The following is a 72,089-nucleotide window of genomic DNA, read 5'->3' as shown; positions in this document are numbered from 1 at the left end:
CTTTACCCGCATACATATCAATCGTGGTCATTTTTACCCTCCTTACCCGTCTTCATCCCTCAGTCTATTTTTGTCTTTACCCACATACATATCAATCGTGATAATTTTTGCTCTCATTACCCGTCTTCATCCCTCAGTCTATTTTTGTAATTGTTCTGCAAATTTTCGTGCTTCTTCTGGATCCGAGAATAGTCTGTTTTGTTGTCCTGGAATAAATATTTTCAATACCGCAGGATGCTTCAATGTAAATTTATATCCTTTCTTCCATAAAATCGCTTTTGCTGCATTGAACTCTTTTCTCTTCTTTAGGAGTTCAAAGCTTATATCTGGATAAATGAAGATTTTTTGCCCTTTATACTCCAGTGGTTTGTTGCCCTCTCTTACTTTTTCCATTGTCTTCTCCAGTACCTTTTCTCTTGTAGTATATCTTAGGAATTTTACTACAATAGATCTTGGTTTTTGTTGTGGTTGTGGTTTAGGGGCCAATGCTCTATGTGCCCTTTCTATTTCCATTTCTTGCTGTAGTTCTGGACATCCTAGGGCCTTAGGGATCCATTCTTTTATAAACTCCCTCATATTCTTGCCTTCTACATCTTCCTTAAGGCCCACTATCTTTATGTTATTTCTTCTGTTATAATTTTCCATTATATCTATTTTTTGGGCTAGTAATTCTTGTGTCTCTTTAGTTTTTTTATTAGATTCCTCCAATTTCTTTTTTAAGTCTTCTACCTCCATTTCTGCTGCTATTGCCCGTTCTTCCATCTTGTCCATTTTTTTCCCCATTTCTGTTAAAGTCATATCCATTTTATTTATTTTCTTTTCTGTGTTGTTTATTCTTCTTCTTAAATCATTGAATTCCTGTGTTTGCCATTCTTTAAATGACTCCATGTATCCTCTAACAAGAGCAAGTACCTCCTTTACCTTGCCTATCTTTTCTTCTTCTATTTCCCCATACTCTTCCTCTTCTTCTTCCTCTGGGTTGGCCATCTGTTGTTTCTTTGGTGCCCTTTCCTCCTCTTCTTTCTTGTTTCCATTGTCTTCTGTGGTCTCTTCTTGCTGCAGGTGTTCTGCAGCTGTCGTTGCAGGCTGTGGAGATCGACTCCCCAGCTGGTCCCCCCTCCCGTCGGTGTGTTTTTTTTCATGCGCATCGCGCATGCGCGACTCCTCGCGCATCCGCGGTTGCGCACTTTTACTCGGCTCTGTGAGCCATTGTTGTAGTTCTCTTTCTACCGACCTGAGGTAGTGGGGTCTTCTCTCCACAGCGGGCCTCTTCGGACAGGTAAGGCCTTCACCTTTTTCCTCCGTTGTCTTCTCTTCCTCTCTTCTTTCCGTTGATTTTGATTTTTCTCCTTTTGTCTCCATGTTCTTTCCACCTTTATATTCACTTTTCTTTAACTTGTATTTCTGTGCCTTTGTATTTTCTCTTGTTTTTCCCGACTTTTCTGGAGAGGGCTGGAGTTCACCGTCCGGATCCAGCAGGGAGATATGTTATGATAAAATGTCAGATATATTCAGAGCTTTGGAATCTACTTAATATATATTCACCTAACGAAGAAGATCAAAAGTTTATGCAAGATATCTTTTTGAAGGTAGCTAATACGCAAGGGAACATACTAATAGGAGGGGATTTCAATCTGAATTTGGATCCAAATATGGATAAAACGGGGAAAAAAATTAACAGGAAGAACAAAGTAACCAAATTTATAATTAAATCAATGCAAGAAATGAAACTTGTGGACATATGGAGGAAACAAAACCCAAAAGAAAAGGAATACTCATACTACTCGACTAGACATAAAACATACTCAAGGATAGACCTATTCCTGTTATCAGCCCACATACAAGGGAGAGTTAGGAAAACGGAATATAAAGCTAGACTATTATCGGACCACTCACCCCTGTTATTGGCAATAGAGCTAGAAGACATCCCTCCAAGAATGTATAGATGGAGATTAAACCCCATGCTACTTAAAAGACAGGATTTTAGAGAATTTATTGAAAAACAATTAAAAATGTACTTTGAAGTAAATACGGAATCAGTGGAAGATAAGTTCATACTATGGGACGCAATGAAAGCATTCATTAGAGGGCAAATAATAAGTTATGCAACCAAGATGAAGAAGGACTATAATCAGGAAACAGAGCAGTTGGAAAGGGAAATAATAAACATAGAAAAAAAATTAGCAATAAAGGAAGATACAACCAAAAGAAGAGAATTGGCGGATAAAAAAATAAAATATGAAACATTACAAACATATAAGGTGGAGAAGAATATAATGAAGACAAAACAGAAATATTATGAACTAGGGGAAAAAACACACAAAATCCTAGCGTGGCAGCTTAAGACAGAGCAAACTAAGAAAATGGTATTGGCAACAAGGAAAAAAGACAAACAAATTACATATAATCCAAAAGAAATTAAGGAAAACTTCAGAGAATTCTATGAACAATTATACCGAACCGAAAACGAAGGGAAAGAAGGGAAAATAGATGAATTTTTGACTAAAATTGAACTACCAAAACTACAAATAGAGGAACAAAATAAATTAACAGAACCATTTGGAACAGTAGAAATACAAGAGATAATAAAAAATTTACCAAATAATAAGACACCAGGAGAGGATGGACTCCCAATAGAATTCTACAAAACATTTAAAGACCTAATAATACCGCCCCTCCTGGATGTAATCAACCAGATTGATGAGACACAAAACTTACCAGATTCATGTAAAACAGCAATAATTACAGTGATACTAAAACAAGGGAAAGATCCACTCTCACCAGCGTCATATAGACCAATATCTCTGCTAAACACAGATTATAAGATAATAGCTAAACTATTAGCGAATAGATTAGCAGAACAGGTACCGAAAATGGTAAATTTAGACCAAACTGGATTTATCAAAAAAAGACGCACAACAGACAATATTTGTAAATTTATTAACTTAATTCATGCAGTAGAAGGAAATAAAGCACCGGCAGTAGCAGTTGCTTTAGACGCAGAGAAGGCCTTCGACAGAGTAGAATGGAATTACTTGTTCAAAGTATTGCAAAAATTCAGTTTACCGGAGAAGTATATTAATTGGATTAAAGCATTATATAAGGGACCATTAGCGAAAGTGACAGTAAATGGACATGTATCAAAGCAATTTAACTTAAGCAGGTCAACACGGCAGGGATGCCCACTATCACCATTATTGTTTGCGCTAGCTATAGAACCACTAGCAGAATCGATAAGAAGAGATAATAATATAAAAGGAATAAAAATAAAAGACAGGGAATATAAAATCAGTCTGTTTGCGGATGATGTGATAGTGTACTTAACAGAACCAGAACTATCAATAAAAGAACTATATAAGAAATTGAAGGAATACGGAGAAGTGTCGGGATACAAGATAAACGTAAATAAAAGTGAAGCAATGCCTATGAATAACGCGGATTTCTCAAAATTTAAGGAGGAATCCCCATTCAGATGGCAAACGCAGGCAATAAGATACCTAGGTGTGCAAATAAACAAAAATCTAGGCCAATTATATAAACTCAATTACAATCCACTAATGAAAAAATTACAGGACGATTTAGAGCATTGGAAAGAGCTACCACTAACACTGATAGGAAGGATAAACTGTATTAAAATGAACATTTTTCCAAGGATACTATACTTATTTCAGGCATTGCCAATACAACTGACAGAAAAATTCTTCAAAGAGTTAAAGAAAATAATAAGGAGATTTTTATGGAGAGGGGGGAAACCGAGGATAGCACTAGACAAATTAACAGAATGGTATAAACAAGGAGGCTTACAATTGCCAAACTTCAAAAATTATTATAGAGCCGCACAATTAAGGTACCTATCAGATTTTTATCAAACAAGGGAAAAACCAGACTGGACGAGACTAGAATTAGATAAAATAGGGGAAAAGATACCTGAACACATATTATAAAAATGGGACGAAAAATTGGTACAACATAGAACTTCTCCAGTATTACACCATCTCCTCAATATATGGAAGAAGATTCATGTAGAAAGAAATAAAATAAATTACCAAATACCAAAACTAATATTGACGCAAAATAAGCTACTCCCTTTTACAATAGACAACCTTGCCTTTAGAAAATGGGAAAAAAAAGGGATTAAAAGAATAGAAAATTGTTTTTCAGGAAGTAGATTCTTATCCTTTGAACAAATGAGAGATAAGTACAATATAACGGGAGATACAGCGCTGGCATATTACCAACTGAGATCCTACTTGAAAGATAAATTAGGAAGCAACTTGAGTTTACCAGAGGGAAGTAACCTTGAATATGTGATTACAGATACAATGTTAATCAAAAGATTTATAAAAAATATGTATATTAAACTGCAAGAAAAGGAAAATGAGGAAACAAATGGTAAAACTAAACAAAAATGGGAACAAGATTTAAATATAAAGATAAAAAAGGAAACATGGGAGAAGTTATGCTCTGGAACGATGAGAAATACAATAAATACGAGGCTGCGTATGATACAATATAATTGGTTACACAGACTATACATTACACCGCAAAAGTTAAATAAATGGGACCCAACAGTATCTGATAGATGTTTTCGATGTAAAAAAGAAAGGGGAACAACAATTCATGTAATCTGGACATGTGAGAGAGTAGAAAAATTTTGGGATGATCTCAATCAGATATTAAATAAAATAACAGAAAACAATATACCAAAGAATCCAGAGATCTTTCTCCTAAGTAACATAAAAAATAAAGAATTTGGAATTGACTTGGAGGATGCACAAAAAAGATTTGTTAAGATAGCCCTAGCTGTAGCAAAAAAATGTATTATGTCAACCTGGAAATTGGAAGATAATTTGAAAATACAACAATGGTATATAGAAATGAATAAATGTATTCCATTAGAAAAAATAACATATAGTTTAAGAAATAATATTGAAATATTCGAACAAGTATGGGAGCCTTACATTAAATACAATAGCGAAAACCTACCGGGAACAAACATTACCTAAGTTGATGGAAGGAGAAGAAAAGAAAAGAATGGACTCAGTAGAATTTCTGGTGTATTTTTGTTGAATGACAACATTGTCTAACTGAATTAATGCAACCTAGATTGTATAACTAAAATGGATGAGAGGGGGGGGGATGGGGGGGTGGCTTGGGAGGAGGGAGGGGGGAGGGAGAAAAAGTCACTGTAAATGTGTGGAAAAGAAAAAGTGTATATCATGGCTATTGTGATTTATGGTGTGAAAAATAAAAAATTTAAAAAAAAAAAGACTGAATTTCAACACAACAGATTTCTAAGACTAAAGAAGAGGTAAAAGGACTGCCTAAAGAAATCTCTTGGTGCCTTCCACATTGACCAACGCCAGTGGGCTGATATCGCCTCAAACCGTACATCTTGGCGCCTCACAGTTCGGCGGGCAGCAACCTCCTTTGAAGAAGACCGCAGAGCCCACCTCACTGACAAAAGACAAAGGAGGAAAAACCCAACACCCAACCCCAACCAACCAATTTTCCCCTGCAACCGCTGCCTGTCCCGCATCGAACGTCAGCCACAAACGAGCCTGCAGCTGACGTGGACATTTACCCCCTCCATAAATCTTCGTCCGCGAAGCCAAGCCAAAGAAGAATCTCAATGCAAGACAAAAATTCATGAGTTTTGAGAAGTCTGATGACTTTGTTCCTTAACTACTCCATAATTACTTTTGAACAACATTTTAAAGATTGAATTTCAACACAACAGATTTCTAAGACTAAACTTTAAAATGGACTTTTCAGAATTGTGTCTGAGCTGTAATGGTTTGGGATCTCCCACACACATATGCATTTGCACATAGTGGGATTAAGTTTAGAGTTAAGTAAGATTTTATATTATTAATAGATGTTATTAATAAAAATTGTTTTGAACAAATCACTGTCTTGGTGATTTTCTATTGCTTGTCTAGGTCGTTGCACACCTGCCTGGAGAAAGATCACTTTGTAGATTTAGGAATTTTTGGTAGTTCTTGCAGGCTATTTTGTGCAGTGTTGACAATTTTGATGAAGTCTGCCAATCTATGGCTCATTTCCAGAACATTAATTCCAAGCCATCTGTAATTGAACAGCTCTTTCTGTGCTTCTGGAAAAACTACAACTTCTTTCAAAGGGTAATTAACAGGAAAGGTCTTTGTCTTGGATCACTCTTCCAAGCTCAATAACTGATTGCATTTGGGCGACTACTGTTTCAATACATTTATCAAAAACAGATTCTCTAACTTGAGGGGGCATGAGGTATGAATGCTTTGTGTATCCTTATTTTCTCCAGAGGATGGATCAACCTTACATTTTGGTACATGAGTCCAGTGATAAATGGTGTAAAGGGTGCCATCAAATAAACAGTTCTCACTACCATTTTTACCCTTTAACATTCTATGCTTCATTTGCACATACCAATTTGTGAGCATGTCCACAAATTTAACTTGTCTGGGCACCATATATGCTTCCATTTTTGCTTTGAAAAATTGGATTAGGGTTTATGTAAATGAAAGCATCCATTATGTTCTCAGTGTTCTCAACTGTACTTTCATTGAATGAGTTGTCTGTATGCATTATACCAAGATAAGACATCACTGAGAACATCTCTCATTCTTTCTTTAAACCGTAAATTTTCTGCTCTTACAATGGGTATTAATAAGGTACAGTGTCAATGCATTCTCATCATAGGTGCGCTCAATGTGAATTGCATCTGGGTGATTCTTGTGTTTGCTCATTTTCTGACTATGGTTATTATGTAGTAACAGGTAACCAACAGTTCCACTACCGTCCTCACATGCATCAACAAAATGAAAGCAGTTGATCAGATGTCACCATTCCAATGTTTGTGGGTTTGAAGCATCTGTGAACCATAGACTTTCTATTTACGCAGATCCTGAATCAAACACTTCCATTCCTTTTCTATTTTTTGTTCATCAAATCATTTGAACAACTATGTTTCAATTGAATTAATCTCCTTCAAGACTTGCTGCTTTTCTTGTTACTTTCTCTAGTTCTCCCTTGACCTCTTCATTCTTTTCGTCATTGAAAACTGATTTTAGCATATTCAACAACCCTTTGCACCTCTGCACTCTGTGCAAGGGTTCCTCGTGCTTGTTTCCATTCCAAAGTTATGCTTTCCTGGATGGCAAGCTCTTGTTTTACAGCTCGCATTGCAGCATCCATGTCTTTCTGGCTGTATTTTAAAACTCCAGCAATAGCGCCTTCAGCAGGAAGAGTCGATGCAAAACCGGCGATTGGATGATTGAGAATAGATTGCACGTCAGGGATTAAGGAGGCCACATCCACCATTTCATGAGTAGGAGGAGGAAGAACAGATCCAGCTTCAAGATCCAAAATGCTTCCAGTTGTTGGAACTTCCAGATCAGACCTTGTGTCCAAGGAATTAACCAAAACTTTTATAGGACTTTCCTTTAAAGGTAATCCAGTGAAATAATGGCCATTAACTAGCTTGGCAGATTTTGAGACTAAATTCAAGAACTGCTCGTCTTCTCTTAAGGGTTCTTGGTCGTCACTGAGACCCTCAGGAAAGCCAGTCCTGAACTGCTGTTGCCACAGCTCATCAAGTTTCACAAATGATATCCTGTTGACACCTGTCACTGACTGCTGCTGAGCATTATCATGGTCCATTAGTGATTTTGACAGCCCAGGGTCTGTCTTCCTCACTTTGTATTACTTCTAGTGGTACCAGAGCCTTTGGAACATCTGAGCCAATCAGCAACTCTATCTCAGAGCCAATTTCAGGTAGATGAAAATTCCTCAGATGAGACCACCGATCAATAAGGTTTTGATGTGGGATGTTTCCTTTGTGCACAGGCACATTCTTCTGCAGGTATATGCCTTCTAGGCCCGAAACAATGCTGGTTTCAATGACCTTCCTTTGACCCATAGTTCTCAATAGAGAACACTTGACCTTCTTCCCTGAGACCAAGATTGTTCATTCGTCGCACTGTGCACTGTTGATTTGTACAGGCACTATTGAGAGTTGCAGTTATCCTTGCCGGCTCCAGTAAGACCACTTGTCTGAACAGAAGCTACAGCACTGTTTTCAGTTGCTTCCTTTCTTTCTGTTTGCTCCTTTTCCATTTCCTTCTTTGCAGCATTCCGGGATGTTTTAAACTGCATGTGTTGCAGCTGAGTTGCTTCCTGCAGTTTTTGCTGATGTGTCCTTTACACAGAACATACTCCATTTTCTTTTAGGAAAGCGATTTTCTCCCTATGTGCCCTCTTTTCCAACTATTGACATATCTTCAAAGCATATTCACTTCCACGGAAAAAAACAGCTCTTCACAGCAAGAAAACTCCTTTTTCTTAGTTCTTTTATTATTTTCCTTATCTGCAACTGTCACAGTGGTGACAAAGGTACTTCCTTTTATTCTTGGCAGAGGCTTTGACTTGGACCTCCTTACATCTTTGCTCACTGTTGAGAGCATCTTTGATATCTCCAAATACTGGATCTGTTGCAATCCGCACTTGCCATTTAAGGAAATCCACCATAGTGAGACGTGGTTGAAGGAAGGTTGTGACTGGCAGTTGAATGTTCCAGGATTTCGCTACTTTAGATGTGACAGAGTTGGTGGATTAAGAGGAGGAGGTGTGGCATTACTTGTCAGGGAGGATATTACAGAAGTGTTGAGGCAAGATAGACTGGAGGGCTCATCGAGGGAGGCAGTGTGGGTAGAGCTGAAAAATAAGAAGGGTGGGGTTACTATTATGGGGGAATATTATAGGCTTCCAAATGGGGAAAGGGAACTAGAGGAGCAAATGTGCAAGGAAATAGGTGAGATGTGTTGGAATCTAGGGGTTAAAACATTATGAAATAAATGATTAATCAATAAGTTTATTTGTACTGCATGAGTCAGGGAAAGAGGAATGTGGCTAAGTGGCTGTCACAGCATGGAGCAAAGTTGGCTGAACAAAATTGGCTGCTCCCAAGATACAGGGAGAGGATATGCATAAAACGATTTAGGAGGAATGCTCAACTGAAGGAGGTGGGAAGTAGCACAGGAGACACAGGCCAGATCAGAACAAAGAATGGCCCGCAAGAATCAAAGGGAATGGAAAACCAGTCTAGGAGGAAGATTAAGGCACGAGGAGGTGTTAAAGAGAACAGCAGAAATTGGCCAGACAGGGACCGTATGGTGATTAGAAATATCTGGGGATGAATTAATTTCAGATCTAAACAACAGGATAGTCTGGCCTGGAGGATTAACATGGGAAGGCTACACCCCAGAAATCTGCAAAACAGGAGATGACTTGTGATAACCCTTATGCAAAAAGATCTAGCAGGGAAAACAACTTTTGTTCTGTGTGATAAGATTGACCTATATAAACTGTGCCAACTGGACAATAGGGGTCAGTCTCGGGGAGTAGCTCACTGGCAGGTGACCTATGAACTAACAGACTGACCCAGAGCTCTGTTAAGTTTTATTCTTGTGCTGTGTAATAAATTGACTGTTGAACCGAATACCTTCTCCTATCACTTCATTCAAAGAATGCGCTGGACTCAGACTACACATAGACTAAATTAAGAGTAAGTTAAAGCCAGAGTCCAACAGATGTGGAGTAGAAATAGGGTGGTGTTGGTTGGGGATTTCAATTTTCCAAACATTGATTGGGAAAACGCAGTCAGTAAAAGGGCAGGATGCCCTTTGTATTGTGTTCAGGATTGCTTTTTGCAGCAGTATGTTGAGACGCCAACTAGAGGGGGAGCGGTGTTAGATCTGTTGTTTGGGAAAACAATGGGGCAGGTGACAAAGGTAAGCATTGGAGAGAACTTCAGATCCAGTAATCATGCGTCCATTCGCTTTAGCTTAATGATGGAAAGGGATAGGTCAGGTCCAATGTTGAAGGTCTGCGAGTGGGGGGAAGGCCAGATTTGGAGAAATGAGAAGGGATTTGCAGAGTTGTGTGGGCTGATCCTTTTGCCAAAAAGGATGTAGAGGAAATTTGGGAGGCATTTAGTGGTGAGATTTTGAAAGTACAGAATCTTTATGTTCCAGTCAGGCCGAAAGGGAAGACTAAAGGTTCAAGGGAGCCGTGGTTTTCTGGTGAAATTAAGAAGTTGGTTTGGGACAAGAGGGAGGCTTATACCAAATATTTAAAAAAAAACAAGGGATTGAGAAGATGTATGGTCATTACTTAGATTGCAGGAAGAATCTTAAGAGGGAAATTAGAAAGGCAAAAAGAAGGTATGAGGTATCCATAGCTAATAAGGCGAAGGTGAATCCTAAGGGTTTTTACAGATACGTGAACAGTAAAAGGAGGGTTAAGGATAGAATAGGTCCACTGGATGATGGGACTGGTGAGCCATGTCAGGAACCATATGAGATGGGAGAAATATTGAACAATTTTTTCTTTTCCTTATTCACGAAGGAAAGGGACATTGGGCTATGCGAGATAAGAGAGACAAAGGGCTTAGTTATGGAGAGGATAGGGATTAGTAAAGCGAGAGTTTTGGAGCTTCTAGCGTCAATTAAGGTGGATAAGTCTCCTGGTTCTGATGGGATTTTTCCCAGGACTTTAAGGGAGGTCAGGGAACAAATAGCGGGGGTACTGACAGTGATTTTTCAAAGATCACTGGAGGAGGGGGTGGTACCACAGGATTGGAGGATTGCAAATGTAGTTCCATTGTTCAAAAAAGGCAGTAGGTGTAGGCCAAGTAACTATTGGCCAGTAAGTTTGACTTTGGTGATGGGGAAGGTTATGGAGGGTATTCTTCAAGATAGTATATATGCATATCTGGATAGACAAGGATTGATTAGGGCACCCAGCATGGATTTTTAAAAGGAAAGTCATGTTTGACAAACCTTGTTGAGTTTTTTGAGGAAGTGACAAAAAAGGTGGATGAATGTAGAGCGGTTGTTGTGACCTATTTGGATTTTAGTAAGGCTTTTGATAAGGTTCCGCATGGAAGGTTAATAAAGAATGTTCAGTCTCCAGGAATTAGTAGAGAGATTGTGACATAGGTTCAAAGGTAGCTGGGAGATAGACAGCAGAGAGTCATGGTGGACAACTGTATGTCAGGTTGGAAGCCTGTGACAAGTGGGGTGCCTCAGGGATTGGTGCTGGGTCCCTTGTTGTTTATCATTTATATTAATGATTTAGAAGAGGGTGTGGTTAACTGGGTAAGCAAATATGCGGATGATACGAAAATAGAGGGAGTGGTGGATAGTGAGGTAGATTTTCTTGGATTACAGAAGGATTTGGTTTGTTTGGAAGAGTGGGCTGAAAGATGGCAGATGGAATTCAATGTAGACAGATGTGAGGTGTTGCATTTCAGTAGAAATAACCAGAATAGGACATATACAGTTAAGGGGAGTGCATTGAGGCACGCAGAGGAGCAGAGGGATCTGGGAGTTATGGTACAGAGTTCACTGAAGGTGGATTCCCATGTAGATAGGGTGGTTAAGAAGGTATATGGTATGCTGGCCTTCATAAATCATAGTATAGAGTATAGGAGCTGGGAGGTGATGCTGCAGCTGTTTAAGGCATTGGTGAAGCCAGGTTTGGAGTACTGTGCTCAGTTCCGGTCTCCAAATTATAGAAAGGATATAGATAAGATGGAGAGGGTGCAGAGAAGGTTAACAAGGATGTTGCCTGGCTTACAGCATCTGGATTACAGGGAGAGATTAAGGAGTCTGGGACTTTATTAATTGGAACCTAGACGACTGAGAGGGGACTTGATAGAGGTATTTAAAATTATGAAAGGAATAGATAGACTAGACATAAACAGACTTTTTCCCCTGAGGGCAGGGGAGGTTGGAACAAGAGGCCATGAGTTAAGGGTAAGGGGGCAAAACTTTAGGAGAAATAATTGAGGTGGCTTTTTCACTCAGCGAATGGTGGCAGAATGGAATGATCTTCCGAATGAGATAGTTGTGGCAGGGTCCCTTCTGATATTTAAGAGAAGGTTGGATGTGTACATGGAGGTGAGGGGGTTGGATGGTTATTGGTGGAGAGCGGGAGGTTTGAGCTAGTGGAGTTGTTCTAGTGAACCGGTGCGGACTCGAAAGGCCAACATGGCCTGTTTCCATTCCGTAAATGGTTATATGGTTATATCCTTAAAGATAGCTCTTTGATTGCATTTTGCCTGGAACTTATAGGCCAGAGTTCTCCATATATCCCTCAGCCAGTAGGCACCTTCCTTATGATAATGAGCATATTAGCAGACATGTCAAGCACTAAGGAGGGGACTGTGGAACAATAATCTTTATACAGGAACTTCCATGGTGTTACAACATCCTCTTAGAAAGAATGCATATGCCTGTGGAAATGGTGTCATCTGGTTTTATTGATGACCATGAAAGCGTCTTCTCCATACAAGCTGTCGCAATTTTATGCTCATTGCCAAAATGCTCCTGTATTAAAGACTTAGCCTTCCTGAATCCTCTGCCTGAGGTCATATATAGGCAACTCCTTACAAGTTCCCTTGGGTACCCTCTTGTGTATTGTTCCAGATAATAGAGACAGCCTCTCGAGTTTTTGTCCTTGCTTTCAATAATGTGTTCAAAGGATTTAATGAATGCTTGGTACTGAAGTGGTTCTCCATCGAAAACTTGAATCTCCTTTTTGGGCAGGGAAGAGAGACACGGCACCTGGAATAATGATTCAGTGGTTTCATTTTGCCTTTCCATGGCTGAGAATATGTTGTTCTGCTCACTCTTGCTTGTAGCAGGTAACATAGCTGGAGATGCCACATGCACATGTTCACTGGAATTCCTGATGCTTGTGTCAAGGGAGCTGTGGTGAGAGACTGGCTTTGAGCTACAGCTCTGTCTACAGTTATCATTGGTGTTTGTAGATTGGTAACACCGTGCTTTGGGAGGATTTGTCTATGCATGTCTTGTAACTGCTACAAAAGGATCTGCCTTAGCATTAATTTTTTTTCCTTTCTCGAAACAGGACCATCAGACATTTCAGACAAGTTACTTTAAACCAGATCCCTTGGAGAATCCTAGTACTTTCGCTTGGGCCATTGTAGAAGCAAAGTTTGCATCCAGCTCCTACTGCTCTTTTTCTCTACTTAGCTGCCTCCTTAGCTGCCCCTCCTCTTGTTCTTCTCAAGCATATTTATCCTTAAGCAATTTTTTGCTGTGTAACAAGCGCCGCCCCTTCAGCCTGAGCCATTAAACATGTCAAGATTTTATTGGAAACTCTGTTTGCTTCTCTTGCTTACAGAATTTGACACACTGATACCTGGTTGTACTTCATCCTACATATCAGATGTTGCCTATGGTAAACCAGTATTGTATGTATTTGTCTGGTTGGGCTGGCTGTACCTGTGGCCCCTCCCACTGGTTCCTGTATAAAGATTATTGTTCCACAGTCCCCTCCTTAGTGCAGGACAGTCGAGCAGTAGGGATGTGCCTTTTGTTTTTTAGTGAATAAAAGCCTATTGGTGTCCCAACCTTAGTCCAAGTAATTGATGGTGCACCATTGCCTTCATACTTGATTCTTTCTCCAGTTAAAATTGCACAACCTTTGTATCCTCTTCACCACCATTTTGTGACACAGAAGGAATCCAAAAATTAATCCTACCACTTCTGATGGCTGTGATGCACTGTTTCGATGAGTAAGTTTCCACATGGCAAAGTCAATGATATCACTGTGACTCTCAACAAATGACTCTTCCAGCTTTACATAGGACGTTCTGCTCTAGGATTAGAAACCCTAGACCCCTCTGTGGCTGATGTTCAGACTGATGGAGGTATATTGCTGTCAGTGGCCTGCTGTCATCATTTCCAACATGGCCACCATATTGTTTGCTGTATGCTCCAAACAGAAGAGGGGAAAACAGTCCAAATGTTACAACAATGTCCATTCAATCCAAACATCTATTTTTTGTTGACTAAATGGAGTAACTACTAACCATAAAAATCCGCTCAAAGCCTAAGTGGGGTCTTTACATTTGAGGAATTCACAACGAAGTCCAGATTAATTTTAAAATTGTTTATTAATTAACACAAGAGGACTTGTAATGTTTGTGGCAAGGTTCTTAAATGTGGTAATGGTAAATGTCGAATGACCAGTCTCTTCAATAGTGTAATGTTCAATTTCCTCAATAACGGTCAAAAGAAAATACCGGAGCCTCACTCACCCACCATCTATTCTGCCATTACCGTCAACGCAGGCCAACTACCTGAAACTCCCACACATGTGCCAACCCTGCAGTGAATAGCACATGAGCACAGGAACAAACCGATCTTGTGCAGCTTCCAAACACCGGGACCTGCAGCCAAACAGACAGCCTTTGGCTTTTCACCTCCATCACCCTGGACACAAACTCTTCTAAATGGGTGTAATTAGGTTGCATAGCTTTCATGGGCCAAAAGGGCCAAATTATTGCTCTGTATCATTAAAATTACAAGTTTCTCGCTGCTGCTCTTTGGCAGAGGATACAGAAGTCTCAGGACCATCACCTCCAGGTACAAGAACATTTTCTTTCAAACAGCTATCAGACACATGAATCTCCCCTTGGTGCACTGATGGACTGTCTGCACTGTTTTTGAACCGGATTTTATTTATTCAATATTTTTTTTTAACAAATACCTTTTAAAAAGCTGCAGCAAGCAAGAATTTTGGTGCCTTTGTACATTTACAGTGTATATGACAACAAACTATCATATTTTATATCACATCATTCTCAACCATAGAAACTCAGAGCCCCCAAATATCAAGTTAGGTAAGCAATAGAAACAAATCTACAGAGATGCCTATTGCTTACTTATCAAACCATCCTTTCATGTAAAAGGCCTCATCAATTGCATTAAGACTGATTGGCTCACTACAATAATCTTAAAAAAAAATATTCTGATAAACACAACCTTCAAGTTTTTCCTAACTTTTATTTGTTTTTTGTGACCGACTTTGCAGACATGAACAATCACATTTGGAATTCATCTGGGCACATAGATTTTCAATATGTCAGTGCAAATATTATGTCAGTGGCAAAGAACCAATGACTTGCATAAGGATTTAAATTACTCTCAGAAGTACCTACAACAAACACCAGCAGATTCCTGTGAAATTTATCTGCAGCCACTTTAACTCAAAATAAATTAAAATGATTACTTAGGGAATTTTATATGATGCCTATGCTCACTTGAAAAATTGAAGACCAACTGGAGCAACCTTGAGCTTACCACATAACTCACTGAATACAATTATGATAAATATTAGAAGAGGCTTAACACAGACCACAATGGCATTTCTGCATCACTACAAAAATAGAAAAAAAACATCTGTATCACCAGTCAGATTCAGCAGATGATTCAATTTATTTAAAATTAAATGTAAATTTAGACATGCAGTGTGTAATAGGCCCTTTCAGCCCACGAGTCCATGGCGCCCAATTACTAGAATACTCCCATACATTTGAAGGGGGGGAGGAAAACAGAGTGCCCAGAAAAATCCCGCACAGACATGGGGAAAACGTACAAACTCCTTCCAGACAGCGCAGAATTAGAACCGGGTTGCTGGTGTTGTAACAGTATTACACTTACTGCTGCACTACCCATGCTGTTTCATCTTGTATTCGTACGTGTGAGTTCATAGACAATACATAAATGAAGGAAAAGGTCCTTTACTTTAAAGTTGATATTAACAATACCATGAGGGATGCCATGAGGCTGCAAGCCTCCATTACAGGTCTAACATACTGCAATGCCCTGCTCTGTGTGTCAGACTCCTGCTGGCAGCCAAGTATAATCAAACAGGAGCTATAATCCTTAAGTCATTGCTAGTTGCATTGAAACCATGATCACTATCATTACATCTCCTTTTCTTAAGGCAAAAGTAGCTTACTTTTCACTAACATGTTTTCTTTGTATAACTCTACAATTTTAACTAACATCAGGAAGTTTCTTTGGCTTGGCTTCGCGGACGAAGATTTATGGAGGGGGTAAAAGTCCACGTCAGCTGCAGGCTCGTTTGTGGCTGACAAGTCCGATGTGGGACAGGCAGACACGGTTGCAGCGGCTGCAGGGGAAAAATGGTTGGTTGGGGTTGGGTGTACATTTTCATTATTAACAACATTGTTACTTTTTTAAAACTTGTTTTGTGTGTTTACATTTATATACACTAAAACCTGAAGAGCAAATAAGATAGCACTACTTAATTCTATAACAGGAGTCTTTAAATTTGCTCAATGACTCTCTTAGGAGGATTCACATGTCTTGACGATCTCCTGATTGATTGTTCTCAAATCTGAGTTGTTGGCTCAGATGATGTCTTCTCAGATGTGCATTCAGGTTGTTGAACAATATTTGACCTTCCATCTACAGTGGCTGGTCTCATTTGAAGATCTCAATGATTTCTTCGCAGAACAGCACCTTCATCTGTCTGATTGGTGTATGATCTTGGTTGGACTTCACTGAGGATAGTTCCCTTCTGAGTCCATAAGTTTGTTTTGTCTTTTAGCCTTATTTGGTCACCAGTATAGAGTATTTTGTTTCTCTGTCAAAGTAATACTTCTGCTTTCCTTTCTCTTGTTCTTTTAACTTCCTCACTTTCTCCTCCTCTTTTGTTTTTAGGAGGTTCTTCTGAATGCGTAGGTTTGATCTTAGCCTATGTCCCATAAGGAGTTGTGTGGTGACATACCACACTTGAGTGGCGTTATGTGGTATACTAGCATGCTCTGGTAGAAGTCTGTCCACTTTCTTTTGCCTTGTTCATCAGTCTTTTCCCTGTCTGTACTGATTTTTCCACTGGACCATTGGACCATAGAAAATGAAGACTTGATGTGGTATGTACGAAGTCCACTCTTTGGCAAACTGTCATAACTTTAAATTGCAAAACCTCGCTTGCCACACTGTGTCTGGAGAACATGGCTTTCATACCTGTTATTACAGTGTCTGCAGTGGTGGTGGTATTCAGTTTACACACCTCTTGATACAGGGAGTAGTCTGTGACTAGAAGATAGTCCTTCCCTTGACATTCGAATAGGTCAGAGCCTACCTGCTGGTAAGGTCTGCATGGTGCTGGGTGTGGCTCTAGTGGTTCTGCAGGATTGCTTGCTTGATATTTCCTGAATATTATACAGTTTGACACTTCACTTGTTATATTATTGTTGATTCTTTGCCAGAACATCTCCTCTCATGCTCTTTTCTTACACTTTGATTCCGAGATGTCCTCCTGGATCCTTTTTAGCATCTCTTTTCTCAGACTCTGGATTGTACTTTGTAAATGAGGTCTTCAACCACTGATAGTTCTGGCCTGCAACATCAGGTGAGTAGTCCTGCTTCATGTTGGGCCATCCATCCAAGATGTTTTTTTCTCAGTTGTCTCAGTATTTCATTTTGGCTTGTCTCTGACTTTATCAGCTCCATTTTTGCTTCTAATATGGGCAGTGCACTTGTGATCATGTCCACGAAGGCATTTAAGTCTTCATCCATTTCAGTGTTTGCGGGCTCTCTCGTGTCAACAGCTCTAGACAATGTGTCTGCTGTGTACATTAGCTTACGGCAAATTCAGTGTATAGCATTACAGCCTAATCATTATTCTTTGTATTCTAAGTGGACATTCATTTAATGGCTTTTAGAACAATGCAATCAAGGGCTTATGGTCAGTCTCTATACTGATTGCTTGTCCTGATACAAACTGATGAAATCTTTCACAAGCATATGTGATGCTGAATAGCTCCTTTTCAATTTGAGCGTATCGCATCCCCATGTCTGTCTTTGAGTGTGATGCATATGCAATGGGTTGCTAGTCATCGTACTTTTGCAGAAGAACTGCACTGAGCCTACTATGTGTTAAGTCTGATGATATCTTGATGGGTCTCGCTGGGTCGTTAAACCTCAGAACTGGTTCCTCTGTGAGCAGTTTCTTTAGTTCCCTCCATGACTTTTCATGGTCATGATCCCACTCCCATTCAATCTTCTTTTCTCAATGGAGCCATCTTTTCTGAGAGGTTGGATATGAATTTACCCATATAGTTGACCATTTCATTAAACTGTACATCCTTTTTGCATTGTGGCCTTGGCATGTTGCCAATGGCGGACACCTTTCTGGGATCTGGTCTGATGCACTCACTACCAATAATATCTCCTATAAATGTTAGTTCTGTCATCTCGAGCTGGCATTTCTGTCCATTCAACTTCAGGTTTGCTTTCCTTGTTGCTTCCAGCACTTTCTTTAGTCTCTCAAGCTCCATTCTCGTGGTTCCCCACACTATGATGTCATCCATTGGGGTATCAACTCCATCCAGGTGCTCTTAGACTATCTGGATAGTTTTGTGATACACTTCAGGAGCTGAAGCAATTCCCAATGGTCACCTTAGGAATTTGTATCTGCCAAATGGACTATTGAACGTGCACAGTCTTGAACTTGCTTCATCCAAATTTAACTGCCAAAATCCTGATGATGCATCTAACTTTCTAAAAAACTTTGAATTTGCAAACTGTGACATGATTTCTTCATGCGATGGAAGCTTTAAGTGTTCTCTTTTTAATCTTCTGTTTAGATCTCTTGGATCTAGGCAAATTCTAAGCGTTCCATTCTTTTATCTACAATGATGAGTGAACTGTTGGCTCATCTATCTTCTGAATCATGTTCAGGGTTTTCATCCTGTCCAACCCTGCTTTCAGTTGCTTTTGAAGCACAAATGGAACTTCTCTGCATGGATGTATTATCTGTAGCACATGTTTATCCACTCTGATTGTGTGTTCTCCTGAAAGGCAGCCTGCACCCTGAAATAGGTCATTGTATTCTTTGATGAGTTCATCGTAGACTGTCTCTCCTTTGCTTTACAAAATGAGAATTCTTTACCAGGTTCAGTTTCTCACAGCCTGTTAAAACTAGAATGGCCCGTACATCCTTTGGTACCACAATGAATCTAGCATATGCTCTCTGTCCTTGTTTTTCACTTTGACCATGCATTCTCCTTGCACTGGTATGTCAGTACGTGAATATCCTGTCACCTTAAATTTGTTCCATACATCTTTGGTTTGTGTCTAATCGTTTTAAAATCAGTCTCTGATATTATGTTAATTTGTGCTCCAGTATCCAATTTAATTGAAATTTATATGTCATTCATTTTTAATCTTATTCTCCAGTCTCTGTTTTCTTTCTTGTTTTCAGTCACAACATCCACATAGAATTCCTCTATCTCCCTTTCATCTACTGCATGAACCTTGCTTTGTTGCACTTGGTTCCTACAGCAACAAGCATAATGGTTGCTTTTGTTGCACATATAGCATGCTTTACCATATGCTGGACAATCCTTTGGTAGGTGTTGTGCATTGCATCGATGACTTGGCTTTTGATTGTTCTTTCATTTTTGTTTGCTGGCCACGTCTCTCTTTCCACTTTCGCGATTTTTTGTTAAATGGTTTATGTCTGTTCTTGCTCACTGCATCTACATTGCAGCTAGTTTCACTGAACAGCTCTTTTGCCTGCGTTTTTACAGTTTCCGTAGCCATACAAAGTGTTATGGCCTCTTCCGGGTCCGGATTTTGCTCTCTTAGCAGTCTTTCCCTTAGACTATTATCTGGAAACCACACACAAGTCTATTTTTCATCAGTTCAAATTCATAAGTTTTATTTCTGTTTCTCAATTCAGTCACATACTGATCAATACTTTCTTCTGTTTTCTGTAAACATGAAAAATCTGTGCCTCTCAAACATCACATAGGTATGCAGTATGCCTCAAACTGGTCCATTATTTTTTTCCAATTTCATTTTGTCTCCTTCAGCAGCAAATGTGAAGTTTTTATACACCTCCAGGGCTTCATCACCCACGACATGAAGGACAACTGATGCTTTCATTTCATCACTTTTCGACAGCTCCGGCTACCACTAAATACAATCCAAAACGCTGTTTAAATTTGTTCCAATTTTCAGCCATATCACCTGACAGCTGAAGTTTCACTGCTGGATGTAATCCTTCAATTTTTCACTTTGTTAGCTTCTCTTCACTGATCAGTTGCTGATTTTAGATTTTCCTTTTAAAGTATTTCCTTCTAATTTCTTTTATCCCACTTCTGACACATTTCATCTTGTATTCATATGTGCGAGTGCTTAGACAACATATAGATGAAAGAAAAGGTTCTTTAAAATTGATACAAACAGCACCCTGAGGCAAGCCATGAGGCTGCAAGACTCCATTACAGGTCTAACATACTGCAGTTCCCTGCTCTGTGTGGCAGCCCCTGCTGGTAGCCAAGTATAATCAAACAGGAGCTATAATCTTTAAGGCATTGCTAGTTGCATTGCAACCATGATCACTATCATTACACATGCCACCCTCATTATCCTCATGAACTGGTGTCCCCTTTATGATCAGATTAAAATATTCAGATATCATACAGTTAAGAGGCCTACAGTTATACAATACAATTTATACTAAAATGTTTGCTACTTCACATTTTTCATAATCCCCATTTTCTTTAGTGTTGTGTGTAGCATCTTCTGAGTGCTGAAGATCATTTACTATTCTCTCAAAGTGAATAGTCTATGATTTCATCTATATTTCTGCAAAGCAAAACAGTTGTTTCCAGGATACTTCATTAGGATTTCTGTAAGTGTCTGAGAAGAGTAGCATTGGGTTTGCTTTTTTCCATCATTTCCAAGCATCAATAAAACTTTCTAAAAGAACCCTGAAATGGTCTGAAATGACACGTCAGGCCTCATTGAAATAAATAATCTAGATAAGCTGCTGGAGTTTTTGCATTTGTTCAGGCAGCTTATTTTATTTACTGGATTTAAGGTCTTGGCAACAGTGAAAATGGATTCAATGAGTGAAGTACAAATGTAAAAGTTGCTGGCTGTGGCTGATTGTTTCCTCAGTCATTCAACATTGGTCTGTGATTCATTGACAGATTCAGGTGATTGAATCATGTGTGTCAAAGTGCATTTCTTTTTCTTACAGTTAAAGTAACAATTACCCTTTTACAAGAAATGGTATGTACCAACTTGCATAGCATCTGTGAGTTGGCACAGAATCCACAACCTCATTGACCTATAGATTATAAAAGGTAAATAAATAGATCTAACTTCTAGTATTTTAAAAATATTTCTATGATTTTATATTTCTTTTTTAATTTTATATTTTGGAGAAGATTTAGTTTTCTTAATTTTCAAAGTTTTCAAACGTCTGTTGAACAAAATCCATTACACCTTCGTCAAAAGGGAAAGTTCTATGTTGAGTTCATAAAGGCCTCCTGGGGGCATTCCAGGGGCTAGACTGCCTGAAGCACACAGCTTCAGAATGCAGAAGCTCCATGAGATCAACCTCTGTATTTGGTGTGCAGAGGCAGTACGAGTGATTCCTGATACAATGATGCAATATAGAGTAATACAAACAACAAACATTTTTAACCTCTCATTGCTGCAGTCAGAAGTTCCCATCTGCTTTAAAAGGCCATCAATCATTCCTGTGCACAAGTAGAGTAGTATGGGCTGCCTCAATGACATTGCCCAGTAGCACTAACTTCTACTGTGATTAAATGCTTTGAGAGGCTGGTCATGGTCAGAATTAACATGTACCTAAGCAAAAATTTGGACCCACTGCAATTCACCTATCTTCACAATCGCAACTAAGCAAATGCAATATCGCTGGCTCTCCGCTAAGCTCTAGAGCACCTTGAAAACAGAAATTCATACATAGGGCTGCTCTTCATAGACTACAGCTCAACCTTCAATACCAGTCAAGAAGCTACAAACTCGGCCTCTGTAACCTCTTCCCACACTCCAGCAACTGGGTCCTTGACTTGACTTTCTCATTGCAAGAACACAATCCGTACAAATTGGAAACATCTCCTCCTCACTGAAAATCAACACAGGTGCAGCCCAAGGATGTGTGCCTAGCCCAATGCTCTACTCATTAAACACCCATGACTGTGTGGTCAGACACAATTCCAATGCCATTTACAAATTTGCTAATAACACCATAGTTGTCAACAGAATCACAAATGGCAATGAGGAGGTGTACAGGAGGGAGAAAGATCAGCTCTGAGTGGTGTCAAATAAACAACCTTGCGCTCAATGTCAGCAAAACCAAGGAGATAATTGTGGACTTCAGGGAAACATGGCCCAGTCCTCATCAAGGGCTCAGTGGTGGAAAGGGTCAAGAACTTTAATTTCTTGGATGTCACATTTCCAAGGATCTGTCCTGGAATCTCCAAGTTGACGCAATCATAAAGAAGGCTCACCAGCAGCTATACTTTGAGGTGTTTGAAGAGATTCGGTATGTCACTGAAGACTCTCAAACTTCTACAGATGTACCGTGAAGAGCATTCTGGCTAATTGCATCACTGTCTGGTATGGAAATGCCAACATTCAGGACAAGAAAAAAAACTCCAGAGGGTTGTTAAATTGGCCTATGACACCACAGGCACCAGACTTCACTCCATGTACAAGGCAGTGATTTAAAAAAAGTAGCTTCTATCCCTACCATCCAGGCAATGCCCTCTTCACTCTGCTACCTTCAGGAAAAAGGTACAGGAGCATAAAGATGAGCACTCAATGGCACGAGGACAGCTTCTTCCCTGCTGCCATTGGATTCCTGAATAATCAATGAACCAAAGATACTGCCTTACTTTTTATGCACTACTATTTTAATTTTTTTGTTGCAAGATTGTTATAGTATGAATGTTTGCTCTAAAATGCTGTTGGAAAACATCAAATTTCATGATGACAAATTCTGATTCTGAAATAAATAGAGTACCATCACTTAGATTTGTTGTTACCTATTTAATTGCGTGGATGATTTGTGACAATGGTTGCTGCGAGTTTGAGATGAAAATGACAGGCCCTCTCCAGGTGGGGTGAGTCTTCATTGAAGGTCGAATGGTTCAGTTGGTGAAGACAGGGCCACCAGTTCATTCAGAAGGATAAAAGGAAGCGATTCAGGTTTCTGTGTCTCAAAATAATATTAACCAGGGTTTAGTTAAAATATAAAAGACCTTTGTTTTTTAATAAAATGACAATATTCAAGATCAATTACTGATGTTCAGTTATTTATTGGTGGCCAAGATTTTTCTTTTCCCCCAAGATTAATAATCAAGGGTCATAGAGTTGTACAGCACAGAAACAGGAATTTCAGCCAAATATGTTCATGCTGACCATTTCTGTCCATCAACCCACGTTAGGACCACATCTTTCTATGCCTGGCTTACTTAAGTGTCTGTCTAATTGTCTCTTAAGCAAAGTGGTTGCATCAAACTCCACTGCCTCTACTGGCTGTGAGTTCAAGATATCATTCATTCTATGTGTCAAAAAAAATCCATTCCCCTCAAATCTCTTTAAAACTCCTTTCCTCTCACTTTAAATCTATGGCTGCTTGTTTTTTTATATTCCTCCATGGAAAAAGGATTCTGATCATCTAGGTCTCAAATTAGGTTAACAAGTGTTTGTGAGTACTCAGCCATGTTTAATTGTTTTCATTGGTGCAGGTATAAGAGAGTTAGGTTTGCTTCTAAGCTTTTGGGCATCTTTGAAGTCTGTAGTTGCAATTTTTCAACATGACTAGAGTTGTGCCTATGAAAGTCAAAGAAACCATTATGAGGATGAAAAACAAAAATAAAACAGTAAGAAGCACTTCCCAAGCCTTAGGATACTAAAGTCAACAGTTCAGAACATCGTAAGGAAGAAAGAGCAGACTGGGGAGCTCAGTAATCGCAAAGGGACTGGTATTCCAAAGAAGATCTCCACTGCTGATAACAGAAGAAAGCTCACCATAATGAAGAAACATCCCCAAACCTAACGTCTGACAGCACCTTAGTGACTCCTGTTGACTGCCTTTTACTTCCCAGGGATGCTGATTGATCAGCTGAGTTTCTCCAACACTTTTGTGTTTGACACAAATCAGTGCAGTTGAATGATGGATCATATTTAGCTGCATATTGTAATGTAATCACAATAAAAATAAATGCATGTTCTCTTTAAGTGCAGCATTTACAATTCAGAACATGTGAAATTCTCCCAATATCTTCAAGCTTTATCAGCAGAAAATTCACAAATGGCTAATTTAAGAAAAAGGAGGGAAAAACAAATCTAAATTAAAAAACTTAAAAAAAACTTAAAAAAAAACCCTACAGATATAGCTAAACCACGCCGATCACTCCGATCTCATCTTACAGCCCAATTATCATACATAATCATAGAAAGAAAACAGAGCCAGATCAACTCACCACAAATGAAAATATTGAATAAATGGTCGCCAGGTTAACTCAAACTTAGAAGGGGATTCATAGACAGAGTTTCTAATTTTCTCTAAATTTAAACATAGTATGGTTTGGGTAAACCATTGGAAAACAATGGGAGGATTTACCTCTTTCCAATTTAATAGTATAGATCTTCTAGCCATTAGTGTAAGAAAAGCAATCATACGATCCGCAGGAAGAGATAAATAAGTCAAATCTATCATAGGTAATCCAAAAATTGCAGTAATGGGATGTGGTTGTAAATCAATATTCAAAACAGTAGATATAATGGAAAAAATTTCCTTCCAATAATTCTGTAAAGAGGGACAGGACCAAAACATATGTGTAAGGGAAGCTATTTCCAATTGACATTTATCACATATAGGATCGATATGAGAATAAAAGCGATGGAGTTTATCTTTAGACATATGAGCTCTATGAACAACTTTAAACTGTATTAGTGAATGTTTTGCACATAGAGAAGAAGAATTTACCAGTCGCAGAATTTTATTCCAATTTTCATTAGAAATATGAAGGTTGAGTTCTCTTTCCCAATCATTTTTAAACATTTTTAAATCATTTTTTTTCTCTTTTTTCATATATTGTTATTAATTATATCTTTTTTTTTAGAGATAGTTCACACCCTAAACTGATCAAAATTTTTTTTTTTATGATATAAAAGAAATACATACTAAGTAATGAATTAATACAGAGATATTAAACAATAATATTACAGAATAAAAATATATCTCTTTGAACTGTATGTGTTTATAAATTATAATAATAATAAAAAGATTGAAAAAGAAAAGAAAAAGAAAAGAAAAGAAAAAGGAGGGGAGTGGTGGATGATAAAGCACAGGATATCTTTATTTTAAACCACTTGTAGTTGAATTGAAAGTGAGATTTGTAACAAGATCATCCCTTCTCAGAGATTACTATTGTTGATGATGAATATGGTTCAAATTGTCTGCAACAGGACTATTCATTATTTTGCTTTCTTGGTCTAGAATGGGAAATCTGGCCATAGAATACAACTAATACACAAGTCGGAGATCATTCTGCAGCTGTGCTTTGGGACCAACTGTGGCAAGTAGAAATTATTTCAGTGCCAGAAGGAGGCACCAGAGGAGAAGGAGGAACGATCAGTAAAAGAGGAGCAGAGTGGTGTGTAGTCGAGTTGTTCACACCTGCTCCATTAAGAATTTCAGAAAGCTTTACTTCAAGGAAAAGTAAACAGCTGTCAGGAGTTGGTACCCATAGTAGCATCTGAGGAATCCAGAGCAGCACATTCCTGACATCTTTCAGTGGACAAGAGACCTCCTCATATGCACACAAAAGGAGTACTTTGATACAGGGTAATTAAAAACTAGTCTCCACAAGATTGTTGGTGGGACCAATTCTTCACAGATTTGACCCTTGTTTTGCCATTAATTAGAGACACAAGTGACTTCAAATGCTGAAATTGGAGCAAAAAACTAATTGCTGGAGGAACATGATGGGTCAGGCAGCATTTGTGGAGACAAAGAGATGGTTGAAGTTTTAACCACCAGTCCGGATGAGGGTGAACCATTGATCCTCCCTTTGCCTCCACAGATGTTCCAGACCCACTGGGTTCCTTCAGCATTTGGCTTTGGAATTAAATTGGGATGATTTGTATCCAAAAGAGCACAACAGTGACCAACTTTTCTAAAATGTTCTTGCAGTCCTCAGTTGTTTTATCTGAGATTGTCTCTTCACTGCAATATCAATATTCCTTTAATTGCATTCTTATGCCGTGCTGTTTTTGTCACAGTTTAAAAAAAACCTGCCTTTTACTCCCCAGAAGATACAAATTCCTGACTCACTACATATAGGATGATTCTGGGTCAGTTCGGTCACTTGCCACTACATTGTTTCTCATTCTCATTTAATGGATGTAGGAAAAGAGTTATCCCACCTCTGTGGCCGAACATTACCTCTGTTTCCAACAACTCCTGTCCCCACTGTGTTGTATAGGTAGGTCATCAGAATACAATTTAATTCCCTGTACTGTTTTTATTCCACTATTGTTGTGCCATGATAAAATAATGAGGATTAGACACAACACTGTCAAGTTGGAAAATATACTGGACGTCTTTATAACAGTTCGCAATGACCATGAATTAGAGTTCAAAACAACTGTCAGTTTTATGGACATTAATTGTACAAGCCTTTCTATTAAACTTTCCTGTGACACTGAATGTTTCTCCTTCAGGCACTATTTAATCTTTAACAATTGATTGCTCAACAGGAGGTTCAAGGCCATAAGACGAAGGAGCAGAAATAGGCTATTCAGCCTATCGAGCCGATCCATTTCCCCACTCAGTTCCACTGCCCAGCCTTCTCCCATAATCTTTGATGCCTTAGCTAATCAAGAAACAATCAATCTCTGCCTTAAAAACACCCAATCACCTGGCCTCTAGAATCACCTGTGACAATAATTTCCACAAATTTACCACTCTCTTGACTGAAGTTATTCTGACACATCTCTATTCTGAGCAGACACCCTTCAATCCTGAAGTTGTGCCTTTTTGTCTGAGACTCTCCCACCATGGGAAACAACCTTACTATGTCTACTCTGTCCATGGATTTCAACATTCAAAATGTTTCCATGACATTTATTTATCTATTTTTAGACATACAGCACAGTAACAGGCCACTTTGGCCCACGAGTCTGTGCCACCCAATTTACACCCGACTAACCTACACCCCCTAGTATGGGAGGAAACTAGAGCCCCCAGAGAAAATCCATGTAGACACTGGGAGAACGTACAAGCTCCTTACAGACAGTGTGGGATTTGAACCTTGATCCAGTCCCAAACACTGGCGCTGTAAAGGCGTTGCACTAACCACTACACCAATTGTGCTGCCCTTTCTCCACTTTCTCCTAAATTCTAAAGAGTACAGGCCAAGAGCTGTCAAATGCTCCTCATATTACAACCCTTTCATTCCTGGAATTATCCTTGTGAACCTCCTCTGAGCCGTCTCCAATATCAGGACATCCTTGCTTAAATGATGAGCCCAAAACAGCTCACAATACTCCAAGCAAGATCTCATCAGTGCCTTACATAATGTTAGCATCACATCCTTGCTTTTGTATTCTATTCCTCTTGAAATGAATGCCAGCATTGTATTTGCCTTCTTTACCACCCAACTCAGTATTCAAGAGTACTTTCAGATTACCCTGCACAAGGACTCACAGATCCCTTTGTATCTAGGTATTTTCAATTTTCTTCCATTTAGAAAATAGTCTGCCTGTTTATTTTTTTCTACCAAAGTGCACAAGCATACACTTTCTGACATTGTATTTCATTTGCCACTTGTCTGCCCATTCTCCTAATCTGTCCAAGTCCTTCTGCCACCTCCCTGTTTCCTCTACATACCTGCTCTTCCACCTATCTTTGTATCACCTGCAAATGTGGCCACAAAGCCATTCATTCCATAATTTAAATAATTAATATACAATATTTTTTAAAAAGTAGCCCTGCACCAATCCCTGAGGTAACTAGCAGCCAACCAGATTTTGATCCCCGTATTCTGACTTTCTGCTTCCTGCCAATCAGCCATTGCTCTACTCACACTAGTCTCTCTTTCTCTTTGACTTGGCTTCGCGGATGAAGGTTTATGGAGGGGTATGTCCACGTCTGGTGCAGGCTCATTGGTGACTGGCAAGTCTGATGCGGGACAGGCAGGCACGGTTGCAGCGGTTGCAAGGGAAAATTGGTTGGTTGGGGTTGGGTGTTTGGTTTTTCCTCCTTTGTCTTTTGTCATTGAGGTGGGCTCTGCGGTCTTCTTCAAAGGAGGTTGCTGCCCGCCGAACTGTGAGGCGCCAAGATGCACGGTTGGAGGTGATATCAGCCCACTGGCGGTGGTCAATGTGGCAGGCACCAAGAGATTTCTTTAAGCAGTCCTTGTACCTCTTCTTTGGTGCACCTGTCTCGGTGGACAGTGGAGAGGTCGCCATAGAACACGATCTTGGGAAGGCGATGGTCCTCCATTCTGGAGACTTGACCTACCCAGCGCAGTTGGGTCTTCAGCAGGATGGATTCGATGCTTGCGGACTCTGCCAGCTTAAGTACTTCGATGTTGGTGATGAAGTCACTCCAATGAATGTTGAGGATGGAGCAGAGACAGCGCTGATGGAAGCGTTCTAGGAGCCATAGGTGATGCCGGTAGAGGACCCATGATTCAGAGCCCAACAGGAGCGTGGGTATGACAATGGCTCTGTACACGCTGATCTTTGTGTGTTTCTTCAGGTGGTTGTTTTTCCAGACTCTTTTGTGTTGTCTTCCAAAGGCGCTATTTGCCTTGGCAAGTCTGTTGTCTATCTCGTTGTTGATCCTTGCATCAGATGAAATGGTGCAGCCGAGATAGGTAAACTGGTTGACCGTTTTTTGTTCTGTGTGCCCGATGGAGATGTGGGGGTGCTGGCAGTCAAGGTAGGGAGCTGATGGAGGACCTCAGTTTTCTTCAGGCTGACTTCCAGGCCAAACATTTTGGCAGTTTCCGCAAAACAGGACGTCATGCGCTGAAGAGCTGGCTCTGAATGGGCAACTAAAGCGTTATCGTCTGCAAAGAATAGTTCACGGACAAGTTGCTCTTGTGTCTTGGTGCGAGCTTGTAGGCGCCTCAGATTGAAGAGACTGCCATCTGTGCGGTACCGAATAAATGTACACTAGTACATTTCCTGTTATACCCTGGGGTCTTATCCCAAGTAACCTTGTGCAACACCTTGTTGAATGCCCTCTGAAAATCCAAATCATACCATCCACTGCATCTCCTTCATCTTGCCTGCTTATCATTTCTTCAAATAATTCCAATATGTTTGGCAAGCAAGATTATCTCAGAATGAAACCATGCAAGCTTTGGCCAATCTTATCATGTGCTTCAAGGTACTTAGCAACTTCATCCTTGACAGTCGACACCAACATCTTCCCAACCATTGATGTCTAGCTATCCAGTCTACAAATACCTTTCAACTGCCTCCCTCCCTTCTTGAATTGTGGGGTGACATTTGTGATTTTCCAGTCCTACAGGACAATACTATAATCTGTTGATTCCTGAAAGATCACTCCAATGCCGCCACAATCTCTACTCTTTCAGAATCCAACGGTACCATCCATCTGGTGCTTTTTGAGTACCTTCTCCCTTGAAATAGTAACTGCACTTACTTCTCTTCCCTGTTACCCTTCAGCATCTGGTACATTGCTAATGTTAGTAAAAACTTATGCGAAAAAAACTCATTCAGTTTTCTGACATTTCCTCGTCTCCCATTATTATTTGTCCAGCATCATTTTATAGTAGTCCTATATCTACTTTAACCTCTCTTTCACTCTTTATATATTTAGAGAAGCTTTGATATTACTAGTATTTGCCAGCCTACTTTCATGGTTCATTATTTCCTCTCTATGAGAGATTTAGTTTCCTTCTGCAAGTTTTTAAAAACTTCCCAATCCTCTACCTTCCCACTGAATTTTCCTTCCTTGCATGCTCTCCCTTTTTGCTTTTACGTTGTCAGCCACAGTTGTGGCACTTTACCGCTATTTTTCAGTATGCTTTTATCCTGCACCTTCCTCATTTCTTCCAGAAATTCCATCCATCTTTCCCACTGGTGTCCCCTTCCAATCTTCTTCGGCCAGTTCCTCTCTTATCCACTGTAATTCCTTTACTCCACTTAAATACTGACACATCTAACTTTAATTTCTCCTTATTTTTTTAAATGTCAAATTCAACTCAGTCATATGGTCATCACTGCCCCCAAACAGTTGCTTTACACTAAGCTCTCTAATCATCACTTGCGCATTACACAACACCCAATCCAGTGCAGCCGATCCCCTAGTGGGTTAATCAACAAGCTGTTCAAAGAAGTCAGCTCATAGGCATTCTACAAATTCTGCCTTGACATCTAGTTTCAACCTCGATTTCCCAAACTACTTGCATGTTAAAATGCCTCATAACATTACCCTTCCAGAACCATGGAAAACTACAGCACAGAAAACAGGCCATTCTGCTCTTCGAGTCTGTACCAAACATCATTCCTCTAGCCCCACTAACCCTAACCCTAGCCCCACTGACCGGCACCCATTCCATAACCTTCCTCCAGACCACACCCATCCATGTATCTATCCAATTTATTCTTAAAACTTAAGAGTGAACTAGCATTTGCCACATCAGATAGCAGTTCATTCCACACTCCTATCACTCTCTGAGTGAAGAAGTTCCCCCTAAACTTTTCCCCTTTCAGGCTCAAACCATGTCCTCTCATATTTATTTATCCTAATCTGTGGAAAGAGCCTACTCACATTTTCTGTCTATTCCCCTCATAATTTTGTAAACCTCTCTCAAATTTCCCCTCATTCTTCTACGCTCCAATGAATAAAGTCAAAACCTATTTAATCTTTCCCTGCAACTCAACTACTGAAGACACGGTAACAGTAAACCTTCTCTGCACTCGTTCGATCTTACTGATATCCTTCCTGTAGTTTGGCGACCAGAACTGCACACGATACTCCAAATTTGGCCTCACCAATGCTTTGTACAACCTCATCGTAACATTCCAACTCCTGACCTGAATACTTTGATTTATGAAGGCCAAGATGCCAAAAGCTTTCTTTACAACCCTGTCTACATGTGATGCCACTTTCAGGGAATTATATATCTGTACTCCCAGATCTCTTTGTTCCTCCACACTTCTCAATGCCCTACCATTTACTATGCAGGTCCTACCTTGGTTAGTTCTTCGAAAATGCAACACCTCATACTTGTCTGCATTAAATTCCATCTGCCATTTTCTGTCCCATTTTTTCAGTTGATCCAGATCCCTCTGCAAGATTTGAAAACCTTCCTTACTGTCCACAACACCTCCAATCTTAGTGTCATCAGCAAACTTGCTGATCCAATTTCCCACATTATCATCAGATCATTGATATAGACAACAAGCAACAATGCTCCCAAAACCAATCCCTGAAGCACACCACTAAACATGGGCTTCTTGTCTGAGAAGCAATCATCCACTACCACTCTCTGTCTTCTCCCACTCAGCTAATTTCAAATTCATTTTACAACCACTCTATAGATATCTAGTGTCTGAACCTTCTGAACTAACCTCCCATATGGAACTAACATCCACTACCTTTCCTTCATCTACTTTCTTGGTTCCCTCCTCAAAAAACTCTGTAAGATTCGTTAAACACGACCTACCATGCACAAAGCCATGCTGACTAACCTTAATCAGCCCTTGGCTGTCCAAATACCTATCTATCAGAACACCCTCTAATAATTTACCAACTATTGACATCAGGCTCACTGATCTATAATTTCCTGCTTTACATTTGGAGCCTTTTTTAACAATGGAACGATATGAGCTACTGTTCAATCCTCTGGCACCTCACCCATGTCTAAGGACATTTTACATATTTCTGTCAGGACCCCTGTAATTTCTAGCCTCCCTCAAGGTCCGAGGGAATATCATGTCAGTCTCAAGCGATTTATTCACTGTTAATTCGCTGTAAGGCAGCAAGTACCTCCTTGCAGCAAATACCTCCTCTTCTTTAATCTCTACATGTCCATGCCACTGCTTGTTTTCCTTCCTTCCTTCCTTATACACCATGCCTGTTTCCTAAGTAAATACTGATGCAAAAAAACTGTTTAAGATCTACCCCATTATGTGAGGCTCCAAATATAGACGACCACTCTGATCTTCTAGGGGACCACTTTTGTCCCTTACTATTTTGACACACCTTTTCTATTTGCTGTTGTAATTGGTTGTCCACATCTGGCTACTGCTTGGAGGTCTGTAGATAAGGGCTAACAGTGACCTTTTACTCTTGCCATTTCTTAACTCAGCCCAAAATGATTCTATATAATCTGATCCTATGTCACCTCTTTCTAATGATTTTGTCGTTCTTACTAACTCAGCCACATGACTCCCTCTGCTTATCTCCCTATCCTTTTGATACATTGTGTATCCTTGGATATTCAGCTCCCAATGACATCCACCCTTTAAACACAATTCTGTGATGGGTACAACATCATGCCTGCCAATCTGTAGCTGTACTTCAAGGTCATCCACATTATTTCATATGCAATGTGCATTTAAATACAAAACCTTTAGCCCTGTATTTGTTTCTATTTTTGACTGGTCTCTGTGGCATTGTAACTCATCCCAATGGTTACAATTTTGCCCTGTCTGCCTGTCCTTCCACATAAACTCCTTACCAGCTGTCCCTGTTCATGAACTAATTGCCTCTTCACTTCGATTCCCACCACCCTTGTGAATCTACATCCCCCCCCCACCCCCGCCCCCACCCCAACAGCATTAGCACTTGAATCTCAGGGGGACCAATATCCTGGTGGGGAGGTTTGCTAAGGCTACTGGGGTATATTTAAACTAGAATTGTTGAGGGGTGGGAACTGAACTGAAGAGACTGGGGAAGAGGTGGTTGCCTCACAAATAGAGGAAGCTTGAAGACAGTGTGTGAAGGAGGATCGGCAGGTGATAGAAAAGGGAAGTGCTCAAATGGATGGTTTGAGATGTGTCATCTTAATGCAAGGAATATTGTGAACAAAGTGGATGAGCTTAGAGCTTGGATCAGTACTTGGAACGATGAAGTGGTGGCCATTACAGAGACTTGGATGACTCAGGGACAGGAATGATTACTTTGAGTGCCGGGTTTTAGATGTTTCAGAAAGGACCGGGAGGGAGGTAAAAGAGGTGTTGATCAGAGATAGTATCACGGCTGCAGAAAAGGAGGTCTTTATGGAGAGATTATCTATAGAGTCTCGGTGGGTGGAAGTTAGGATAGGAACAGAAAAGGGCTAATAACTTTACTGGGTGTTTTTAAAAAATATATAGGCAACCCAATCAGGACATGGATATCAAAGAGCAGATAGGGAAACAGATCCTGGAAAGGTGTAAAAATAAGAGTGGCTGTGATGGGAAATTTTTAATTTCCCAAATATCGATTGACATCTCCCTAGAGCAAGTGGTTTAGATGGGGTGGAGTTTGTTGGATGTTCAGGAAGGTTTCTTGGCACAATATGTAGATAAGCTTACAAGAGGAGAGACTATACTTGATTTGGTATTGGGAAATGAACCTGGTCAGGTGTCAGATCTCTCAGTGGGAGTGCATTTTGGAGATAATGAGCATAATTTTATCTCCTTTAGCATTGGAGAGAGATTGGAACAGACAAGTTAGAAAAGCATCTAATTGGAGCAAGGGAAATTATGCGTTATCATGCAGGAAATTGGAAGCTTAAATTGGGAACCGATGTTCTTAGGCAAAAGTACAGAAGAAATGTGTCAAATATTCAGGGGCTATTTGTGTGGAATTCTGCATAGTTATGTTCTAATGAGACAGGGAAGTTATGGTAGGGTACAGGAACCATAGTATATAAAGGCTGAAATAAATCTAGTCAAGAAGAAAAGTAAAGCTTACTGCGGTAAACTACTGTTGTGCTATAATTGGCTGCTGCCAGCTGGACATGCTCCCTGAGACGGATCCTATCCATAGCCCTTTGCATGCTCCCCATTTCACTCTGCCTTGATCAGTCAATGAGGTTGATGGCTGTTTCGGTCTATAGTTAACAACTTCAGTCTTTTGTGATTATTGATGGTACATCACTTTTAAAAGGTTTAGAGAGCTAGGTAATGTTAGTGGATCTAGAAGATTATAAAGCTAACAGGAAGGAGCTTTAAAATAAAATTAGGAAATCCAGAAGAGGTTTGGCCTTGGCGGGCAGGATTAAGGAAAACCCCAAGGCATTCTAACAATATGTGAAAAGGAAGAGGATAAGATGTGAAAGAATAGGACCTATCAAACGTGGCAGTGGGAAAATGTGAATGAAACCGGAGGAAATAGCAGAGTTACTTAATGAATACTTTACTTCACTATTCACTATGGAAAAAGATCTCGGTGATTGTAGTGATGACTTGCAGCAGACTGAAAAGCTTGAGCATGTAGATATTGAGACAGGATGTATTGGAGCTTTTGGAAAACATCAAATTGGATAAGTTGCTGTATGAAATGTACTTTAGGATACTGTGGGAGGTGAGGGAGAAGATAGCTGAGCCCCTGGCAATGATCTTTGAATCATGAATGGGGATGGGAGAGGTTCCCGAGGATTGGAGGGTTGTAAATGTTGTTCCTTTATTCAAGGAAGGGAGTAGAAATAGCCCAGGATATTATAAACTAGTGAGCCTTACTTCAGTGGTTGGTAAGTTGGAGACGATCCTGATAGGCAGGATTTATGAACATTTGGAGAGGTATAATACGATTAGGAATAGTCAGTATGGCTTTGTCAAGGGCAGGTTATACCTTATGAATCCAATTGAATTTTTTGAGGATGTGATGGAAGCACAGTAGTTGTAGTGTATATAGATTTCAGCAAGTCATTTGTTAAGGTACCCCATGCAAGGGAGAAAGTAAGGAGGCAGGGGAACCAAAGGGGCATTGCTTTGTAGATTCAGAATTGGCTTGCTCACAGAAGGCAAAAAGTGGTTGTAGATGGGTCAAATTCTGCAAGGAGGTCAGTAACCAGTGGTATGCCACAGGGATCGGTTCTGGGACCCTTATTCATGATTTTTATAAACTATAATAAGAGGCATTGATCATTTGATAGTCAGAGGCATTTTCCCCAGGGTGCTGGTGAGTAGTACAGTGGAGGTGTCAGGGGTATGGTTTTTTTTTGTCCTTCTCACACACAACCCCCCCACCCCCACCAGGAGAGAGTGATGGGTGCATGGAATGGGCTTCCAGCAACAGTGGTGGAGATAGATATGACATGGCCTTTTAAGAGACATTTGGTTTGGTACATGGAGCTTAAAAGGGGTACAGTTAAGCCTAGTAATTCTAAAATAGGGACAAATTTTGGAACAACTTGTGGGCTGAAGGGCCTGTATTGTGCTGTAGGTTTCCTAGGTTCAAACCTCCCTGCCAGTATATTGATTTCCCTTCAGTTCAGGGGAATCCATGCCATCTGTACAGGTCACTGCCCCAGAAGGATCCAATGGTTCAAGAATTTGAAACCCTGCCCCCTGCACCATTTCTTCAACCACTTAATTGCCTGCACTATCCTATTCTGTCCTTTCATAGCTCATAGCACCAGGAACAATCTAGAGGTGACCACCTTGGAGGAACTGCTTCTTAGCCTCTTTCCCAACTCCTTAAACTTACCTTTCAGGAACTCTACCCTTCGCCAGTCATTGATACCAATATTTTCCAAGACCTCTAGCTGTTCACCCTCTCAATTAAGAATATTCTGCAACCATTCAGACATTTTGGACCCAAGGATCCTGGAGGCAGTGCCCTATCCTGGAGTCTCTTTTGCATTCACAGAATCCCTGGCTATCAAGTACCCATGGCTAGCGCTCTATCTTCCCCTCTGAGGTTCAGAGTCAACCATCATACTATCAGTCTAAAACTAACTTGTCCAGATAGCTCATCCTCCTCAGCAATATCCAAAGGGGTATACTTATTGCCAACAAAAGTGGTCACAGGAATACCCTACACTGCCTACCTGATTCTTTAATCTCTCCTGACTATCACTCAGTTACCTTCCTCTTGCCTTCATGGTATGCTTGTGTCCCTGTAATTCCTATCACCCCCTCAGCCTGCCAAGTTCACTCAACTCCAATTCCTTAACACAGTTTGTCAGGAGCTTCAGTTGGATGCACTTATCAGGGATACATTTGGCTTCTCTGGCTATCTACATTATGGAGATATTCCTGCCCTGGCTGCCATTCCCACTCTTTAGGAAAATTTTTAAAAATGTTGAAAAAACCTAACCTTATCTATGTCTTTTGCTGAATCCCTTTGTTAGTCAATAGTGTTGTCCTTACCTCAACTCCTATACCACTGCCTCTGCTTGACAAAGGCCAAGCCCTATACTGGGCCACTCACTGTAACTGCTTGACTTGAGCTTCCCTGCCTTTTATTGGCTATAGCTAATTAGCCAATGAAAAGATTTAAACAAGAACCTACTTGTACTTTTTAAATCAGTGGTTCTCAGCTTTATTCTTTCCACTCATAGACCACATCAAGTAATTCCAATGCCATCAGTGCTCTGTGATTAGTAAGGGATTGCTTAAGGTGGTACATGAGTGGGAAGGGAAGGTTGAAAATCACTGCTCTAAACCCAACTGCTACTGAAATATTTTGCTTGAGAAAAATGGTAATTGGCCCATTTTCTTTGGAGTTATGAAACCATGCACATAATGAGTCAATTAGGTGTGTTTTTTTTTTAAAAGTGATTTTTCAACCTTTTTCTTTCCACCCACATCCCATCTTAAGCAATCCCTTACTAATCACAGAGCGGCTATGGCATAAGGATTACTTAAAGTGGGATGTGGGGGGGGGGGTGCGTGGCAAGATGGCGTAGAGTCTAGACGTGTAATCTCGACCTCTCTGGCCAGACTTTTAAGAAGCCGTTTTTAACTCTTTGTTTTCAGGTTTAAATTTTTTAAAACTTAGTTTAAAGTATCAAGGAATTGTTATGGCTATTAATGGTATAAAGAATAAACCTCAAGTACAGAAGAAACTACATTTTCGGAATGTTGAAGATTTAGAGCCTAAACAGTCTGCTACAACTTCAGGTTTGCTTTCTTTCAAGCCTAAACCACAGAGATTGCCTGTGGGAGCTGAAAAAATGACTACTACTCACCAGGAGAAGGACATGGTTGGAATTACCCCTTCTCAGGAGGAAGGTGCGTGTGCCCCCAATGGGGATCCTGATTCTGGCAGCCTGCCGACTTTAACGGAGGGAGCACGCAAGAAGACGACTCCATTGTTTGAAATACCCCAGGATATACTCCAATCTGAATATTTTGGTCTTTTTTGTGAGTTTTTGAAGCAACAACGGGTTGCGGGGGGAGAACAGCGTCGGTCCCCTGAAGAAGTCGGGGTGCCGTCGCTGGGAGTCCAGACCCGCAGTAAATCTGTTAAACTGCCTGTTGTTGAGATGCAGCAGGAGCTGCAGTTACCTGGTTCTGCCACTATGCAAGAGAAAGCAGGGCTGAGCTTTTCTGAATTACAATGTAAACAGCTAAGTCTTATCATTCAGCCTATGCTGAATGAAATGTCTCAGAGGCTCAGTTTGGAACTGGATACAGTTAAAATACGTGTGAAATCATCTTGTGAGGATTTTAAACAATTTCAGGCTGCTTTTTTGAAATGTCAACAACAAGTGTCTTCTAATACAGAAAAGGTGTTGGAGGTGGAAAAATCCATTAAAGAATTGCGAGAACGTGAGAGGGAGTTAGAGAGGAAAGTAGATTATTTGGAGAATCAAAGTAGAAGGAATAATGTGAAGATTGTTGGTTTGCCAGAAGGTATGGAAGAACAAGATCCTCTTCGTTTTTTTTACCGAATGGATTCCACAAATACTGGGGCAGGAATTTTTCTCTGGAGGTCTGGTATTGGAAAGAGCTCATAGAGCCTTAAGAAGAAGACCTCTGCCTGGTCAACCACCGAGACCCATGATAATTCGATGTTTGAATTATTTAGACAGAGAAATGATACTTCGTTTAGCAGTCCAAAATGCAAGACAACGACAAGCCCCGTTAATGATTCAGAATAGTAGAGTTTTTTTCTATCCTGATTTGAGTCAAGAGGTTATTCAGCGTCGGCGTCAATTTAATCCAGTTAAAGAAGTTTTGTGGCGTAAAGGTTATAAGTCTACTTTTCGCTATCCGGTAGTGTTGAAGGTGTTTTGTGGAGACTTTCAATCTCGTTTTTTTGAGAATGAGCATGAAGCAATGAGTTTTGCTGACTCGTTGCCAGATGTAAGAGGACAAAGACGTAGCCCACCATTGTCTCCTAAAGAAAAATCTGGTTGTTCTGGAAATGGAAGAAATGGCAGAAATGGGAGAAATGGGAATGGAAAGAGTCCGTTTCCTTGAAATGGAGTCGCCGAGTCTGGAATCTCTTGGATGAATAGAAGAACTTTTTTATTTTTATTTTCTTTTTATGTCATTATGATATCTTGTTATTATTCTTTGTTTGGCTGGGGAGGGATAAATTTGCTCTATGTTCTACTAGTCATCAGCCACTGGTGGGTGATCCACACCCAACTTTTGTTTAGGGATTACTACCTTTTGGTAGTTTTTTTTGGGGGGGGAGGGTTTCTTTTTATCTTCTTTTTTATTTTCATTTTATTTAGACTTTAATTTGTGGTTTCTTTTTCTCCTATTGGAGGGCCAATTTACGTTGATCTGAGTCTTTATATATTGATATTATTAGTTTTTAGTAATATTAGTGGATATGTCAAAGTTGAAGTTTGCTACTTTTAATGTTCGGGGTTTAAACTGTCTGATTAAGCGTAAGCGTATTGTTATTAAGTTCGATCTTTGGTAAAACACGTGTTCAGTAGAGATATGATTTTACCTGAAATGATTAAATTTGTGACTTTTGGCATAATGAGATGAAATATTGTGTAATAATGGAAAAAAATACATATGTTTTGCTGATAATTATAGTTTTTTTTTATTAATAGGTGGTTGTTATATTCAGAATATTTACATTTTGATTTATATTGACTAGATTTTAATATGTATGCTTTACTTTTCTTTATTTTTTTCTCTTTTCTTTATGGCTCTCCTTAGGAGGTTTGGCTGAAAGGGGGGTGGTTTCTTTCCTTTTTTCTTTCTTTTTTTATATATATAAAATATAATGTTCATGCTTTTTTTATTGTTATATATGTTACTTATTATCTGTATTTTGAACAAATAAATAAAGTTTTTAAAAAAAGTGGTATGTGGGTGGAAAGAAAAAGGTTGAGAACCATTGATTTAAACAATTTTCCTCTCATTCACAGTCCTTTATAAACAATTGCATTGTTTTCTCATCCTTGGAATGGCATCATTCAAATTAGCTGAGAGTAACTCTTAAGAAATAATGACAACGAAGTGAAATTTATTTAGTTGGTCTAGTCTCCAGGTTGCAATTAAGAAAATCAAATTATTTTGACCTATGAATTATTTTGTGATAAAGTAGACCAGTAGGAAATGTTCACAGTCATTTTACTATCTTTCCAGAAAGCATGAGAACATGAAGTCAAATGTTTAGAACATAGCTCCTGACATTTACGTGGGAGGCTAAAAGAAAGCAAAACCGAGGAGTAGTGAGGACCGATGGATTTGAATGTGGAGATGTGTCTCTGGTAGGTTGCACTTTATTTTATATTTTATAAGTTTCTTACAGGTCATATCTAAATCTAAGATCATGGAGGTGGACATGATATTGGAACATTACGACATGGTATGGGACCTTTGGCTCAAAATGTACTGACCTTTAAAAACCTAGTTCACAACAACCTCCAATGATAAATGCATGTCTCTGTGTTACTTGGGAGGCTTCTTAAATAACTGAGAGATGCAAGGTTCAAACAACAAAAGAGAATTTACTTATTGATGCCTTTCACCATCTTAGGAAACAGTTCACACACACTAATATACATAAACATACCATCCACAGTGGTGCTCTACAGTGAGAAGGGTGTATTCTATGCGATTATAGAATAGTTCACATTATCCTGACTATATAACATCCCTCCTTCTCAAGATAAAGAAAAAAATAGTGTTCTTTATCACTTTCTTCCCAGTGCAACTTAAGTAACTGAACTTGTACACTAGTTTATTTACACAACTATTTTTAAATAGTTCTTATTGATATCGCACTGGTGGCACTATGTTGCTTCACCATCTTGTGGATTTGGCTCTGACCGTTGGGCTCTGTGTTGCTGGTCCACATGTAGGTGATGTCGCTTGTGGTGCTTTACCTGACAACTGCTGTGTTGATGTTTTGGTATTAGTGGTTGTGGTCTCTTCACTTGATATTGGTGTTGCGAGTTTTGCTGGTATTAAAGCTTTCTGTTTCATCTTGTGTTGGCTGGATGTGAATTATGCTCCTCCTCAGCTGATTGCCAGAGTCTGTCTTGACAATGTATGATCTTGGTGTCTCAACTTCTCTGATGACCTTTGCTGGGGTCCATGTTTTCAACATCGACTCTTGAATATGCACATGCTGCCCTCTGAAGAGTTCTGGCAATGTTTGTGCATGTTTGTTGTAATGGTGGCGTCCTTCTTCTTGCGTGTCAGCCAGTCTTCTATTGGTTTCCTCCTGATCTTCTGGAGGGTGTATTTTACTTGGCAGAGTTGTTTTACATCTCCTGCCATTAAGAAATTCTGCCAGGAGCTTCATGTCAGCCCTTAAAGGTGTTGCTCGTAATGATAGAAGAGCTAGGGATGGGTCTTCTTTTGTTTCATGACACTTAACTAGTGTGCGTTTCACAGTTTGCACTTGTCTTTCAATGAACCCATGACCTTTGGGGTAGAATGGGGATGATGAAGTGATAACAAACCCATACTCTGCTGCCAGCTTATTGAATTCTTGTGATGTGAACTGTGTTCCATGGTCACATATTATTTGCTCTGGTATTCCTTGTTCAGCCAAGAGCACTCTCATTTCTGAGGTGATAGTTGATGCTCTCAGGTCTTTAATCATTTTGACAAATGGAAACTTAGCATAGTAACAGGCTACTATTAAATACCTCTCTTGATTCTTGGTGAACAATTTTGCTCCCACTGTGTGCCATGGCCTGTGGAAATAATTTCCTCCTTTAGTTGTGTGTTTCCTTAGATTGTTTTGGATATCTTCTTCATCTGGATCTCATAGTTGACACAGATTAACTGCAACTCCTGGCACTTATCCAGACCTAGAATTGCTGGTCCATCTGCACCTATCACACAGAATGTACAGAGGATATTCTTTCCCTTATGGAAGTCATTAATCTTAGCTCTCCCTAACTTCTTGATCATGGGTCCACCATAGGCCGTTAATGTGACATTTGTTATTTTCAACTTTTGGATACCCTTTTGTTATGTCCTCTGGGAACATCTGATGGTAGATTCTGAGTGGAAGGACGTTGCTCTGTGATCCAGTATCCAGCTTCACCTTGAGGTTAAATATCTTTGGCTTGTTCTGGTTTGTCCTCTGTATTTGGATCCTTGTGTGTAACTTGCTTCCTTCGTTTCATCTCACCCGACATCTTGTGAAGGTGTATGGATTCTATGTCCAGTATCTGGGTGACAGAGTCCTCATTGTTGTTTCCTTTTATGTAGTGGATCTTCTTCTTGTCTTTTTTTATTCACTTGAATAACTGTTTTCTTCATACCAGATTTGCACATCTTCGCCAGTGGTTTACTTGACCACAAGCTCTACACTCAGAACTGTACGTGGAACATTTGTTTCAGTTATCGAAGGGGTGTTGTCTGCTGCACTTCCTGCAGGTCTTGGGGATTTGCACTTTACTGATTGTGTTCTTTATAGCATCAACTCTTCCTTCTCTTTGCTGTGTGAAGGTCTGCATAGATAGGGATTTCATTTGCATCCTTGGGGCTTTGAAGGCTCTGGCTATGTCTATAGCTTTGGCCAGCTTCAAGCCATCCTTCCCTTAAGTGACTTTTGCATTTCAGGATGTCCACTCCCCTATATTAGCTGATCAACTAATCTTTCCTCTATATCCTTAAATCTGCATTTGGCAGCAATAAATTTTAGTCTACTGAGGAAGTTATCTATAGTTTTATCAGTCTCTTGCATTAAGCTTTGAAATTCATAGCATTTAATTCTATGATTAGACCTGGGTTCAAGGTGAAAAGCAAATTTTGCAAATATCTTCTCTGTTTCATTTTTCTCCACCTCTGTAAGTTCCCAGCTATGAAATGTCAAGGCCTTGTTCCCCTGTCCAGAGGAGTCTATAACTGTCCTTCTCCTCTGCTGTTGCATTTTTAAAATACCTTTTCAATGCTAAATTGCACTTCTGCTGTAACTTTTTAAATGATTCAACAATGTCTTCCGCCTCCAGACATTTTTTCAGTAATGCTTTTTTCTCTTTTTTCCTTTCCTATTTCAGTGACTTACAATAAATTGTCTGGCTTTATTCTTGTTTTCTTATACCACTGCCATCATATTATGTCTTTGTGTTACTTGGGAGGCATCTTAAATAACTTAGAAATGCAAGATTCAATTAACAAAAGAAATTTTACTTACTGATGCCTTCCACCATCTCAGGAAACTGTTCATTCACTCAAATATATACATATACATATGCCCCATTGTGGTGCACTACAGTTACTACATTGAGAGGGATATATTCTTATGTTTTGACAAAATAGTTCACATTATCCTGACTATATAACATTATCCCTTCTTAATGGAGACTAGAATTTAAAATAGTACTTCAGGTGTGTTCAGTACAATTATAGCAAGACATTCCTTTTTATTCCATATGCCCTTCATAAAGTCAGCATTCTATTAACTTTATTTTTACTTGTCCTGTAGGCTAACTTTCTGTGCTTCATGTATGAAAATACCCAGATTTCTTTGTACCACAGTGTTTTATGCTCTCTGTCCATTTAAACAAAATTGATATTTTACTTTTCTAACCTTCCCAAAGGAGTTGATAACTTCATATTTGCCTACTTCCCGAATACATCATCTGCCAAATTTTACTCCACACATTCAATCTATCCACTTCCTTTTGTATATATACTATATGCTCCTCATAAACTTATTTTCTTTCCTATGTTTGGATCTTTGGCACTTTTGACTACAATACACTCTTCTTCTACTGAATTCTCTATCATATTCTAGGTTTAGCTTTCAACTTTAAAATGATTGGTTTTCTATTAACCAAACCTCTATCCATGTTTGTCAATTAACCTCAATGCCACAAGATCATGTGCAGAACTTGTTGGTCACTCCATTCTGTAATAAGTTTGTAAAATGTAATATCCCTTCCATAAAACAAATGTTAACTCAACCTGATTGTATTATGGTCCTCTAAAATTTCTGCCCTTGCATCCTGCAAAAGAATTTCAGCATTTTTCTAGGTTGACTGGTCTTTATCTTGCTACCTTCTGTCTTACTTCTTTCATGAGTAGGGGGAGTGTCTGCTGGCCTTTTGCCAGATCTAGGGAAGTTTAAAAGTTCACAACTGGTTCATCCATTATATTTACAGTCACTTCTCTGCAATGACTTCTTTAAGGCTCTGGGACTCAGATCATCAGGTTTATTTTTTTTAAGTTTATACAATGCCATTTGAGCTAATTTACCTTTCCATAAAAACTCCTGCACTACCTTATATAAATCCTGAAAAAACCTTTTGAAAGTAAACAAGATATTGACTGAAATAAATATTGAATTCAGGGAAAAATATTCATTTTAATACAATTAACCCTACCAATCAAAGTTAATGGAAGATCTTTCCACGTAATCAAATCTGCTTTAATTAGTTTTAATATAGGAACATAATTTAACTGATACAATGACTGATAATTAATGTCTACAAATACACCTAAATATTTAATTTTATTTGTCCACCTTAATTTTGTAAATAATTTTAAATTCTGAATAATCTACTATTCCAAATGGTAAAATTTCAATTTTATCCCAATTAACTTTATATCCTGAAAATTCTCCAAATTTCAACAAGCAGTCTTGTAACTGCTTCAATAACCGTTCCGGTTCCATCAAATATATCAATGCATAAATAAATTTATCCTATATTCTTCATTCATAGCCTTCATCCCTCTAATTTCATCATTTTGCCTAATAGTCTGAACAAATGGTTCTATAGCCAACACAAATAAGGCTGGTGACAATGGTCAGCCCTGCCGAGTTGAACGAGTCAACCTAAATGGTAAAGAAATCTGACCATTTGTTACCAGCCTAGCAATTGGGTTCGTATGTAAAGCTTTAACCCAACCAATAACAAAGGGCTGAATTTAAACTTTTCTAACACTTTAAATAAAAAAATCCCACTCAACCCTATCAAAAGTCTTTATTGCATCTAGTGCAACCACCATAGGATGGTTAGGCGGTTTTCAGTATGCATTGACCAAAGTAATTAATCAAAGAATATTATCTGATGCATTTCTATTCTTAATAAAACATGTTTGATCAGTATGTATCAACTTAGGTAAGTACGTAGCAAGTCTATTAGCTAGTTCCTTGGCTATAATTTTATAATCTACATTTAATAAAGAAATAGGTCTATATGAAGTCACTTTAATGGAACTCTATCTTTTTTTGGAATAACAGTTATTAAAGTACTTGAACAAGATTCTGGCAGCTTCTGTTCTTCAGTAACTTGTTTTAATATGTCTCCAAATACACTAGATAAATCATCATAAAAATTATAAAATTCCACAGGAAATCTATCATCTCCTGGGGACTTTCCATTTGGCATTTCCTGTATAGCTTCCTTGATTTCAAAATCTGTAAATGGAGATTCCAATTCCTGAATACCTTTCTCATCTAATACCAGTAACTTCAATTTAGATAAATAAGATCCAATAGAACCATTATCCTGCTTCCCCTCAGAAGTATATAATTTTTGATAGAATGAATAAAACTGATCATTAATTTCCTGAGGCTTATAGGCAATTATTGAATTCTTTTTAACAACATTAGTAGTACGCGGTGCCTGTTCAGCTTTCAATTGCCAAGCAAGTACCTTATGAGCTCTTTCTCCCAACTCATAATAATCTTGTTTAGTTTGATTAATTAAACACTCAAAGTGATAAGTTTGTAAAGCATTATTGCGTAATTTCAATTCCACTAAATGCAGCAGCTTTTTTTTAATCTTCAGTCACATCCTTCTGAAAATCTTTCTCTAACTCAGAAATCTGATTTTCCAACATTAAACTTTCTGCCATAAATTGTTTCTTAACTTTTGTAGAATAACGAATAACCTGTCCCCTCAAATAAACTTTTAACATGTCCCATACTATAAAATGACTTTCCACAGAATTAATATTCTCAGTCAAAAATAAAGAGATATACTTTTTAACAAAAGTAACAAACTGTTTTTTTTCAATAACATTGCATTAAACCTCCATCTATACGACAAACGTACCACTTCTGAACTTTCACAGGAAAAAAATAATAATGAATGATCTGATAGAACTCTACTTTTATATTCATCTTGCAGTACTCTACCCTGTAGGTGTGCTGATACAAAAAAAATCAATCCTAGAAAACAAATCATGTTGTGATGAATAAAAAAAATATTTTTCTGTAGGATTAACCTTTCTCTAAATATCTACCAGATTTAAATCTTTCATCAATGCTTTGATCTGTATTGCTGTCTTTGATTTCCTTATACTCTTCAGGTTTCTGTCCAATAAAGGTTCCAAAACACAATTGAAATCTCTCCCAACTAAACTATTTTCATTAGCTTGAGTTAACAATAAAAAAGCTTCTGAAATAAACCGCTCATCATCTACATTAGGTGCATAAAGATTAAGCAAAGTCCAAGATTCAGCAAAGATTTTACAATTCACCCATAAAGCTCTACTGACATTTCTCTCTGAAGATTCCAATTCAAATGATAAATTTTTATGAATCAATATCACCACCCCTCTTGCCTTAGAATTAAAAGAAGAAAAAAAACACATGTCCAACCCAATCTCTCTTCAATTTCAAATGTTCCTTTTCAGTCAAATGTGTTTCTTGTAAAAAGGCAATATCAATTTTCATTTTTTTAATATAAGCCAATACTCTCTTTCGCTTAATTGGATTATTTAATCCCTGAACATTAAAAGTTGCAAAATTCAAAGTAGATATTTTACTAACTACTACTATATTTACACTCTATAAAATAATGCTCCCGTTTATAATTCTTCAAAAATACAAAAAAAACTCACCCCTCAATAAACAAAAAAAAATATTATTTAAAAAAACACCAAAAACTATAAAAACCACCCAAATGTAGTAACACCCTAAAAATGTGGGTGTGGTAAGCCCATTAGTGGTAGATGACAGTTAAAGCTTTCAGAGTTATTGACCCCCCCCCCCCCCAGCTTGATACATATTCATTATGTAATTCTTTTCTTCTTTGGCTTGGCTTCGCGGACGAAGATTTATGGAGGGGGTAAAAAATCCACGTCAGCTGCAGGCTCGTTTGTGGCTGACAAGTCCGATGCGGGACAGGCAGACACGATTGCAGCGGTTGCAAGGGAAAATTGGTTGGTTGGGGTTGGGTGTTGGGTTTTTCCTCCTTTGCCTTTTGTCAGTGAGGTGGGCTCTGCGGTCTTCTTCAAAGGAGGCTGCTGCCCGCCAAACTGTGAGGCGCCAAGATGCACGGTTTGAGGCGTTATCAGCCCACTGGCGGTGGTCAATGTGGCAGGCACCAAGAGATTTCTTTAGGCAGTCCTTGTACCTTTTCTTTGGTGCACCACTGTCACGGTGGACAGTGGAGAGCTCGCCATATAATACGATCTTGGGAAGGCGATGGTCCTCCATTCTGGAGACGTGACCCATCCAGCGCAGCTGGATCTTCAGCAGCGTGGACTCGATGCTGTCGACCTCTGCCATCTCGAGTACCTCGACGTTAGGGGTGTAAGCGCTCCAATGGATGTTGAGGATGGAGCGGAGACAACGCTGGTGGAAGCGTTCTAGGAGCCGTAGGTGGTGCCGGTAGAGGACCCATGATTCGGAGCCGAACAGGAGTGTGGGTATGACAACGGCTCTGTATACGCTTATCTTTGTGAGGTTTTTCAGTTGGTTGTTTTTCCAGACTCTTTTGTGTAGTCTTCCAAAGGCGCTATTTGCCTTGGCGAGTCTGTTGTCTATCTCATTGTCGATCCTTGCATCTGATGAAATGGTGCAGCCGAGATAGGTAAACTGGTTGACCGTTTTGAGTTTTGTGTGCCCGATGGAGATGTGGGGGGGCTGGTAGTCATGGTGGGGAGCTGGCTGATGGAGGACCTCAGTTTTCTTCAGGCTGACTTCCAGGCCAAACATTTTGGCAGTTTCCGCAAAGCAGGACGTCAAGCGCTGAAGAGCTGGCTCTGAATGGGCAACTAAAGCGGCATCATCTGCAAAGAGTAGTTCACGGACAAGTTTCTCTTGTGTCTTGGTGTGAGCTTGCAGGTGCCTCAGATTGAAGAGACTGCCATCCGTGTGGTACCGGATGTAAACAGCGTCTTCATTGTTGGGGTCTTTCATGGCTTGGTTCAGCATCATGCTGAAGAAGATTGAAAAGAGGGTTGGTGCGAGAACACAGCCTTGCTTCACGCCATTGTTAATGGAGAAGGGTTCAGAGAGCTCATTGCTGTATCTGACCCGACCTTGTTGGTTTTCGTGCAGTTGGATAATCATGTTGAGGAACCTTGGGGGACATCCGATGTGCTCTAGTATTTGCCAAAGCCCTTTCCTGCTCACGGTGTCGAAGGCTTTGGTGAGGTCAACAAAGGTGATGTAGAGTCCTTTGTTTTGTTCTCTGCACTTTTCTTGGAGCTGTCTGAGGGCAAAGACCATGTCAGTGGTTCCTCTGTTTGCGCGAAAACCGCACTGTGATTCTGGGAGAATATTCTCGGCGACACTAGGTATTATTCTATTTAGTAGAATCCTAGCGAAGATTTTGCATGCAATGGAGAGCAACGTGATTCCCCTGTAGTTTGAGCAGTCTGATTTCTCGCCTTTGTTTTTGTACAGGGTGATGATGGTGGCATCACGAAGATCCTGAGGCAGTTTACCTTGGTCCCAACATAGCTTGAAAAACTCATGCAGTTTGGCATGCAGAGTTTTGCCGCCAGCCTTCCAGACTTCTGGGGGGATTCCATCCATACCTGCTGCTTTGCCACTTTTCAGTTGTTCGATTGCCTTATATGTCTCATCCAGGGTGGGAACCTCATCCAGCTCTAGCCTTAGGGGCTGTTGAGGGAGCTGGAGCAGGGCGGAATCTTGGACTGAGCGGTTGGTACTGAAAAGAGATTGGAAGTGTTCTGACCATCGGTTGAGGATGGAGTTCACAGGGTGAACTGCGGCGGCCTCGGCTCCGGTCCGGGCAGTATGGACCGACCTAGGAGGGGAGGCAGACCCTCCAGCCCGGGTAAGAAACCTGCATAGGAGAAGGCCACTCCGATATAAAACCTACGACCCAAGGACCTCGCTGCCACGTCCCAGCTTGCTTGGCCACGGCACACGAACCATTATGTAATTAAGAACAATCAAATATAGTAAATATATTTAACCCAATGATTCCAAGCCCAATGATTGTTCTGGATCTTCAATGTCAAGAAGACTTCATGTCAGCTCTTCTTCCATTCTTTTCATTCTTACCATTATTTCCAAACCCATTCCCGTTCCCATTTCCATTTCCGTTTACTCTCCTTTTAGGAGACGATACTGAAGACTGCCCATTTCTTCACAATTCTGGCAATGAATTAGCAAAAACCAAGGAATCGCGATCGTTCTCAAAAAATTGAGATTGAAAGTTTCCGTAAAAAGCCTTCAAAATTACAGGATAACGAAAAGCAAACTTATAGCCCTTTCGCCATAAGACATCTTTAGCCGAATTAAATTCCCGGCATTTTCTAATAACCTCTTGACTCAAATCGGCATAAAAAAACACTTTATTGTTTTGAATCATCAATGGGGATTTACTCTGCCACGCTTTCTGTACTGCCATTTGTAAAATCATTTCTCTATCTTAATACTTTAAACAACGAATCAAGACCACACTTGGTGTTTGTCCATGAAGTGGTTTTTTCCTCAATGCTCTATGGGCCCGATCCAGTTCCAAACCTTCAGGAAAAATCTCTTTTCCCAATACCTCTGGGATCCAATGTTTAAAAATTTTTATTGGATCAGAACCTTCAAAATCCTCTGGAAGACCAACTATTTTCACATTATTTCTCCAGCTTTGATTTTCCAATGAATCAATCTTCTTCAATAAATCCCTTCTTTGAATCCCCCAATCTACAAAAGAACCTTCCACTTTTTCCATTTTTTCTTTATTGCATTCCACCTGATTTTGACATTCAGAAAAAGCTGTTTCAATTAAAAAAATATCTTATACAATATCAACAGATTTTATACATCTGTTAATATCACTCTTAACTACAGTCATTTCTTGTTTCATATTTGACATTTCTTCATCAAAATATTCATTTTTGTTTTTACGCCCATAAATCCTTGGGTTATTTGAGTAGACATTTGTTTTGACATATTATCCATTTGGAAAGCAATCCCTTCTAAAACAGTGAACACTGAGTCCATTCCAGATTCCATATCCACTTTTTGAGGTCCACTTTCTTTAACTGCAGGCTTCTCCTCCTGGGTAAATTCCAATGAGGTAAGTTCCTCTTCACCTTCAGTCACCATAGGTCTTTTGACTGTACGGCTGCGGGTTTGGACACCCGACACTCACACCCCGGCCTTGCTGGCTTGCTGGCACTTGGGCTCCCCCACAGCCCACACTTTCTCCAAAAGGTCATGGACCCGGGATGCTCCGCGCATGCCCGGCAGAACCGCCGAATGCGTAGGGGCATCCTCCGACGCTACACTGTGCATTCCCGGGCCACCCAGCAGCGTCACGGGCGCATGGGCTCCTTCGTCAGTCAGGCCGCCCGCGCGCACAGATTCACATGCATGCAGGTCGGCTATGACCGAACTCACCATAGTGCCGGCGCCATCTTGTGACTGCAGGATCGGCGCCGAGATCAAGCTTGAACAGGCAGGAGTCCTCTGAGGTTTGGAGTCTCCCAACAATGACTCTGTGGATTCAGCTGTGCAGGTAGGCCTCAGATCTTCTATACTTTTCTATGGTAATTTCTTCTGAAATTGAGTTTTAGATTTCTTTCCATTGGTAGCCATGATGAATCACTGTTATTCAAAAATCTGTAAATATTATTTTTAACCACTTTTATACTTTTTAAAATCGGGTATTTAATAATCCAGCTGGGGAAAGGTGGAACACGCGTCTTTCTTCTACACCATCTTGTCACGACCCCCCCCCCCCACCAGACCATCAGGTTTCAAGCAAAGCTCAGTTTGCCTTGATGGTGATTATAATTGTTTTGAGCTTTTTTTTCCTTTTAGCAATGGACTTTCATCTTTAATGGGATCCTCATAGGGTGCTTTGTTGTAAAGCGAAGACATAAAATGTGAGAAACAGGGGTAGCATTAAGTCAATTGGTTCCTTGAGCTTGCTCTAACATTCTTGGATCAATACCACTTTACCCCCTTTGCTTCTGAATGGTTCAAATGTCCACCCTGAACACATGCAATGATCCCTACCTCCACAACTCACTGGGGTAGAGAATTTCAAAGTGCTATAATCTTCATCTGTCTTGGGCAACCATTCTGAAATAGTGATCTCCAATTCTTTAGAACACCATCTCCTAATCCACTCTGTAAGGTTCCCTCATAATCTGACATTTTCAATAAGATCCCTTTTCATTATCCTTTACTCTAATGAGTAAAATCTCTCTTCCTACATTAATCCTTCATCTCAGGAATCAAGCTCATTGGTCCTTTCTGCATTGCCTCCAATACAAGTATGTACTTTTAATTTGAAAATCATATCTGTACATAGCTTTCCAAGTACTGTCTCATTAGCACCCGAAAAGTTGCATGATGACTTCCCAATTTGATAACTCTATTCTGCTTACAATAAAAACCAGTCTTCCTAATTATTGGCATACAAATTAGATCTACATGCCAATTCGTTGTAGGTCCCTGGATCCATGTGGATCATTTTGTAATCTTACTTGATTTAAATCATTTTCATTCTTCTTACAAAATACTTGCCCCATATTACTCAAACAAAGCAATATCTGAATTAACCATCAAGCTGCAAGCAATTAACACACTCTTTAATTGTGCTGCTTGGGTCCTTTCTGAAACAGAGCATTGATTCATTTGGCAAGGCTGACATGCATGGCTGAAATCTAATGTACCAGCAGGATTGAACAAGGAATGAAGTCATGATCTATCTTCTTTCCTTACTCTGTGGGCATTAGTATTGCAATTCACATGACTCACAATAAAATTCTGCTTATGGACACCAGCTGAGTTATTAGAACCAACATTTATTATCTGGAACATCCATTAAAATGTACTAAACAGTCAAATTATACAGCCCGTATCTTTTAACGTAGTACTCTTATCTCTGACCTGGAAGAGACTTCAAAATACATGAATGAAAGAAATTGACTTGAAGCTACATTCTAAAAATTTAGACAGAAAACCTGAGGTTGATCCTTTATGAAATATATTAAGCTAATGGTGGGAAGTTGGTTATATTCATAAAATGGAGAGGATTCAAATTAATATGTGTTGATATTAATGGTTAATATATATTTTGTATCAATTGAGGTGAACAAACATGCCAAAAATATGCTAATAAGGCTTTATTGAGTAAATTTATCTCAAATATATTTCAGGTAAATAGGCCAGAAAGAATTTCAAATCTCAGATAATTAATACTGAGCAGGAAAGGGAAAGCATAGTTTATTGTTTCTCCTGTTCCTCTGTGTTTTCCTTTATTTCACCCTTTGAATTATTCTTCAACTTTCTTTTTGAATCAATGTCCAAGGTAGTTTCCCCATTCTATTCCTATCTGTTCTCAGTGTTCAGTACAGAATGGTTTATCCATTTCATGCCCTCATAATCAATGCAGTTTTGACTGTAAGTTTCAGTATTGGCCTGCTTATCATTCTTTACAGAGAAAAAAATAATTTTTATGTTAATGACATCCAATATTTCCTGAATATCATTATATCAATTGCAGATATTTTGATATACTTCATACTTTGACATTTGAGATAATCAAATATGAATGAACATTTTATTTATCTGTACACTGACATATCTGAATTTCAACTTTGTAGATCCAATCAGCAATACTAACCTCCTCGTTTCAGCTTTCTTTGGCTTTCAGCAATACACCTTACTGAACCAGTGATTAGCACAAGAGACATAGTACCAAGCCTTTCTCAAATTCCATTGACAGGATAAATAAACCAAATGACCGAGGTTCCATTGCTTCAGACATGTTAGAGGAGGAAGAGGAGGAGTGGCATTGCTAGTCCTCAGTCCTCAAAATAATACAGCTGTGCAAAGTCACAACAGCCAGGAGGGTTTGTTTTTAGAAGCCGTATGGTTGGAGTTGAAGAATGGTAAAGGTGTGACCACACTGATAGGGTTGTATTATAGTCCACCCAATAGTCAGAGAGAATGGGAGGAGAAAATCTGTAGAGAGATAGCAGACCAATGTAAGAAACAGAAAGTTGTGATAGTAGGAGATTTTTAACTTTCCAAATATTAACTGGGACTCCATACTGTGAAAGGGTTAGATGGCTTGGAGCTTGTGAAGTGTTAAGTTTACTAGGTACCAACGAGAGAGGATGCAGTACTTGATCTTTTATTAAGGAAAAAGACAGGTCAGGTACGCAAACATTTTGGATCCAGTGACCATAATGTCATTAGCTTCAAGTTAATTATGGATAAGGTTAAGTCATCCTCATGTTGGGATTCTAAATTGGAAAAAGGCAACTTTTTGGAAATGAGAAAGGATATAGGAAGAATGGATTGGGATATGTTTCTGGCAAGGATGTGCTAAGTAAGTGGATGGCTTTCAAAGGCAAAATTTTGAGAGTGCAGTTTGCAATTTCCTGTTAGGATTAAAGACAAAGTTAACAGGCAGAGGGAGCCATGTTTTTCAAGGGATATTGGCAATTTGGTTAAGAAGAAGAGGGAAGTGTACAAGTTTAGACAACAAGGAGCTAATGAGGTACAGAAAATGCATGAAAATATTCAAGAATGAAATCAGACTGTCCCAACATAGATCAGACTAGCAAAAATGGATCAATTTCTATACACAAATCTGATTCCCCAAATCTGATTCCCATCTCTTTCTTGACCTATGCTGTCCTATGTCGGGACAGCATGAGCAATACAATTAATGTAAGATATAGGCTGGTACAATATAATTATTTTGCATCAGCTGTACCTTTCTCCTGAAAAGTTAAATAAATTGAAATCTGAATTATCCAATTTGTGTTTTTGATGCAGTCAAGATATAAGGACCTTTTTGGATTTGACTTGGTCATGCCCTAAGGTGGGAAGATTTGGGGAATCTCCTAGAGCAAATTACTGGAATGTGATGCCCTCAGGTGCCAGAATTGTTTTTATTGGAGAAATTAGCAGATATAAGCCCTAAAATGAGGCTTCCAAAATACCAATTGAAATTTTTAAATCTTTGTTTAGCGGTGGTCAGGAAATGGATAGCCATTACTTGGAAATCTGATTCCCAATTGGAAGTCCACTGGAAGTCAAAAATGCATAGTTGTGTTTCCCTGGAGATGACTTACAACCTCAGAAATTGTTGAAACATTTTTTATTAAGAATATGGAACACATATTTAAGATATACTGAGGTTAACCTCCAGTCTCGAATAGCACTGTCTCCAATATCCCTACTGCTGTCTATCCTTTGAGGGAGGAAGTAACCTCTGGATGTAATTGAATGTAATGTATGTAATCTGTATGTAATTGATACTTTTGGAAAACAGATGACTTTGTAACATTATATGAGAGAATTACCTACTTTTCTTATTTCCTTTTACTTTTTCTCTTTACTTTTCTTTTTTTTCTTTTAAGGTTTGGCACTACCCCCGGATACAATATCTTTTTCAATCTATACTGAGTATAATATCAAAGACTTTTTTTAAAGGAAATAAATAAGGTAATTAGGTTATTTTTTTGGAAAGGTAAATTGTCAAGGGTTGCAAAAATTAACCTGGCGTTATGAATTAGGTCATTTACAATGATCAAATTTTCAAAATTATTATAAAGCTGCACAATTGAAATTCATTAATAGGCTATTTGATAATAAGCAACCCCCAAGATGGGCAAAAATTGAGATGGATCAAATTTCTGAAAATAATATTAGTCATTTTATCTATAAATGGAATCCTTCATTGTTACAAATGTTTAGATTAACTGTGTAACAACATATAATGAATATTGAAGAGATATGGATTTAGCTTGTCACACTTGTGTTTTAGATGTGGGGAACAAAGAGGTACTTTCGTACATTTAGTTTGGTTATGTGGAAAAGTTAAATCCTTTTGGGAGAAAGTTGTAAAGTTTTTGAGAGATTTGTTCAAACTAGGTCTACAATTGGAGCCAATGATGTGTTTATTGGGTTTTATGAGTGCATTAAATGTAAGGTTACAGATGAATAAACCAGACTTAGCTTTTACACAATTAGGGTTAGCAGTAGCGAGAAAATATATAGCTGTTACGTGGAAAAATGATGTAGAATTAAGTGTACAAAGATGGCATAATGAATTACAATCATGTTTATATTTGGAAAAAATAACTTATGATATATGTAATAATTATTCTTTTTTTGTTGAAACGTGGAGTCCATAATTAAAATATATGGCTATAGATCAGGGGTGGCCAAACCGCGGCTCATGAGCCACATGCAGCTCTTTGACCTTTAATATGCAGCTTGCTGCCAGTCTCTCCCCCTTGCCCGCCTGACTCGCGCTGCCAATCTCTCCCCCTCACCTGCCCGACTTGCGCTGCCAGTCTCTCCCCCTTGCCCGCCTGACTCGCGCTGCCAATCTCTCCCCCTCGTCTGCCTGACTTGCGCTGCCAGTCTCTCCCCCTCGTCCATCTGACTCGCACTGTCGGTCTCTCACCCGCCCGACTCGACTGTCGGTCTCTCGCCCGCCCAACTCGTGCTGCCGGTCTTTCCCCCCACCTGCCTGACTCGCGCTTCCGGTCTTTCGCCCTCATCCGTCCGACTCGCATATTTAATAGCCTGATATTTGTAGCATTGTATTTTAGTCCTTAAAAAATATGATTACAAAAAGACTAATTTTTTAAGGTGGAAATCTGATTAAAGTATCTGTTTTTGGTTTACTTTTTTTACATATTTGTGTCTTTGTGATTACTGAAATGATGCAAATTAACAGTTTAAAAACCATGAATAAATATTATTGCATTTAATATGCATTTCTTAAAATTTATATAAAAGTTTTGTTACAAAATGTGTATGTAACAATAAAAATGTATGTGTGAATTTTGTTCTTGACCTGTGGCTCTCAAGCATCTGAGCTTTATCGTTTGTGACTCTTAGATTAAGTAAGTTTAGCCATCCCTGCTATAGATCTTAAGTAAATGATTTGTGTGGAGTTGGTACACCAAACAGATACTATTTAATACCCATCTATTTTATGTTTAAGGCTCTGTGGGGGGGGGGTGGTGGGGTGGTGGGAAGAGGGGTAGTTTAGTTTAGTCTAGCTTAATTTAGTTAAGGGGAAGGGGAAAGGGGTATTTTGTATTTTTAAAAATTTTATGTTTAATTTTATGAAATTATTAAATAATTTAAAAAAAAGGATTAGCACGGTGTGTAATTTTGCATTTATAAACAATGGTACAAAATTTGATAATTGTGATAATCTGTCTTTCTTTGTATCTCAACATGTAGCTCAGTTTTGGTATTTTATTGTTTATATCTGTGATGTTTCTTTGATTTTATTTCTTTTGTAACTACATGTTGATTTAAAACCCTTAATTTAAAAAAAAGGAAATCAGGAAGGCAAAAAAAAAAAGACATAAGCTTGCTTTGGCAGATAATGTGAAGGTAAATCTGAAGGATTTCTACAAGTATATTAAAAGTAAAAGGATAGTAGGGGAAAAAATTGGCATGGTGTATAAAGAAGGAAGGGAAACAAACAGAAGTGTCATGAAACATATGGAGATTAAGGAGAAGGAGATGCTTGCTGCCTTACAGCAAATAAAGATAGATAAATTCCCCTGGGCTGGACATGATATTCCCTCAGACTTTGAGGGACTAGAGTAGAAATTGCAGGCGCCCTGGCAGAAATATTTGAAATGTCATTAACCACAGGTAAGGAGCCAGAGGATTGGAGGGTAGCTCATGTTATCCCGTTGTTTAAAAAAGCTACAAAAATAAACCAGGAAATTATAGGCCAGTGAGCCTGATGTCAGTAGTAGGTAAATTATTGGAAGAAGTTCTGAGAGATAGCATATGTAGTTATTTGGACAGCCATGGGCTGATTAAGGATAGTCAGTATGGCTTTGTGCTTGGTAAGTCATGTTTAATGAATGTTGTAAAGTTGTTTGAGGAGGTAACCAAGAAAGTAGGTGAAGGAAAGGGTATGGATGTTGACTACATGGACTTTAGTAAAGCCTTTCACAAGGTCTTATATGGGAGGTTAGTTCAGAAGGTTAAGACACTAGATATCCATGGAGAGATTGTTAGCTGGATTCATAATTTGCTGTGGAGGAGAAAACAGAGTGGTAGTGGATGGTTGCTTCTCAGACTGGAGGCCTATGACTAGTGGTGTGCCTCAGAGATCTCTCACAGGACTGGCTTGTAAAGAAAGTTTTTAGCATCTTAGCCTTTATAAATCAAAGTATTGAGCATAGGAGTTGGGATGTTATGTTGAAGTTGTGAAAGACATCGGTGAGGCTAAAGTTGGAATATTGTGTGCATTTCTGGTTGCCTAACTACAGGAAGGATCTCAATAAGATTGAAAGAGTGCTGAGAAGATTTACTAGGATGTTGCCAAGTCTTCAGGAGTTGAGTTGCAGGTAAAGATTATGCAGGTTAGGACTTGATTCCTTTAAGTAAAGAAGAATGAGGGGAGATTTGATAGAGGTTTACAAGATTATGATAAGTATAGACAGAGTGGTTGTGAGTAAGCTTTTTCACTTAGATTTAGGGATATAAATATGAGAGGTCATAGTTTTAAGCTGAAAGGGGAAAGATTTAAAGGGTACATTAGGGGAAAGTTTTTCACTCAGAGTGGCTGGAGTGTGGAATGGGCTGCCATCTGATGTAGTGAATGCGGGTTCATTCATGTTTTAAGAATAAATTGGATAAATACATGGATGGGAGAGGTCTGGAGGGTTATGGAATGGGAGCAGGTCAATGGGACTAGTTGGCACAGACTAGAAGGGCCAAATAGCCTGTTTATTGTGCTGTAGCATTCTATCTCTTACCAATGTCTCCACCAAATAAACTGCCTGTGATAATCATTGCTCAACCCTAAAAGATCTGTTTTCTCTTGTTCACTGCCCTGGCTCTCCCTCACACAGCAGCGTTCCAAATTCATCACCAATATCAGACAAATGACAATTATTTTTATTGAGGATAATTACTATTCAATCGACAACAAGAAAGTGCCAAAGGTCATGCCACATAGTACACACATTTCTTCAATGTAAACACAAGTACACACAATCATATGCATTAATAAACTGTGAATGGATGAAGCATCAATTATAAGTTAGAAAAGCATTTCCATCAGGAGAGTTGAGGGAAGCGTTACCTTAAGGATTCATCAGTTAAATATCTGAAGCATGAACGTGCAAGGTTGCGGGGATAGAGAAAAGCAATGTAACTTTTTAAATACTACAGCAAAGATTCAGCATAAATGTAGTCAATTAAATGACCTTATTTACTATATACCTTTGTAATTTTGTGGGAGGTAGTAGGTTCTGAATCATTAATTGTTGCTTTGAGACATTAACTCAATGCTCATTTGATTTATACGTTCAAGCATTAGGATTTATTATTATCCTTTTCAGCATTCTGTACCATTGTATATATATAAACATTTATTTTGATCAATCTGCTTTGAAGTACAAGTTAAGCTTCAATTATAATTATTCTGTCAACCAACCATCACACAAAATTGATACAATGCAATTTACTAATGCTTATATCATACTTCAGAATAGCTACTTCAATTATCAATTAAGCATGAACCAGAAAGCAATAGAGAACAGAACAACACTGAAAAAATGTTAATTGCAACATTTGGCTGCACTGTGTGAAAACTGGAATGGAAAGATTACCATGTGTCATTCACGAACCATATGAACATGGGTGATCACAGACAGTCCTGATTTATAGTACATTAGGTAAAAAGGAGATGGAGGGCTAAAAATTAAAGTAGCGTTTACTTCTCTTTGAAAGTCTGTCCACTAACTTTGTATTTCCTTCCTGAGATTAAAGTGTTTCAGTCCTTCTAAGTTGGAAAGAGCTTGCATCAGAAACATAGAACCATAGAACATTACAGCACAGAAAACAGGGCCTTTGGCCTTTCTAATCTGTGCCAAACTATTATTCTGTTGAGACCCATTTACCTGCATCCAGTCCACATCCCTCCATCCACGTACCTGCCTACATTTTTCTTAAATGTTAAAATTGAACCTACATTCAACAAGTCAGATGGCAGCTCGTTCCACACCCCCACTATTGTCTGTGTTAAAAAAAGTTTCCCCTAACTTCCCCTTTCACCCTTAAACTCATGTCCTCTAGTTTGTAGCTCATCTAACCTCAGTGGAAAAAACCTACTTGCATTTACACACTCTATACCCATCATAATTTTGTGTACATCCATGAAATCTCCCCTCATTCTTCTACACTCCAGGGAACAAAGCCCCAACCTGTTTAACCTTTCCCTGTAGCTCAGTTTCTGATTTCCTGGCAACGTCCTAGTCATTCTTATTGATACATTTCCAGTAGTTAGGTGACCAAAATTGCACACTATACTCCAAATATGTCATGTAACTTTACCATAACATCTCAACTCCTAGACACAATACATTGATTTATGAAGGCCAATTTGCGAAAAAACGCTCTTTACCTGTCATACCACTTTAAGGAAATTATTTGTTTTCTGCTGCACTCCTCAGTCCCCTACCATTTATCATGAATGTCCTACATTGCTTTGTCCTTCCAAAATGCATCACCTCACACTTGTCTGCATTAAATTATTTTGCCATTTTGCAATTCAGTTTTCCAGCTGGTCCAGATCCCTCTGCAACCTTTGAACCCATTCCTTGCTGTCAGTAAACCTCTCACATTTGTCTTAAATAGGATTAGGGAATTGTTAGTTTAATCTTGAGATTTTCTCAAATATTCATTTTCAAATTATTTTTAACAAACTCATAGATTCTTCTTTCGTTATGTATTTAAAATTTCTATTCATTTAATTTTCAGACCACCTGTCAGCAGAGCTGCCCCTCAACCAGAGAAACTACAAAAGAATAATATTACTAAGAAGAAGAAAGTAGTGGAGGTAACATAATTCCCTGCACTGTTCTTTAAAAGTTTGGTGACATTTAATATATCAACAGCTAATAAGATATGAAGCATCATTGCATGAGCTTTGAATAGTAATGAGGATGTTTATGGTGGAGCATTTTTCATCAAACTGTTGACCTGAGAGGGATAATTGGATCACTCTGATTGCTTGAAATATTTCACTTGATTTTAACTCAGTTTTGGGCTTTTACTTGGGCTCAGATCGATAATTTTTAGAAGTGATGAACTAATTAATTAAAAAACAATCTTCAACATCTCCCTGTAGTTTTTATATTTATTGGCGGGGGTAGTGCGGAGTGGGTGGGGGGGGGGTGGGTGCTTGTGTGATGAGGGAACAAGTTTGAATGCTTCAAAGAGTGACAATCCTAGACACATGTTAGTACTCAACTGTAAGCTTTATTTACATGCAGGTGGGAGGTTTGCAACCGGAGACACACATCCATATGCAAACTACAAATCGTGCACATCAGATACAAGTTAGCAACGAATGATTGCAATTCCTGACAGTCTGAGTTAAAATGAAAAGTACCAGCCACCCCTCCCCCAACAATTAGGCACGACATACTGATTAGCAAAGTCTAGTATTAATTTATGACGGGTACCAGGTGTATGCCACAAATATCCCCGACCCTTTACTGGCACACACTTTACAACTGGTTCTCCAGCATCATCCATGGCTCACAACCTGGAGTGGACACCTTACAATTGGTCTTCCAGTATCATCCACAGCAGGCAACCTGGAGTGGAGGTCAGGGATGGTCAGCATCATCCATGGCTCACAACCTGGAGTGGACACCTTACAATTGGTCTTCCAGTATCATCCTCAGCAGGCAACCTGGAGTGGAGGTCAGGGATGGTCAGCATCATCCATGGCTCACAACCTGGAGTGGACACCTTACAATTGGTCTTCCAGTATCATCCACAGCAGGCAACCTGGAGTGGATGTCAGGGATGGTCTCAAGGTGAAAAGATGGTGAATTCAACCATGTGCTGGTGTTTATCCTGTAGCTGGTTTGGGGGTAGGCTGATGTAACCATGGGTGAGGTTGAGGATCAATTGGAAGGTGTCTTTACCTGTAGATGGGTTTGACCTTGATTGACATAGGGAAATGACTTTTGACTTTGCACCTGTCAGATCTAGGAGAAAGCAAAAGAAATTCCTTTGTTCTGACCAGTTTCCTGTCCGACCTGTTGGATTATCCTCTGGCTACTGGTTACCAGTGTTGTACTGCAGGATTAAGTGTTGGGGCCACTTTTTTTTACGTTGTATGTTAATGATTTGGATTGTGGAATAAATGGCTTTGTGGCGACGTTTGCAGATGATACAAAGATAAGTGGAGGGGCAGGTAGTGAGACAAAGAGAGATTAGGAGAATGGGATAAGATGTGGCAAATGAAATACAATGTTGGAATGTGTGTGTTCCTGCACTTTGATGAAAGGGAAGATTATTATTTAGATCTGGAGAAAATTCAAAATTCAGAGGTGCAAAGAATCTTGGGAGTTCTCATGCAAGATACTCTAGAAACCCATCAACTCCCATAGCCAGCTCTTCACATCCTTTCCCCTGCAAGGTTTCCATTCCATTCTCTCAAATCCTTTATCCCCATCGCATCTACACCCAGGATGAAGACTTGCATGCCAGAGCATCAGAGAAGTCCTCCAAACAATGTTTCTTTCCCTCTACCACCATCAACTTGGCCCTCACCTGCATAAACTCCATTACCTGCATTCTGCCCTGGCCCCTGCTGCCCCCATGCACAATGACAGGATTCCTCATCCTCACCTACCACCCCACCAGCCTCCACATCAAACACATCCTCCTTCCACCATTTCCAGCACCCCCTACGTGATTCCCTGAAAGCGGCGTCACAGGTAAATAGGGATTGTAAAGAAAGCTTTTGGTATCTTGGTCTTAATACATCAAATTATTGAGTATAGGAGTTGGATTGTTATGGTAAAGTTGTATAAGATATTGGTGAGGCCAAATTTGCTGTTTTAGTCATGTAACTACAGAAAATATATCAATAAGATTGAAAGAATGCAGAGACAATTAATGAGGGTGTCGGCTAGTTTAGTATGTGGAACATCATAATCCTCACAGATAATCCCAAAAGCATAAGGTCTCTGTTTTGGGATTGGAGCACCTCATCGGAGTTAGTACTTCACCATTTAGCTGAAGGTATGGCACACTCTCAGAGGTGCAGCATTTTAACCAAACCTATCACTGCTGTCACAGGGAGATGCAAAACATTCTGTGCTTTTACTTAAACACTTTCCTGATGCCTGGGCCAAGACTTTCCCCTCAGCTATCGTCACTAAAGTAGATTATGTGTTCGTGCTTGTCAGACCATTCAACAGAGACAAAGAACAAATGGGTTTTGGATACGTTGGAATATGCAGCTGGTAAATTGTGCTTCTGATAGAAGGAGGAGAAAGGAAAAAATCACTGAGAAAATTGATTAAAGAATATATTGTAGGAGAGGGATTCATGAATACAGTTACATAGCTCAATAAATATACAGCACTTTCTTCCTATTTCAGAACAGTGATTATACTGCAAAAATGCTTGATTGTGAAACACTTTGGAACATTTAAGTTTTTGCAAAGTGCTTCTTTGCTGTAAGGCATTCTGGGTCAAGGAAAAAGCAGCAGATATTGCAATACTTGGATTATAGCAAATCCAAGAGGGGGGTTTAAATTTGAATTTGGCTGTCTTGACATACACAGTATGAAATGAAAAGGAAAATTAATAATTTTGTTTTAATGGCAAGTTATTATGATCTGGAATAGATTCCATGGAAGATTGGTGAAAGTAAAAATGAAGGATTTGAATTACCCTGGTCATAGAATGCTGGCCTTGTCAAACTATTTATTAGAATATAGATTTTATTTTCTTCAATGTGAATATGGCCATTTAATCCGTATCCTGTCATTGAATATTGACCATCATATTAGTTCAGTGCCTCTTTCCCTACACATTATAAAACCATAACAATACAGTGACTTCAATTCCACATGGTCCTCCCAACAGGACCAGACTAACGCTGTGCACCTTCTCACTATCAATGCGAAGGAATTACGTTTTGTCCCTTAAACCAAATGCAACTTGTTTGTCTTTACGGCTATTTCATGATGTGCTATATTTTTATTGACCTGTATTAACCAACCCCACTCCTGTACTTCATCCTTTAACCTATCATTTATCCCTCTACTTATTTCATTCTCCTCTTTGCATTTGCAACAAAATTCTATCGATTGTATTTGTCACAAAGTTTGCTCTATTAGTTCACATCTTCCATTTTGCATCATCAGATAATGTGAGCATCTTAGATTCTGTATTTATTTCCAAATTAGTACTGTGAAATGTCAACAACTGTCAGAATTAGAATTTATTGTCATGAACATGTGTCACAAAATTTGTGGTTTTGCAGCAGCGTCATCACAGGTGAAAATTTGCTATAAACTACATTTTTAAATTAATTAAATAAATAGATTGGTGGAAAAAGAGAGGAATGAGGAAGTGTCCATGATCCATTGTCCAACCAGTAATCTCATGGCAGAGGGGAAGAAGCTGTTTTTGTATTTTTGGGTGATTGTCTTCAGGCTCCTGTACCTCCTTCCTGATGATACTAGTGTGAAGAGGACTACTATCTTTAAGGATAGGGGTTGCTTTCTTGAGACACCACCCCTTGCAGATGTCATTAAGGGAGTGCAGATTGATGCACATGATGGCTTTGGCCAAGTTCACAACTCTTTGTTTTCTTTTTCTGTCACTGTACTAGACAGAGATACAACCAGTCAGAATGCTCTCTACTGTATAGCAGAAGAAATTTTCATGTGTCTTTGGGGACATACCAAATCTCCTCAAACTCCTCACAAAGCATAGCTTTTATATAGCCCAAAGTTGATCTACTTTCGGTACTGAGTCACACATAATGCATCCTCCATACGTACCTATTATCTATAGCTCTAATATGCTCTAACCAACAAGGTCGGGTCAGATACAGCAATGAGCTCTCTGAACCCTTCTCCATTAACAATGGCGTGAAGCAAGGCTGTGTTCTCGCACCAACCCTCTTTTCAATCTTCTTCAGCATGATGCTGAACCAAGCCATGAAAGACCCCAACAATGAAGACGCTGTTTACATCCGGTACCGCACGGATGGCAGTCTCTTCAATCTGAGGCGCCTGCAAGCTCACACCAAGACACAAGAGAAACTTGTCCGTGAACTACTCTTTGCAGACGATGCCGCTTTAGTTGCCCATTCAGAGCCAACTCTTCAGCGCTTGACGTCCTGCTTTGCGGAAACTGCCAAAATGTTTGGCCTGGAAGTCAGCCTGAAGAAAACTGAGGTCCTCCATCAGCCAGCTCCCCACCATGACTACCAGCCCCCCCACATCTCCATCGGGCACACAAAACTCAAAACGGTCAACCAGTTTACCTATCTCGGCTGCACCATTTCATCAGATGCAAGGATCGACAATGAGATAGACAACAGACTCGCCAAGGCAAATAGCGCCTTTGGAAGACTACACAAAAGAGTCTGGAAAAACAACCAACTGAAAAACCTCACAAAGATAAGCGTATACAGAGCCGTTGTCATACCCACACTCCTGTTCGGCTCCGAATCATGGGTCCTCTACCGGCACCACCTACGGCTCCTAGAACGCTTCCACCAGCGTTGTCTCCGCTCCATCCTCAACATCCATTGGAGCGCTTTCATCCCTAACGTCGAAGTACTCGAGATGGCAGAGGTCGACAGCATCGAGTCCACGCTGCTGAAGATCCAGCTGCGCTGGATGGGTCACGTCTCCAGAATGGAGGACCATCGCCTTCCCAAGATCGTGTTATATGGCGAGCTCTCCACTGGCCACCGTGACAGAGGTGCACCAAAGAAAAGGTACAAGGACTGCCTAAAGAAATCTCTTGGTGCCTGCCACATTGACCACCGCCAGTGGGCTGATAACGCCTCAAACCGTGCATCTTGGCGCCTCACAGTTTGGCGGGCAGCAACCTCCTTTGAAGAAGACCGCAGAGCCCACCTCACTGACAAAAGGCAAAGGAGGAAAAACCCAACACCCAACCCCAACCAACCAATTTTCCCCTGCAACCGCTGCAATCGTGTCTGCCTGTCCCGCATCGGACTTGTCAGCCACAAACGAGCCTGCAGCTGACGTGGACTTTTTACCCCCTCCATAAATCTTCGTCCGCGAAGCCAAGCCAAAGAAAAAAGAAATATGGTAATTTATAGTATTTCAGTATCTCATTGATTATTACCTATTATAGACAAAACTTTCCAAGTTCTAGTATTTCCCAATTTCAAAACGTATCATCTTCAAAGAGATATGGGGACGATATTCCAAATTACTATCTTTTTAATTGAATAAACCAAACTTTGTAGATTCAGCTTTAAGTTGCTTCAATTTGTTGATAAAACAGATAAACATTTTGCATAACATCACATTAAGATTTTCACAACAATAAACAAAGCATTCGACTATATTTAAAGACATAATAATATTCAACTTGAAAAAGACATACAAAAGGAATTAAGATGAAATAAGATAAATTAAAAAAGTATCTCGAGCTCACGTCTCCTTCATAGTTTGTCGATGAATGAGATGCAAGCTCTTGGTCTGCTTGGATATTATGACATATTATGTCATAGTCACTATGGTAACAGAGCAAACAATATTTTTTCTTAAAGGGATAGGCACAAAATTAACTAAATCAAAAATACAAGGTTTTAACATTTACATTTCAGCCCCTAATTATTATAATAGTCATTAATGAGTGATATATAATAATTACTATTACAGATACAAAAGTAAGTATGTTAAGTGTAAGATTTAAGTGTTAAGTGTAACTTTCTGCTACTTGTAAAAGACAGATTTTAGTAATAAGTCAATTTAAATAACCAGTCTTGGTCTTAATCCACACTTGCTGAACAAAACCATTTTTGTCCAGAACTGTGTCCACGAATTTCCCCAGCAACCAAGAATTTCTTGGTGCAGTATCGTCCATAATAATTACAATGTCTCTGCATACAAAATTGCATTTCGTTTTAGACCATTTTTTGTCTTTCTTGTAATAATGAAAGATATTATTTAATCCATCTTTTCCACAAACTGCACGTCTCCATCTGCATCTTGCATAAATATCTTTCTAAAATTGACCTGGAGACAATAAAGGCTTATATTAAAGAAGTAAGAGATGATTTGGTGTAAGAGTCTCAATGTCATTTGAATTGACAGAAATTTTCATTATTGGACGACTATTTAAAATAGCTTCAATTTTGCACAATACTGTCTGAAGATTGTCATCATTCAGTATTTGACTATTCAAAATGGAATTAAGAATTTTCATTCTTTCCCACACACCTCCATCATGTGATCATATAGGTGGGTTAAATATCCAATTAATTTCTTTTTGAAGTAACGCATCATGAATTTGATGTTGATTCCAATTTTCAATTACTTTTCGTAACTCTGAGCTCCTGTAAAGTTAGAACATAATTCCTTTACTTGACCACATCTGGTGATAAAACTTCAAAGACCATTGATATGTAAATAGGGCTTCATTGGGCGAAACTCTGTCTTGTGGCAAATCAGCCATTTGTTATTGTCCAGGTTTAGCATTTAAAATCTTCTCCATCTCATTAATTTTGTTAGACACAAAGGTGCGGAATCTAATGGATTTAAGCGCTGATATACTATCAGTCCAAAACATAGAATCCGCTAACTCCATCTGTAATTATCTTTTTAAAACAATGTCCATTTTGCTTGCCATAGTGGTGGCAGTCAATTCCATTCCCCGGTGACTGGCTTTAATGGAGCCACTCTGGCTTTTCCCATTACAACCCCACAATGTACTCACTCTTGGTTACTTTGCAGTACTAAATAACTGACAGTACCAGAACCACCTTTGTTTGCTTCAGCAAAATGGTGTAACTGAGCAAATGAAGCAATTCCAAAGTCTGTTGGTTTAAAATATTTGTTGACTTCAAAACTTCCTAACATTTTAAAACTCTCAATCCAATTCATCCAATCTTGTGTGATGGAATTTTTTAATAGATTTATCCCATCCAAATTTTCTTCTGCCCAATTCTTGCAGAATTTTCTTGGATATTAATACTACTGGTGCCAATATTTCAAAAGAATATTGTATTGAGCATACAATCAAAAGAACACCTCTTCTTGTCAAAGGCTGTTCTTTCAATTTTTACATTTGAAAACCTCAGATTGAACACACCATTGCACTCCCAGAATTCTTTCAACAAGTAGAACATCACAATTCAAGTCAAGATGTTTTATCTTCTTTGCTCTTTCTGCCTCAGGAATTACAGCCAACACATCTCGACGGTTGCTAAACCATTTTGTAAGGAAGAAACCTTGTTTATTACAGATCCTTTTACCTCATGAAGCCACTGAAGTAAGACAATCATCAATATAGAAATTATTTCTGATGATGATTATAGGTTGAGAACTAAATTGTTCCTCGTTATCTTCTGCACATTTCCTGAGAGCAAAATTTGCCCAACTCAGTGAAAAAGTTGCTCCAAATAAATGAACTGTCATTCTATATTCAATCATATCTTTACTGTAATCGTCATTAGATTTCCATAATAATTTTAGAAAATCACGATCTTATGATGCTACTTTCACTTGATGAAACATCACTTCAATATCTGTAGCAATTACAATAGGCTCTTTGCGAAATCTTATAAAAGCACCTATTAAATACTGGTTAAGTCTGGACCTTGTAAAAGTTGAAAATTCAATGAAACTCCTTGAAATGACACTCCACAATCAAATACTATATGTAGTTTCACCTTTCATGGATGTATAACCTCATGATGAGGTAAATACCATTTTCTATCATCTTTACATTCCAAAATATCTTCAGATACCTTTTCTACATAACCCTTGGTTATCATATCTGACATGACATTGGTATATTTCAAATGAAAGGAAGAATTTATCTTGAATTTTCTGTTCAAATTCAGCATATGCTCTTCTGCAATTATTTTATAATCTGGCATACAAATTTCTCTTTTTTTTCAAAGGTAATGCTATACAGTAATGACCATCAACATGTTTAACAGAATTTGAAACTAAATCCAAAAACTGTTTATCCTCTTTCGAAAGTTCTCGAATATCTGTGAGATATTCAGGAAAATCATTAAGTTGGACAACTGAAAATCTGTTGATATTTACATTTGATGACTCCTGATCATTATTCATTTTTCCTCCTAATGGTCCATTAATTGTCCATCCAAGCAATTATCTCACAGCATTAAATTAATCATTTTGGCTCCTTATTACTTCGAGAGGTTTGAAAGCTTTTGGTATATCTAAGTCAATTAACATCTCGATTTTGGCATCAATCTTGGGTAAGCAAACGTCTTTTAGATGATCCCACTGTTTGATATCATCCTGATAGGGAATATTCTCCTTATTCACAGGCATAGTCTTCTAAGTATATACACTTGGAATATTGCAAAATTCATTGCTATTTAATCCGGCAGCCTGTAAACCTGAAACTATGTTAGTTTCAATGTTCTTTTCATTGTTAATGGTCTTCAATGAGATTTGTGATCTTTTGCCATGAAAATTAAGTTTATTCATTAATTCAATAGTACAAAATTATGTGGTACTTCCTGATCAAAAAGTGCATAGATCTTCAGTATGAAGCTTCCTTTTTTAGCATTAGCCTGTATAGGCACTAATTAGAGAGCTTTGTCACTGGCCCCAGTAAGACTGTTTGTCTGAACCGAAGCTGAAAGCATTCTCTTTGACTGAGTCTTTCGTCTCGGATTCAGATGGTTTGACTTATTTCTCAATTTTACTTCATTGAGTTTGCAGTAACTTGGGATGCTTTAAAATGCATATTTCACAACTGAGTTGCTTGTTACAAGTTTTGCTAATGTGTCCTTTACACAAGCAACCAAAATATATTCCATTCTTCTTTAAAATAGTTAATTTCTCGTCATATGACTTTTTTTCCGATTGTGAACATTTTTCTAAAGCATGCTTATCTTTGCAATACAAAAAGTTTTACTGAACAGCCTGATAATTTTCCATTGTTTCCTTGTTCTTTCTTGTGCTTGTATCTGACACAGCATTAACAAAGGTACTTCCCTTTGGTTTCTGTTGAGATGATGATTTAGACTTCTTTACATCCTTAGGAACTATTGAAGATTCTTTAATATTTCAAAATGCTGGTATGGTGTAAACATACACATGCCATTCCAAGAATTGTACAACATCTTCAAAAGTGGCTCCCCTTCTGGGAAGCATCTTAAGCTCTGTAACTTTGGTTATCCTCAAATCCTTCAGCTTATAAGGTAATTTATTTACAAAGATTTACAAATTAGCAAACAAATTCAGCTGTTGCAAACATACACTATTTCCCTGTGTTATAACATCCTCTCAGAAAGAGTGTATATGCTTGTTAAGCCTTTGTGTCCTCTAATTTTATTGCTGACCAAGAAGGAACCTTGTCTACGTGGGCCTTTGCAATTTTATGTTCATTGCCATAATGATGAAGCAATAATTCTTTTGCCCTTTTAAAAACTTGTTCTGGATTCATATATTGAGAACTTTTGATTAACTCTTTCACCTGTCTTTCAGTATACTGTTCCAGGTAATACAGATGATCTTTGGCATTTTTAGTATAAATGTGATGTTCAAAGGATTTCACAAACGTCAGATATTAACTAGAATTTCCTTCTTAGGTAAACCATATGAACCTTGTTGCTATGCTACATAGCAGAAATATAATTTTGTTTTGCTATAAGTGATATTATCTTGTCCACAATGGCTTGCGACTGATTGTCTTGTTGTGACTGGAGCATATGGAACTTTAACTGGTGCCAAAGGTACAGGACCTTGAGTTGTAACTGATGACATTGGTGGGGATCTTTGACTTGTCGTTTGTTCTTCAGTAACATGAAGAGACATCAACTGTTGAGTGTGATCAATTCGCATGGTTGATCTTTTTGAAATAATCTCCTTTCGGGAAGATTCATCTATTGTGCACTCTAAAGAGAGTGAATGATGCTAGCCATTTCCACAGGGTTGGTCATTGTCATTTGAGCACTAGCTCAAGTATTGTACCCATTGACCTGCTGGAATGTTAGGTGCTGGCCCTTTGGGTATTTCACTTTGAATGATAGATCTTGCAGAAGCCTGAGTTAATGGCTTTACTTTGGCCATATTCATAGCATATTGTTCCTCAAGCTCTAGTCTTTTCTTTGCTCTCTTCAATAATCTTTTTTATTCTTCACTAACCATTTGTAACTTCAGTGACTGATTCTTCATTTCAGGTTCCATATCTTCTAAAGCACATCTTTTCTCCAACCACTCACATTGTGTACAGATAGTCGCCAAGCCTGCTTGTGCCTTAGCATGCATAGCTGATATGCTTAAAGCATACAAAGCTATACTTGCTCTTGATGCCTTTAAATATGTTGAAGATTTTCCTACACTCATAACCTTGGAAATACTGTCATCAGGATTCACATCTGAATATTCAGATACAACTGATTGAGTCTCTATCTTCAGCATTTCAATCGGTACAGGACCAGTGGGGCTTTGCAATGTACATTCATCTGTTTCAGTTCCACTAAGTCAGCTAATGAGGATGCAGTGTCTTATTGGACTCTTCTTCTTCTATGGTGGCTGACTCTAATCTTCTGCCAAGCATTTTCAGTCTGCCTTGCTGGCTCAATTCTCAAACAACTCTTTGAGAGGAGCTGTTTGTTCGAGGTCTTTAGCCTGATGAGACTTTGTCTTATCCATCTTGGCTTCTTCACATGGTAGCCTGTGTTCTCCTGGCATATCCTGGAAATTGTAAACAAATTTGTATCTTGCTTGGTCCCTTTAAGAGGATTTCTCTGGCTGAATTGTCTCTGCATTTTGCACACAAACTTTCTTATCAGGTATTGATAATAAATTTTTACAATCTTTCAGAACATATACTTCTGGGCTTCCTGCCAGATTCTGCAATCCAGAGCGATATCCTCTCTTTCAAGGTCACAGGTATCTGCGGACCTTGGCTCAATTCTGAACTGTCCAATCAGGTGTGTTCTAATAGAGGCTTCTGTAATACTCTCACAGTAAACTGAACTTTTTGTTCCTTCAGACAAATTATATGAGGCTTTCTTCCAAACAAAGTTCACAATTATAACTTTTCTTTGAATTAAAATACAGTTCACACTTTCCAAGTTCTAGTATTTCCCAATTTCAAAAAGCTTCATCTTCAAAGAGACATGGGGACAATATTCTGAATTACTATCTTATTAATCCAATAAATCAAACTTTGAAGATGCAGCTTTAATTGGTTGATATAACTGATAAACATTTTGCATGATTTTGCATTAAGATTTTCATAATGATGAATAAACAAAACATTTGATGATATTTAAAGACATAATGATATTCAATTTGAAAGAGATATACAAAAAGAACTAAGACAAAATAAAACAAATTCTAAGAAAAGTATCTTGAGCTTACGTCTCTTTCATGGTTCGTCAAAAAATGAGATGCAAGCTCGGTCTGCTTGGATATTATGATGTATTATGCCATAGTCACTATGGTAACACTACAAACAATACTTTTTTGTAAAGGGAAAAAATTTACTGAGAATCAAAAACACAAGGTTTTAATCTTTACACCTGTTGACTAGTCTCCTTTGCAGCATCCCTCGTAAGTTTGCACTTTCATGTTACGGGGATAGATTTTGACAAGTGTTCTCCTTTGTTTGTGCATTTTTATGGATTAAGTGCAACTTTTACTCAAGATAGAATGGGTGAGCAAGGATAACCTGCAGCCATCAAAAATACAATGGCACGATTGGGCATGGGTAGTGGTGAAGGGATAGATAGCTCCATTTATCACCTGTTGAATCCAAAGCAAATATTTCTGACAATAGAGATACTCAGAAAGAGAATTATTTGCATTGGTTATTAAATTAGATAAGTATGAATCAGATCAAACCAAAGTCTTCTGTGAATTTGTTAAAGTTTGCACAAACTTCCCGTAAATTGATGGAAAAACATTATGCTCAAGTTGTTCCTCTAAATTAAGTAATGAACAATCACGTGCAGCTTTTTAAACAAAGACCATATATATTTCTTTCAGTTTTATAATTACATACCATTATTTCAGTTAGCTCCGTCAGGCAGCAACAAAAAAAATCTCATTAGGTGTGTGAAGTTAATAAGAATTAGTAAGTGTTCCCCCAAGGTTTCTTCTTGAGACCAAATATTTTTGCCCTGTTTCGCCATTGATTCTAGACACTCGCATATGTTTATATAGGCTGATGACACAACTCCTCTTCACAATTCATTCTCATAAAAGTACATTTTAAATATGAATTTCCAGTAAAACATAATGTGCACATTGCACCGGTTTGCTTGAAACATATAAATTCTCCTTCATTTGCATTAAAAATTAGTTATAGTAGTGAATTTGGATTTCAGGATTTGAAACCTGCAGACACAGGTAGAGAAAAATTATATTGTCTTATTTTGTAGTATGAGACTATTCACTGCTCTAGTCATTGATTTTTTTTTAAACATATTTTATAATCTTATTGGCAACCTCATTAAATGTATTTTGGACACAGATTTTTTTGAATAGTCATAGAAACATAGAAGATAGGAGCAGGAGTAGGTCATTCGGCCCTTCGAGCCCGCTCCGCCATTCAACGAGATCATGGCTGATCTTAAAGTTCAGTAATGAGGATGGGCAGGTAAGTGGAGCTGAGTCTAGGGTAAGATCTGCTATGATCTTATTGAATGGTAGAGAGGACTTAACTGGCCAGATGACCTTCTGCTAGTTTTATATGTTCAATACACATTTGATATGATTATCAAATGATTAAACTCATAGTATATTTTAATAACTATTATGGTAATACTGAAAAAAAAAGCTTTCTGATGTCTCTTATGT

At 38.9% G+C, this 72,089-nt stretch overlaps 1 long non-coding RNA gene across 1 annotated transcript; it reads left to right on the top strand.

Moving 5' to 3' along the window:
* Positions 1 to 25,185: 25,185 nt before the first annotated feature.
* LOC138760616 (uncharacterized) lies at positions 25,186 to 59,325 on the top strand. Its single transcript, XR_011355755.1, has 3 exons — positions 25,186 to 25,527; positions 39,222 to 39,346; positions 59,029 to 59,325. It is a non-coding gene; the product is annotated as an uncharacterized lncRNA (long non-coding RNA).
* Positions 59,326 to 72,089: the final 12,764 nt, after the last annotated feature.

Source organism: Narcine bancroftii, chromosome 4 (assembly GCF_036971445.1).
Source record: "Narcine bancroftii isolate sNarBan1 chromosome 4, sNarBan1.hap1, whole genome shotgun sequence".
In the NCBI taxonomy this organism is placed as follows: Eukaryota; Metazoa; Chordata; class Chondrichthyes; order Torpediniformes; family Narcinidae; genus Narcine; species Narcine bancroftii.
This window is presented reverse-complemented; position numbering and strand designations above follow the sequence as displayed.